The sequence below is a fragment of the Palaemon carinicauda genome, chromosome 6 (assembly GCF_036898095.1).
Source record: "Palaemon carinicauda isolate YSFRI2023 chromosome 6, ASM3689809v2, whole genome shotgun sequence".
Lineage (NCBI taxonomy): Eukaryota > Metazoa > Arthropoda > Malacostraca > Decapoda > Palaemonidae > Palaemon > Palaemon carinicauda.
Window position 1 is genome coordinate 34,069,841 of NC_090730.1, and position 72,089 is coordinate 34,141,929.

The window sequence follows — 72,089 nt, forward strand, 5'->3', positions numbered from 1 at the left end:
CTCTGGAAAAGTCTCGAAGAGTACATATACCTATGTATGAATAACAGACAAGCCAATATAGTGGTCTCACCCTATATCATGTAAAGCATAGTTTGTAAAGAACCACTGAGTCAATATGAAATATCAACCAGTTCTCCGTTCAATACTGGATTGGACAAAGGTTTATATCTGAGTAGGCGGAAAACTTGCATATCCGCCACCGTCCTCTTAGGGCATGGAGTCCTCCCGCCAAGGGAAAGCATAAACCAATGCAAAGAATGCTTGCATAAAGGAACAATCTATTAGAATTATCCCAGATAAATATACATAGAACGTAATGCAAAATTATATCAAATAAATTGACACAGGTGAAGGAGACGCAAGGTTCACAAGAACTAGTTTATTGACAAACAATAAATAAAACAGGTTAAACAACCATTATATATATATAAGAGGAGGATAACCAACAAATAAGCATAAGCATGATAGTAAACAGAAACTTGTTTATCTGAAAGAAAAACATTAGCGCCACTTTTAACATACCGAGGTATCAAAATCATAAAAGTCTGTATTACTAATCAGTTACATTAGCGTTGGAAACGCTCGGCACACATGTCTGCACTTATGCTAGGTTCACCTTTGAAAGTGGAACAGTCAATGTGGGCAACCCAGTGCCCTAACACTTAGTTTGTAGAACAGTTCGTAACTACACACTCACCCCGGAATTAATCGTCCCAATTAAATCCACTGTTCCTCGCAGGGTTAAACAGCAGGGTTAACGACACTACCCACTGCTACCACAGACCTCATTAGTTGCTCCACTTGCTTAGCATAGTGACGAAAGAACAATCCATACAATTAAAGAAATTTAAGGATGAGGCAACTTTCCTCGGATCGTGACCTGCGGGTGTACTGTCTGGATCCGCTCTGCGAATAAAATAGGTGATTTTCGCCATAAGTTGTTTCAGTGATAAATTTGAGCCTGATGTTTCTCCCCTGAATAGTTGACCACCCCTGAAGTCTGAAGTTCTATGAAGATAGACCTTTAGGCATTCCACTGGACATAGAGATGCATCTTCTTTCAGAGGGCAGATTCTCCAGGGACCCCACCTGTTGGTGGGTAACTCGTTCTTGGCGAGAAACGTAGGATCCGGAAACAGGTTCAGTTCTCCCCCATCCAAGAACTGAACACGACCCTCCTCTCTCGAGAGGGCTACAATTTCACTAACCCTGGCCCCCGACGCGAGTGCAAATAGGAAGATAACTTTTTAGGTCAAATCCTTTAAAGCACACTCCTCATTGTTCAACAGCGAAGCGAAGTGAAGAACTTTATCTAAAGACCATGAAATGGGCTTTGGAGGTGCTGATGGTCTGAGCCTAGCACAGGCTTTCGGAATTTTATTAAAAATATCGTTAGAGAGGTCGACCTGGAAGGCATATAAAATGGGTCTTGTCAAAGCAGATTTACACGTTGATATTGTGTTGGCTGCTAACCCTTGACCATGGAGGTGGATGAAGAAAGATAAGCAGAAGTCCGTCGAGATCTTTTGCGGATTCTTTGCCTTGACAAAGGCCACCCATTTCCTCCATGATGACTCATATTGCCTTCTAGTAGATTTGTACTTATATTCCTCTAGGAAGTCTATACTGTCTTTCGAAATCCCGAAATTTTTTCTCACCGCTAGGGAGAGAAAATCATGAGCTGCAGGGTCCGGGTTTTCTGTGATGAAGCGCAGACAGTCGACTTCTGAACTCGCTGGGTCAGAACTGGATCTGGTAACGGTAGACACTTCAGCCGTAGTTCCAATGCCAGAGGGAACCACACGCTGTTCGGCCACTTGTGAGCCACTAAAGCCGCTACTCCCTTGAAAGATCTCAGTTTGTTGAGGACCCTCAACAGAAGGTTGTGAGGAGGGAACAGGTAAATCCTGGACCATCTGTTCCAGTCGAGGGACATCGCGTCCACTGCTTCCGCCAAGGGATCCTCGTACGGGGACACGTAAAGGGGTAACTTCTTGTTGTCTTTCGTCGCAAAGAGGTCTATCTGCAGTTCTGGGACTTGACTCAAGATGAAGGAGAATGATCCTGCGTCTAGGGACCATTCCGACTCTATCTGGATAGAGCGTCCGCTGTCACATTGCGGACTCCTTGAAGGTGAACTGCTGACAGGTACCACTTCTTCTTTTCCGCCAGTCGAAAGATGGCCAACATCACCTGGTTGAGTGGTGGTGACCTCGGTCCTTGTCGATTCAAGCATCTCACAATCACCTCGCTGTCCAGCACCAACCTTATGTGGATCGAGCGACGAGGGGAGACTTTCTTCAAGGTAAGGAGCACTGCCATAGCTTCCAGAAAGTTTATGTGAAATGTCTTGAATAGATTGGACCAAGTCCCTTGGGCCTTCTTCTGATGAGAATGACCTCCCCACCCCTCCTTCGAGGCGTCTGTGTGAATAGTCAACGAGGGGGGAGGTGGATGAAGAAGTACCGACTTCTTTAGTTGCCTGACTTGGGACCAAGGCCTGAGAAGAGTACGTAGACAAAGCGGAACTGGTCTTATCAGATCTCTTCGCGCGTTTGATGCATAAGTTCTCCAAACTCCGGTTGCATCCTTTAGCTGTGCTCTTAGCACCGGGTCTGTTACTGAAGCAAACTGGAGAGAACCCAGCACTCTCTCCTGTTCGCGTCTTGATATCCTTTCGGAATCCAGAAGTCTCATGACAGAACCAGCTATCTCCTTCCTCTTCTTCACCGGGATGGAGAGTTGGTGTGACACTAGGTCCCAGTGGATTCCCAACCACTGGAACTTTTGAGATGGAGAAAGTTGAGACTTTTTTCTGTTGATCTTGAAGCCTAGATACTCTAGGAACTGGATCACCTGTAGGGAAGCTTGCAAACATTCTGTCTTGGATGCTGCCCACACTAGCCAATCGTCCAGGTAGGCTACCACCTGGATTCCCTTTAGGCGTAATTGTTTGAGAGCTACGCTTGCAAGCTTCGTGAAGATCCTTGGGGCTATGTTTAGCCCGAATGGCATGGCTCTGAAGGCGTAGAGTCTTCGATGTAGCTTGAACCCTAGGTAGGGGGAGAGTTGACGATTGATTGGAACGTGCCAATAGGCGTCTGACAAATCTATGGAGACGGTAAATGCCCTCTTGGGCAGTAAGACCCTTATGTGTTGCAGTGTTAGCATCTTGAACTTGCAGTTCACAATGAACTTGTTGAGTGGCGACAAGTCCAGAATGACTCTGAGTTTTTCTGAGTCCTTCTTGGGAACACAAAACAGCCTCCCTTGGAATTTGATGGACTTTACCCTTTGGATTACCCTTTTCTCCAACAGTTCTTGAATGTATTCCTCCAGAACGGGGGTGGAGTGTTGGAAAAATCGAGGGCACGGGGGTGGAGTGCTGTACCAGCTCCAACCCAGTCCATTCTTGAGTAGGCTGTGGGCCCAGGGATCGAAGGTCCACCGATCCCGAAAATTCTGAAGTCTCCCTCCTACCGGTATCATCTCACTTTGACTGCTGTTGCCCTGAGGCCTTGCCTCCTTGACCACGACCACCCCTGAATCCCCTCCCCCTTGAGGGGCGTCTAGACGAACCTCTGGCTGCTCCTCTAGGTATCGCTCGAAAAGTAGTTGACTGCCCTTCAAACGCTGGGTTAAATGCCGGAGACTGCGTCGACACGGCTTGGGGTACTCACTGGTACGTGGTCGGGGTTTGTGCCACCATCTGGGGCACTGTAGGCATAGGAAATTGCTGTTGCTGCTGCTGTCTGAATGGCTTGGCTGGCCGAGAGGGTAGCCTAGTCTTCTTAGTCTTCCTCTTTGGTTGGGGACCCTAATCCGGGGAAGACTTTCTCTTGAGGGATAGGCCCCACTTCTGGAGAAGGTTTCTATTCTCCGTGGCGGCCTTATCTACAACCTCCTTGACCGCTTCACTAGGGAAGAGGTCTTTGCCCCAAATGTTGGAGGAGATTAGCTTCCTTGGCTCGTGCCTCACCGCAGCCGAGGCGAACACGAACTCCCTACAAGCCCTCCTAGCTTTGACGAAGCTATAAAGGTCATTCGTCACTGTGACTAGGTATGTCTTAGCCACTACCATGAACATCTCATGGACCTTGGGGTCACTTGCCATTGTCTCCAGAGTCGTTTGATGAGACATTGAGGCAGCAAGTCTTTCTTTTGTCACAAGCTCCCTTCGCAAAAGAAAGTCAGACAGCTTGGGGAGGTTCTCACCGAACTGACGTCCGGCAATATCAGCCTCCAACTTCCCGACTGAGAAGGTAAGATGGATGTCCTTCCAGTCCTTGTGGTCCATGGGTAGGGCCAAAGACAGAGGTTTACACTCCTCCAAGGAGGGGCATGGCTTACCTGCCTCGACTGCTTTCAGCACAGCCGTAAACCCTTTCTGCATAAAGGGGAAGGCTCTAGAAGGAGAGGACACAAAGGAAGGGTGCTTCTTACTCAAAGCAGGTACCTTCGAGTTTGAGAAGCCCCTCTCTTTCATCGAGCTTGACAATAAAGCTTGAGCCTTAGCGTGGTCCAAAACTATGACCTCCTTCGGCTCTGTTTCTTCTTTTGAGGCTGGTTCCTTCCTTAGACGGACATAACAGTCCGGATACGACTCCTTGCTGGGCCAGAATTCCACCTCCTCAAGGGGGACTGAGCCCAACTTCTCCGAAATGACGATTTTTCCCGTCGTCATAGGCATGTGCTCAGCATACTTCCAAGGGTTAACATCTGAGCACAAGGGAAGGTCTTTCACGCTGAGCTTCTTCTGGGGCCCACATGATGCTGCAAGTCTCCGCATCTCCAGCTCCATTGCAGCCGCCTTCTCATTATTCTCCCTCTGCATCTGCTGGATCATTCCAACGATAGAGGAAAGGGTCTTTCCCAGCTCATCTGGGAGAGAGGACGATGTTGAGGGAATAGGTTCAGGGGCCTGAACCGGAGTAGCCGACACCTCGTCGACCTCTTCCTCTTCATTGTCTGGAGCCTGCTCTTCATCCTGGTCTTCTGCCAGAAGGTCATCTTCCAGACGCTCGGACACCTCCGACATCCTATCGTCCAATTGGATGTCCTGCAGGGCATCCATGACTTCAGAATCCACAGGGATCTGAACCACTAGTATCTCCACTTGAGGCTGGGGAATCACTGCATCAGCTGACGCCCTGGGGAAAAGGTAAGTCCTCATCTTCTCACTTGGAAGATAGGGCCCAGAAGTGTTCTTCTGAAAGCCCCTTACCCAGGTATGAAGCTTCTCCCTTGCTGCGTCCCTTGACTCCGCCGTCTTAGGGGAATCAAAAGCCTCAGTAATCAGGTTTGTGCACACGGTACATACCTGCGGGTCCCAATACCGGAGATCACCTTTGGAGACTGCGCATGCTGCGTGCCTCCTACACAAATCATGTCCGCAGAAGTTCTTGCTGCGGACGTTGCAGAAAACGCTTCCACACTTCGGATGGTCCTCCTGTAAAGAGAAGAAAATTCACATGAGTATCAAGTGAACTACGTATCACTGGATATACATAGCTTAGCACAACTAAAATAGAAAGGAAAGACACACACTTGTATTTCCCGCACAGTCAATTGCTGCAACCTTCCAGATAATAAAATCGTATGGTTAATCTATTCTAGAGCAACCAATGAATAATTTCCAGAGGAAACAGGTGTAGCTCACACCCAAAAAATGATTTTAAAATGCTGGATAGTAGACAAGAAAGAACTCACTTTCTTTATCTGTAAGGTTACACCAAAGGGTTGTGCGAGATAACACAAAAGTGTTAGAAAAACTTAGTGTTGTAACAAATACTATACTATAGTTTTCTCCCTACAGTATATACTATACTGAAAAATACTGGCTACAGTATAGAAGGTAATGTGCCGGCCGGCAGACACCTTAACTAGTTCCAAAGTATACTACTTATGAACTATAAGGTGGAAGAACACTGGTTCAAATGCATGTGCCGGCCGGCAACTACACAAGATAGCACCCGGCTGCCGGCCACCAATCGTAGCGGCCAGCAGACAATGGTGTGATATATAGCCGGCCGGCAAAGGTATATAACCAATACCGGCCGGCAGCAAAAGAACCAGAGAACTCCGACTGCCCGGCTGCCGGCCACTCAGGCCGGCAGCCGGGCTAGGGTACAACACTAGAAGAAAAACAGAATGGATGCCGGGATAAGAGACTGTACTACCTCATAACCCGGCAACCCGAAAGAGTGCACATAAGGAAGGGGAGAATATAACTTCAGACTTCCTGACCAATGCCATCTGGCTCTACAGACAAACATGGATGAGAGACCAAGGGAGGTCCGGGCAGCACTCAAAGCAGAAGACCCTTGCCGGCCGGCACGCACTGCCGGCCGGCAAGGGACTGAGTCAACCCCACATCCTAACCTATGCTAGGTACAGATGTAGAATGACGGACAGGAATGCAATGGCTAGGCCATCACAAAGGAAAGAGGGGGAAAGGGAGAAGAGGGTCCTGCCAACCTTGCTCTAATAATGAATCACCCGCAGCCAAGAAAACTCATCTTAGCCTAGGGGAGATCCGAGGAGGGAGGCCAGCAATACTTGCCAACTCCCTTGGAACCAAAGCAAGGAAGGCGTTGTTATTCACAGAAAAGAGGATCTTATCCTCCACACCGAGAACAACAACACTGGACTAGTCTGCTAGATCACAAGACGAAGGAATCATCTCGTACAAAAACCTTCGAAAGTGAACTAAGGAGGCTAAACCTCCTATGTCTGTTGTCAGTCTAGCAAGGGGATCTCAACCACAAGCTAGACATAAACAGACTCAGACTAAGAACTCTGATGTCCTGCCCCCTCCCTGAAGCCAGACTTACTGGAAACAGGAAAGAACAGAAACACCCTAATATAGTTGCATCTAAAGTCAATTCAGATAAACCATTAGGGTTAAGCCCAAGGCTTAAACAGAGGGAAAGGGATTGCACACCTTCTCCGAAGAGAAGAGAGCAACCGGGGAGTGAGAGAAAGTATACTAAGGCCCCATAGACAACTAGCCTAGGCGCAAAGAGAATCGATTACCTAAATCACCGAAACTCACTCGTATACTATCTTGGAAGAAAATCAACATAATCTTAAATGTATAAAACTGCCTAAAGCTTCAATAAAATTTTAAAACACTCGGAAATCTGAATATCATGCAGGAAAGTACTACGGCCAAACGACTAGGCTACAAAGTCTAGCGTAGGCCAGAATCGGCAAATCCTTCGCCAAAACAAAAATACTAAAAGCATCATATAAAGAAATCCTATGTAACGCTAAACAGCTAAAATTATTAAAGCGAAACAGGCGGGAACGTCGCTCTGGCTAACTAAATAACTCATACCTAGCGAGCGACAGCGTTCAGGACGCCTCCGGTAGGCAACAGCTCTTGTAACAACGATATCACTATCAAATCACTTTTAAAATTACCAAGAGCTTACATTTATACATAAAAGAAATAATACTCAACTTATCAGAAGCAGAAGAAGTTGGAGAAAGCATTATAAGTTGAAATAATCCAAGAATTGCGAGAAACACAGGGAAAAAACACCGAGTTGTTGAGCTACGCAAAAAGGAATACAGATGGCGCCGTGAGCGGCGCAATGCACGCTTACGAAACGGGAGAGGAGAGATACCTTGCGAGCGGCTCTCCTTTCTTTCTCGTTTTCGTTTTCTTGCCAATTGACCCCTTCGAAGTGTTAACTCTGTTCGGGGTGCAGATTGCTATGTGGCGTGTCAAGAATACGTCTCTGATATTTCGCGATATCCCTGGTTCTTTTATTAGGGATATTCGCTCCAGCAGTTAGAATTCTGGGTACCTTAAGGTAAATTCTCTGGGAATATCGCCGTAGTTATATATACCCAAGGAAGCTACTCTTTAGGAACTTCCATCAGGACAACAAGGCTTGATCCCAAAAAATCTATTTTTGGGTGAGATGGCCATGTCATCCTGATGGACCTACCCTTCTTTTCTAGAGAAAAGATCTTCACAGTATCCCTCCCGAACTACTGTATCTGTAGCACCATGCTCAATGCTACAAGGAATGTCCGCCATACTGAATATGGTGCTGTTGTTATACTCAATAGTAGTACGAGAACGGGGGTAACTTTGATATGGCTCCCCTTCTATTCTGCCACACCCCCTCGAAGCGTAAACGCTTTAGGGGTGTAGATTGCTATGTGGCGTATCAAGAATACGTCCTCTGATGTTATGCGATATCCTTGAGAGAAAATTTAAAGATATTCGCGCCAGGAGTTAGAATTCTGGATACCTAAAGGTAAAATTCTCTGGGAATATCACTGTAGTACATATATCCCTTAGGAAGCTACTTTAAGGAACTTCCATCAGGATGACATGGCCATCTCAGCCAAAAATAGATTTTTCGCTTCGCTCAAAATCCGTTTTGTACATATATATATATATATATATATATATATATATATATATATATATATATATATATATATATATATATATATATATATATATATTTATATATATATATATATATATATATATATATATATATATATATATAAGACTGAAATAAGAAGCTTCGTTGAAAAGGGGTATGATTGTGAGATCATTATTGAAATTCTGTAAAGCCTTGTTAAATATCATTTATGTATTTCAAAATTAATCTTAAATTTTCAGAGTATGCAAATATTTTTGCATCTTAAAATTTTCACCGCCAGAGCCTTTATATTAAAGTGTAATTTAATTTCTCAGCCAATGTAGTACTAATGAAGAATTGCATGTCGACACCGAATAACAAATGGAGAAACGTAAATGCAGTTTTCCTGTTATCCTGAAAACTTTCTGAGAGATCAGTTTGTCCGGAGACATCCTGCCTCCGCTTCTTTGGATGCCCTAGCGATTCCTGAAGACATAAGACTTCCTGGAGATTGCTGTAGACACATGACTTCCGGGAGATTCCAGAGAACACATGACTTCCTGGAGATTGTTGAAGACACGGAGCTTCCATGTGTTGCGAGAAATGATTCCGTTCTTCATGAACTGGAGTCATTGATCAACGTCGTCTTCAAATGTAGAAACTGTGAGGGAAGAGAAAGCCTCACAATTCCCTTTTTAGGTTGAGATAAGAAAATATCAATTTATCAAGGATCGAAGAGCAACCTTGTTTGGGAGACCTCGTCTGCTTTGTGGTGCCCATCGACTGAGCCTCTAACTTCAGCCTCGGTTGTCACGATGCTCTCATTCCATTCCACACACACACACACACACACACACACACACACACATATATATATATATATATATATATATATATATATATATATATATATATATATATATATATATATATATATATATGTATATATATATATATATATATATATATATATATATATATATATATATATATATATATATATACATATGTGTGTGTGTGTATATATATATATATATATATATATATATATATATATATATATATATATATATGTATGTATATATATATATATATATATATATATATAAAGAATATATGCACGATATTTAAAAGTAAATTACGTAAACTAAAATCTTTCGTCACATCAGAGTTGTCTTCGGGATTCAGAGTTGTCTCCAGGATTCAGGGTTTCGATGTGAAGAGACTCCGGAGACTCCAGGAATGACTGTCCGGATCGCAATTTTTTTTTCTTTTCAAAATAGAGTTGGTAATTGACTGATAAAAGTTATAGTTTGAACATGGAGAGATTTAACAATTATTGTTATTGTGGTGTAGCTTTGTATGCTGAAGTAATTTCTGGAATGGCACAGAATCTTAAGGATCTTTTTGGGCTTCAAAAGAGAAGCATTTATGTTGTTGCTGTTGTTCCGTCTTGGATTTTGGGACATTTATTTCGCATGTAATAGGAATATTACAAGAGTATTTTCGTTTGGAACATCTTCGGTAATAAGTAGAATTAATAAAAAGTTCTTACAACAATATCTAACAATTAAAATTATTGTTTTTATTCATTAAGAACTACATATTTATATTTCTTTAGTCATACATACACACACACTATATATATATATATATATATATATATATATATATATATATATATATATATATATATATATATATATATATATATGTATTATATGATAGTCCCGTGGTCTGGGAAGCAAAATATAATATCATATACTGTATATTACAGCTGGCATGCTACAAAACCTCTTGAGTTCCAAACTCACCTGTTTTTTTTTTTCTTTTACATTAAATCTGTTACATTTGAAAAATATTATTACCCCCGCTCTGAGGTGATTATATAACTCCCAGACTGCAATATAAAAAAACGCTGAACATCCAAATGTCTCTTAAGCACACTCAAAACAAAACTGGTAATTATTACTATGATCTAATCAAACAACTTCTTACTTCGATTATTTAACTGGGATACGAGTGAGCAATGGAATAAACACTTATGATTGACATAATACACTTTACAAAAATAAATATATTTTATATAAATTACAACACTTTGAAAGATTATACATAAACAAATAAATCCCTCGAAATATTAAGTATGAACAAAACTTAGATAAAGAAAAAAGAATTGTTATACTCTGAGAATTATATACTCAATTGACTTGAAATATTAAATCAGAATAAAACCCAAGACGAAGACAAAAAAAAATAATTACACTCTAATGCTTAAACTCTTACAGAACTTACATAAAGTAACTGATAAACTTACTAACTTCATGTATTTTCGTAAATCTCGCCGGGCCAGTTACAAGGATTCACACAGTGCCAACACTCACTGCAACACAATAAATCTAATTCACCTTTGACTTCTTTCCTAACGTTTCCCCATATTTCACACGATATGTCTTAATTAAACGTAATCACTTTGGAGAGGACACACTATAGGCACTTGGAGAGAGAGAGGATTAACTTTGGCTCTTTCACAAGACGGCTGTTTCTCTTCTGCTTGTTGTTGTTGTTGAAGATTGCCTGGCCCTTTTGGCCAGACACAGGCTCTTGCAATCTTGCAGCCCGTAGGTGTTTTGGTAGGATTTTTTGGGGATAGGTAATTGGGGTAAGGGGTGTTCTGCAACTTTTATTTTAGGATATTGGGTTAGGTTTTGGGTTGAGGATGGTAACAGGCAATGTTAAAGCCTGTTTAGAGAGTGAAGAAGGTGACAGTGGGAAGGGGATGTCCTTCCCAGGAGCCCACTGGCTCCAGTCTTTAGTTAGAGAAAAAGAGTTATAGTAGTAAGTCCCGATTAAGTAGGAGGGCTCGGGAAGGAGTTGAGGAGTTTTAGTTGGAGATATTGGTATAGGTGGAGTAAAAAACTTCGTAGTGGTTTAAGCTTAAGTTATTAGGCAGAGGTATAGTGTGAGATTTCAGCTGTGCAAGAGAGAGTTGAAAAGAAGGGAATAGTAACTGCTTGAGTGGTAGGAAAAGGGTGGAATAAAACATTCCTGTACCTGTAAAACTAGAACAAAAATAAAAATAAAATTTTACTTGTAATTGTGATTATTGAGACAATTTGGAAATTAGTGGTTAGGGGGGATACCTGAACTGAAAAGAGAGATTGCGAGTGGAAGAGGTGTTAAAAACCAGAAAAACCACCAACGGCTCTACTCCCCCCCCCCCCCCCATCGTTGAGAGGAAGGACAGGAGCGCAAAACTGTCTCTTTATAAGGAGTACAAGTTATTGCCCTCATCCGCCAATAGTCGTTCTGATTTCAGCAGAGAAGTTGAAAGGGTTATTTAGATTGCAAACTGGTGCTGTTGTTACGTTATCTCTTGGTGGAGGGTAGCTGCGGAGAAAGGCTGAGAGGGCATCAATATTAGCAATTATATGTCTGACAATTGCTGTTGCATTTGCAGGATTGTTGGGGTTGAGATCCTGCCGAAGTAGGCTTGTTTCTTGACAGTGCTGTAGGTAGTGCTGTAGCGATTCTTCTGTGTCTTGATTACAGTAATTGCACTGTCTTATTGGTCTGTGCTGTGTTGCTGGGTCTCCATTGCTGTCTAGGATGATTTGCCAGCTGCATAGATATCCCAGTTGCAGTCTACAGATGATGATAGCATCCTGGCGTGGTGTTTTCCTTGCAATTGGGTGTGGTAGTATGTTTGTAGCTTCAATATACCACTTTGCAGATCTTGATTCATCTAGGAAGGCTCGCCTTACTTCGCTAGTCTTTTGGATGTTGCAGTAGGCTGCCATTTGATTCTTGATGGTTTTAAGTGAGGGTTGTAGAGTAATGCTTATGGTTTGGCACATTAAGGCTGATTTGGCTAGGTGATCGGCCTCGTCATTGCCAGCGATGCCGGTGTGACTTGGAATCCAATTCAAAGTCACTTGCTTGTTGTTGCTTTGGTGATCTAAGGCTAGGAATTGGATTGCTGTTATGAGATAAACATTCTCTGTGGGTTCCTTGTTGCTGAGGGCCAGGATGGCTCCTCTGGAATCTGTATGGATTGTTGTGTTTCCATACTGTAGGTTAGCTGAGTGTTCTAGGGCTTTTGCAATAGCCACTAGTTCAGTTTGTAATGTGGAGGCATGGTTAGAAAGCCTCCAATTTTCACTATATCCTGATGGGGAGACAACTGCTGCAGGGACTGCGCGGTCCAATGATCCATCGGTATAGTAGATGTTGGGTGCAGGTGTGTGCCTGATTGCCTTCTTTGCAGCTTCAGTGAGTTGCTCTGGTGTGCAGAGGGCTTTGCTTGCTGCTGGTAGGATGGTAAAGTTGTATTTGATGGGGTCCTGAGCCCAAGGGGCAAGAGTGCTGTAGCCTTCGTGCTTTTGTTGTCCCTTGGTTTTGTGGGCCTCATTTTGCATTTCCATCTTTCTGAGTGCATCTAGTAGTTTCTTTGCATGAGAATTGGGTGGGTGTATCTCTTCTGCTAGAGGTAAAAGTCTTTTCAGTTTGTTATTGAGTGGGCTTGTCCTGTCTGCAATGATTGACTTGAATATGATACTGCTATTCCTAATGTCAATCCTGGATGACAGGGAAATTAGGTTGGTTTCTGCTCTAAGTAAGCAGAGCCTTGTCCACATTGGAGAGCCACACATGAGTCTCATGGCGTTATTTTGCACTACTTCCAATGATTCTTTTTGGGTGTCGGTCATTGTGGTGAGAGTAGGTGCTGCATAATCGATGTGGGATCGAATTGCTTGTAGATAAAACAATCTAAGGAGGTTGTTTGATACTCCTTGTTTGAGGGAGGTCATTCGTCTCATTGCTGATAGACGAATCTTTGTCTTCTCTCTGAGGTATGTTACTTCATTAGCAGGTGATAGGGTTTTACTAATGATTACTCCAAGGTACATAAATTGATTTACCCATTCAATGGCTTCACCCCTCAGAGTAAAGTTCTGAGGGTCATGCAGATGTTTTATAGCCATGGCTTTGGTTTTGTTGGTGTTGATCTTTAGGCCAAGATCATTGCATTTGGTCTGGATCATGTCCAATGCCTTTTGGGTGGCATTTCTTGCATGTGCTTTGTGTGGACATATGATACATATGTCGTCTGCATATATGAAGATTTCCACTCCATTTGGAAGGTTTAGAGTGGCTAGGTTCTCCATTAGTAGATTGAAGAGGTAGGGGCTTAGAATGCCTCCTTGTGGTGTTACGTTTTCTAGGGGGATGAAATCGGTCGTTTTTCCTTGGAAGGTGACTCTGTCTTCTCGATTTAATGTGTAATTTCGAGTCCAGGCCAGTAGATGTCCTTTTACTCTTTTTTTACAAGTCTAAAGAGAATGGCGGGTGAGCTGGCTAGCTCAAAGGCTTTCTCGAGGTTGAGGAATATGACAAAGGCTTTTTTGTCATTAATTGTTGTAAAGACATCTGTGATACATTCTTGAGTGCCTATGCCGCTCCTGTAGGCATATAGGTGGTGATGTAATTGGCCTATTTTCCACTGCAGTCTGTTGAGAACCATTCTCTCAGCTACTTTCTCGGTGCAGCTAATCAAAGCTATGGGTCGGTAGGTGTCTGGTTCCTTGAGTTTTGGGATGGGTTTGGTGTCCTGTTGGTTCCATGTAATTGGGCATAGTCTATCTGTGTGTGTTCTGTTAATTAAGTGCAAGTACACCAACTTTGCGTGGCTTCCCATATTCCTCAGCATGCTGTATGTGATGAGGTCGGCTCCAGGGGCAGTGTCTTTTCCGCCCCTTGCAAGGGCCGTGTTAAGTTCCTCCATGGTGTAGGGGCTGTCTGTATCATCTACCATGTTGCAGGCGGCTTCAATGATATTGTTCCTGATTGGGAGCAATGTTCTCTGCCTGTTTATTGTCTGCAGAGGTAGGTTGGTGCTTTTACCTCTGTCAGCAAAGTTGTTGGCAATTTTGTTGGCTTCAGCTAATGGGTCTGGGTGTGTGACTCTGGGTGTGTGACTCTGGGTGTGTTATACTTCCCAGAGACTTTGTTGAACCAGCCCCATATTTTAGCTAGGGATGTGCTGAAGTTTACTTCATGGCACCATGAGTACTATTTGTCCGTTTTGACTTCCAGTGATACTTGAACAAAGTGTTTGATGATCTCCACAAGTAAGTCATGGAGCTCATCAGTTCTGTGTCTTCTGAGAAGTTTTCTGGTCCTTTTTATTCTGGCATTCATTTCTTTGATGCGGCTGTTATAGTACCAGGCGTCGGCGTGTTTCCTGTCAGAATGCTTTTTCTGATGCATGGAAACACTTGCGGCTGCATCTAGTTGTTTGTTGAAATCGAGTGATAGGGTGGAGATATCATTGTGAGGGTTTTTGATGTATTCCAGAGCCCATTCTGTCATAGTTGTTTCGAATTTTTCCCAGTTAGCAAAGTCTGGGTTCCACCTTTTGGGGGTTGGAGGAGGAGGGGGGTATTGCTCCAGTTCGAGTTTGATTTCTATGGCAATGTGATCGCTCGTTAATACAGGATGCAGCTGCCATCTGGCGCCTCTTTGTATGGCCCTAGAGAGGAAGGTGAGGTCTAGGCGTCCTCCTTTTAGATGGGTGGCTTCTGTAACATTGTTGAGGAGTGTTACATCCGTATATTCTTGCAGTAAGGCATGCAAGTGTCTGCCTGTTTGATTTGCTGCAGATACTGAGTTCAGGAACAGGTGATGGGCGTTGAAATCGCCTGCAATTATTGTGTCATCCTCGGCGAAGGCAGCGAAAAGCGCCTCAGCATTGATGCTTTTTGCTGGGGATTTGTAGATGTTATGTACTGTGAGAGTTGTAGCAAGCAGGGATATCTGAATACTCAGAGTCTCTGTCTCTGTCCCACAGTCGATGCTCGGTGCTATTTTGGAGGGAATGCTGCTTTTAACAAGAGTTGTTAGTCCTCTTGTTGTTGGTGAAAGATACGTAGAGTATACTTTGTATCCTGAAAACGCAAATGGTGTGTTCTCATTGAGCAGTGTTTCTTGCAGTACAATTATGTCAGGGTTTTATACTGAAGTTTGGGATTGCAGGAATGCCAACTTGTTTCATAGTCTGCACACGTTCCATTGGAGCACTTTCACTTGGGTGTTTTGGTGGGTGTTTTGGTTGTTGTGAGTGGTTGTGTTAGGATTGTTTGTGGGAGGATCTATGAAGGAAATTCTGCTGCTATGCAGCCCTGGGGCGCCTATATATAAATTAGCTACTTCCAGAATATTCTAATAGATTATTCTCGTGGCTTCGGAGCCGACTTCAGCGACACCAGAGTTATCAACTATCACGTATCAGACAGGAGAATCAACTTCACGCACGGCAACTTCGCCCACCTTTATCCTCGGAAATAAAAATAAAAAAAGTTAAAAATCTAACACTGGGGCTTTTGAGAACCTTCCAAAACACGTAGCAAATATAAGAATTGCGTATTTTCTCACAAACATGATGCAATACCTCAGGCAAATATAAAAAGAAATTTACATAAGCCCTTGTTCATATCTCGTATGGATCATATAACATTCTTAAACAGGTTACGTAAGACTTTCTAACAAAATACGTGCCACAGTCACACTCTATGTGGTGCCTAGACTATTAATGCGACTACTGTTCGCAAGCATTCTAAGACGCTTAGGCCTTCAGCTTTGACTCATGACTGACGTCATGTAAACAAAATGGAAGTACTAAGATACAAAATACAAAAATCTCAGATGAGCTAAACTCTAAAAGATACTCATCTTCTGCCGCACATAAGTGTAGAAACATCCTATCTTTGAAGTAACTTATACAGAATTTAATACATTGTAGCATCCACTACAACACTTGCATACAATATTGCAACATGTTCTATCCGTGCAATATCTTACGCATTACTTTCAATACTTGTAGAGCTTGTGGTATTAGGTTACAGTACAAATTACACATAATACTCAACAAGTAGTTAGGCAACTACTCACGAATAACTTCAAATAATAGTAAAAAAAAAAACTAATGGTCAACGGTTCTTGAAATTCAGGAGGAGGATTTTGGACTACCGGAATAATAACCAGGTAAGAGGCTAAACAAGTAATCCCAACGATGACTGGAAGGTAACTTTTCTTTCAGAATCTAAGATGAGTGTTTTCATTATCAAACACAACATAACTGTCAACATCAATCTCATTGCCAGCATGATTATAATAACCACTGTCTTATTATTATGATATCAATCATAGTAGATGCTGCTCCTCCTTCAGAATAATATTGTTATGGACAGTCGGTCTCCAAGGTAGGCTATATAGCCTATACATCATTGCTGAAGAGAGGAAAATGGATCTCACCAGGCTTCATGTATCAAGATGACAATAACTTGCCTCCCCAAGAGACTTGCGAAATACTCTAACTTGGGAAAATTACAGGGAGTGGAAAGGTTTTTTCATCTCACAAGACAGCAGCAACCCTGGGAGGCTTTCCATTCATGACGCCGCATATATCAAAGAAGAAATCATCAACCAATCTGTAGTGTGGGTAGTGTGAAATGAAGAACGGTTAAAATACTTACTTTGAAAACACGCGTTTGAACTTGTAACAATATGTGAATGTTGTGGTCAGGATTTCGTATGTAATCAGTGTATGAATATTGTTTGGTACGCTGTCTGAGTTTGTAAATGATATCTGTTGTTTATGTTTGGGTAAGTCACGTGACCACAGAGTCTTCCGCATTCTCCCCCGCTCTACACATGTTGGCTCGGCAATACTGTATAACTTGCTGTATAACTTGTATAATAAACTAAGGTTAATTACCCTCAGCTTATCAATCAGAACCCATAACATGGTGTCAGGAGTGGTTCTTATCTACATATAAGCTGGATTAAAGAAGAAATGAGGGTAAGTGACAACTTACAAGTTACGGACCACTTTGTTGATGTCCTAGGCTACGCCTTTTGCCGACGTGCATGATTTTTCCCAGTGGGATAAGTTTTTTTTTCTCATCATAATTAAGGTAGTTTTGTACCATAAAGATGAATGTACAGCTAACTCCACCGAGTCCTATGGACTTTAGTGCAAGTACTAATGTAGCCCTCAAATGGAAGAAATGTAAAGAAGCTTTTATTAACTATGAAATTGCCATAGGCTTAGATAATGAAGCTGACAGACGAAGGGTAGCAACATTCTTGCATGTTATAGGAGAATTAGGGGTTGAGAAATATAATACACTGTCTTGGGATGCAGATGGAGATAAATATAAGATAGATAAAGTATTAAGGAAATTTGATGCAGAATGCAGTCCCAGATCAAATATAATCATGGAAAGATACAAATTTCTCAAGCGGAAACAAGAATCTAATGAAAGTTGTGACCAATTCATAACTCAGGTAAGAATTCTATGCAAAACTTGCAATTATGATAATGAAGAAGAAATGATCAAGGATCAATTCATCCTCAATTTACATGATGATAAGGCTAGGGAGAAATTACTGGATCATGTGCAGATGGATACGAAGCCAATGACCTTGGAAAGGGCTGTGAATTTTGTAAAAAATTATGAAATGCGAATTCAGCAAAAGCAGCAGATGACTAGTAGCAATACTGAAGAAGAGGAAGTTAATGTCGTGTGGGAGAAGAAAAATAAGTACACAAATCCTCAAATTATGCCTAAGTACAATTGTGCCAAGGAAATAAAAGATTGCAGGTATTGTGGCAGGACTCATAAAATTAGGATGTGCCCAGCATATGGTCAAGTGTGTGCCAAATGTAAGAGAAAGAATCATTATGCTAAACAGTGTAATACTAATTGGAACTCTGAAAAAGTGAAAACTTGTGAAGAGAATGAGGACAGCGATAGTGACCTTCAGCAAATTAGCACAGTAAATGAATCGATAGGAAACATTTCTATGTCTCATGAAAGAAAGCAGTATGTAACCATGACTGTAAATCAGCAAGAAATAAATTTTCAGATGGATTCCGGTGCTACGTGCAATGTTTTGAATATTAGAGAATTGAAGCATTTGATTGGCAATGATAAGTTAGATATTGGTGATAGCATCAAACTGAAAGTGTTTAATAATAAAACAATCAAGGCTATTAGAATTAAAACTCTAATGTGTGAAAGGAAAGGAAAGCAGCATAAACTTAATTTCTATGTAGTGAAGGAAAATGTTTCTTCTGTAATAGGTTATGAGGATGGACAGAGACTGAAATTGATCAAAATTCTTGTGAATGATAACCCAAGTGCTAAGCAAGAAATAAATGAGGTTTCTCCGAAAGCGTTAGATAAAAACAAGATTATTTCTGATTTTCCTGATTTATTCGAAGGATTGGGGGAATTAGGACCTCCATGTAAGATAAATATTGATGATACAGTGTCACCAGTGATCCATGCTCCAAGAAAAGTTCCTTTTGCCCTTAAGAGAAAATTGAAGCAGCAGTTAAGTAGTATGGAAGGTACTATTATTGAAAAGGTCTCGGAACCTACAAATTGGGTTTCTAGCATGGTTTTAGTAACAAAACCTAATTCAGATTTAAGGATTTGTTTAGATCCTACAGATCTGAACAAAGCTATCAGGAGACCCCATTATCCACTTCCAACAATTGAGGAAATTTTACCAAGATTGGGTAAAGCTAAAATATTTTCAGTACTTGATGCAAAGAACGGATTTTTGCAAGTGCAACTTGACAAAGAGTCAAGTTATTTGACTACATTTAATATGCCTTTTGGTAGGTATAGATGGAAGAGAATGCCTTTTGGTATATCATCGGCACCACAAGAGTACCAGAGACGAATGCATGATGCCTTACATAATTTAGATGGCATAGAAGTAATAGCAGACGATATCCTAGTTTATGGCAAAGGAAATACTGATCAGGAAGCTTTGGAAAACCATGATAAGAACCTATTAGCGTTACTACAAAGATGCCGAAAAGAAAACATCAAGTTAAATCAAGAGAAGATGAAATTACATGTGACTGAAGTTAAGTACATTGGACATTTGCTAACAAAGGATGGTGTTTGTCCAGATCCAAAGAAAATTGAAGCTATTAATAGTCTAAAAGTGCCAAGTGATGTTAAATCATTGAACAGATTTTTAGGGATGGTTAATTATCTTTCAAAGTTTTTACCAAGGTTGTCAGAAGTAACTCAACCATTAAGAAATCTGGAAAAGAAAAATGTTGAATGGCAGTGGAACTCTTCTCATGATGAAGCATTCTCCAAGATTAAGAAACTAATTGTTAAAGCTCCTTGCTTGAAATATTTTGACAGTAATTGTAATGTGTCTTTACAGTGTGATGCTTCAATGTCAGGATTAGGTGCTGTCCTAATACAAAACGGTCACCCAGTGGCTTATGCTTCTATATCGTTAACTGAAACAGAACAGCGATATGCTCAAATAGAAAAAAGAGATGTTAGCCATTGTTTTTGCAGTATTACGTTTTGATCAATACCTTTATGGCAAAGATGTTATTGTAGAAACTGATCACAAACCTTTGGAAAGTATTTTTAAGAAACCATTAATGAAATGTCCCAAGAGGTTACAAAGTATGTTATTGCAATTGCAGAAGTTTAATTTGAGTGTTAAGTATAAACCAGGTAGTAAAATGTATATAGCAGATACATTGAGTAGAGATTTCTTGTCGAATATATTTTCAGGTGCTGATAAATCTGATGTAATTGCATTATTTGAAGAAGTTGGTAATGTAAATATGACAGAACATGTTGCTGTGACAAATGAAAGACTTGAGGATATTAGACAAAAGACCATAAGTGATATTGCATTGCAAACATTAAAAGAAACAATTCTAAAAGGTTGGCCCACTCATGGTATAGAGGTTACTGAAACCATAAGATCTTTTTTTTTTAAATTTAGGGATGAACTTACTATTGATAATGATATAATATTTAGAGGTAATTGCATTGTAGTCCCATCATGTTTAAGGTCTTACATGCTGAAACAAATTCATTATGCTCACAATGGGATTGAAGCTACTGTTAGATATGGTAGAGATATATTGTTCTGGCCTGGCATGAGTGCAGATATAAAGAATTATGTTTCTTCTTGTGTGGTGTGTAATAAGTATGGTAGTAAACAAACCAAGGAATCCTTAAATTCACATGATTTTCCTTCTAGGCCTTGGTCTAAAATTGGAATGGATATTTTTAGTGTTGGCAATTGTAACTATTTGATTTTGGTAGATTATTATTCATCATATTTTGAGATAAATTCATTGGAAAATATGTTAGCGTCAAATGTTGTAAGCAAGTTAAGGAGTCATTTTTCACGCTATGGTATACCAGACATTGTAGTAAGTGACTGTAGCTCACAATTTACATCAAGTGAATTTCAAACTTTTGTAAAGAAATGGTCATTTAAACATGTAAAATCATCCCCTTACCACCACCAGTCAAATGGCAAAGCTGAAAATGCAGTAAAAATAATGAAACAGTTGTTCACAAAATCAAAGGAGGATGGCCATGATCCTTTATTAGCACTTCTTGAATGGAGAAACACTCCAACTGAGGGATTTAACTCTTCACCTGCTCAAAGATTTTTTGGTAGAAAAACTAAAAGTCAATTACCTATAACAGAAAATTTACTTAAACCCAAGATTGTTAATGGGGTACCAGAAGTTCAAACTAAAAAATTGATTAGGCAAGCTAGATATTATAACAGATCATGTAAGAATTTAGTCTCATTAAAACCAGGTGATGTCATCCGTGTACAACCAGTTCCAGGAAAAAAGGAATGGGAGAAAGGTAAGGTAATAAAAGAGGTTGCAAAAAGGAAATACAAAATAGAAGTAGAAGGCAAAGTATATTTTAGAAATCGTAAATTTTTGAGAAAGACATCGGAGACAGTAACTGATAATTATATCGATTCTGATATTGAAATTGAAACTGATGTAAATACGAATGATGTTGCAAATAAATCTTTTATACTTCCTGAAGCTGATAACTTAGAATCACAAAGAACCAGAAGTGGTCGTGTTGTAAGGAAACCTCAATATCTTGAGGATTATTTGTGATAAATTTAAAGAGCCAATTAGGTATGTAGGATTAAATGTATGTTGCAGGGACCATTTATGTAGAAGAAATGTTCTTCCAAGATTTTGTTGAGAAAATGTAAAAGAAGGGAGATGTAACAATATGTGAATGTTGTGGTCAGGATTTCGTATGTAATCAGTGTATGAATATTGTTTGGTACGCTGTCTAAGTTTGTAAATGATATCTGTTGTTTATGTTTGGGTAAGTCACGTGACCACAGAGTCTTCCGCATTCTCCCCCGCTCTACACATGTTGGCTCGGCAATGCTGTATAACTTGTATAATAAACTAAGGTTAATTACCCTCAGCTTATCAATCAGAACCCATAACAAAACTGTAGATCCTTTCAAAAGACTGCAGTCTACCTGCTTTCTGTTGATATGAGAGAGAGAGAGAGAGAGAGAGAGAGAGAGAGAGAGAGAGAGAGAGAGATGAGCATGACCATGAATTCTCCTACTGGTTTGTCACCGTATGTATATATATATATATATATATATATATATATATATATATATATATATATATATATATATATATATATATATATATATATATATATATATATATATATATATATATATATATTCTTAGCGTGTATGTACTGTACTTCTTTAGACCTCAATTGATTATGTAATGTTTGAGTGAAAGTTACCGTAATGAAAGCATTATAACTTATATTATGTTGATCATATAGTTATGTAAAATTTTCTTTTTTATAAAATAAGACTCAAATATTACAGTGATTGTTCTTATACATAATTATGAACTTGGGTGTTTTTATACAGAGTGAGTTACAGGCTACAAAGCAATGGTGACAATTGTTTATATAAAGATGTTGTCTTTTCGTTAGTTTCCTGTGGAGTAACACTTTTAATTCAAACGTTTCTAGAATAAAGGTGGAATTCATCCATTCTTTTGAAAACTGTCATTTGTGAAGAAGAGAATGTGAGACGAAAATAGAACATGTTGTTTCAACTTCGGTGACTTTGAACAACAATCTCAATTATCGTACATCACTAACATAATCAGTTCCCTGACAGTCGGGGTCTACCCAGTTACTCAGAGCATTGTGGTGAGTGACAAGCAAGAATCCACAGCTTTATGTGTTTACTGTGAGTAAAAGCATTAGGAATAACAACACTCGGAACAAAGTTTCATTCATGTCACCAGGACTCAAGGTTAGTTTGGGCCACGGTCTAGGTAGAGTATCTCAACCGCGGTTTGGGCAATATAGATTGGGTCTGTTCAACTTGACGGTGGAGGCGTATTATCTTTGACTTCACGAAGCACCCGTGCCTTCCACTTTACCCACTCCCTGGCTTACCCGCTGAATCAACGAAGAAACCTTTAATTTGCATGCATTTAATCCATTGCATGGCGTGTTATGTCATTATTCGCAGATGATACATGCATGGTGTGTTTTCTAATATCCAGTGTCTCATTTAGTATTCCAAACCTTGTTTTACTTTTACATACAATATAATTTCGATACACCCTCTGGTAACCAATTATAAGCCTTATGCTGTTGGAAATACTGTTTATTTCCGCTTGTTTGTTCAGTATTTTTTGTATCATTACAACGCCTGAAAATCTAGTGATATCTGGCATCTATCACCCTTCATTCTCAAGGCTGTGAGACACAACAACAGTAGATTAGGCAAAGCAACTATTGCTGGTAAAATAAAACCCTTCTTTTAGTTATTTGACATTGTGATAACACCCCAGCAGTGAGGCTGTATAAGCCGATAAAGGCAAGGAAAAGAGAGAGAGAGAGAGAGAGAGAGAGAGAGAGAGAGAGAGAGAGAGAGAGACTCGCTGACGATATAAACACTTGAACGTAAATTCTGTTCATTACAATAAACAAGCACAACTTAAATCTATTATCGATATATAACTGTTTAGAATGTCACGTGCAAAAATGATAACAATCATAACGTCAATAAACCAAATATTGTGTAATAAGTTCTGGCATTTTACTGAAAACACTGAAGCGCTTTTATTCAAAACTAGCTTTTTTCCGCCTCAAATATTTGCTTAAATTCGAAAAAATATTTTCACCATTTTGAAATTACAGATCTTAACGTATATAAGTTTTGCATTTCTTGTGTAATTAAGCTTGTTTGTATAAAGTGATAAATGATATTGCTATAGAGAATTCAACTTAATAAAACACGAAATTCCGCATGACGTCACGGCTATTCATCTATTTATCGATTTATATCTTTATCTGATTGAGATTTTTGAAAAAAAAACTAAATGAATAAAAAAAATTAAGACCGCAATTTACATATGACGACGGACATACTGTACGTACATTGATGGACGGACAAGAAGCATACATAGTGACTTATGCTCGTATAGTGATGGCAATGGTAATATATTTGTACCCTGAAAATATCTAGTTACTGAGTAAAATAATCTTTTTAATTAATATTTTTGTGTTTAGAAGTGATTTGGGCCTTAAGCTTTCGATGTGTGTTAATTCTTTTACTCATTCATTTGCTTACCTACAGTACATACTGTTTTTGGTGTTTTCTCTTCAAGTCCATTTTTATAACCAAGCAACTTGGTTTCGTAACTCTCTCTCTCTCTCTCTCTCTCTCTCTCTCTCTCTCTCTCTCTCTCTCTCTCTCTCTCTCTCTCTCTCTCTCTCTCAAGATTATAGAGATTTATAAAGAAAATGTATTTGATTTTGGCACTGTTTGTAATAAAGATATTAGATTAGATTATATCCACTCGTATATTTGTGCCTTTTTTTGAATGGTTATGTATTAGTTTAGGTAGCAGGTTAACCGGGGCACCAACCACCCGTTGAGATACTACTGCTAGAGAATTATTGGGTACTTTGATTGTCCAAACAGTACTACAGCTCATATTCCCTATGCCTACACATTCACCGAATAGTCTGGCCTATTCTTTACATAGCCTCCTCTGTCCTCATACACCTGTCAACACAGAAATTATTAAGGGAAATCATGCAGAAAAACTCTTGTTTGTGAATTACAATGATCAGGAGTAAGGGTCCCTGACAAGGTTATTGAATTCTTTGTGAAGATCTCTGTATATATTTTGACTAAGGCGCTTAAAATAATGCTATTAAAACGAAGAAGAGACAAACAAAAATTGAAAATGATAGGGGAGATGCAAGAAAAACAATAAAGTTAAGTATTTAGATTTAAGTAAATACTTTATACATTCTAAGACTCTTCAATCAAGGAATAGTAAAAAAAAAAAATGAAGGTTATTTCTGTTTGCATTAAGGTGTATAGAAATTCTGATCATTAATAAAAGTTACAACCACAACCGTATCTCCTTCAATACTCGCTAATCAATTCACACTGCTGCACGAAGTCCATAGTAATATCATTTTATCAGCAAAATTATTTGGGCATTCTCGAAATTTCCTGATAACGGAAGTATCAGATTGAATAGTATAGAGCAAGAATTGCACAAAGGAAAATAGAATTAATGGCTTAATATACAAGGCCACAACTCACCAGAGAATCAACAGTTGAGGCCGGCGTGATGTCACAGTCAGAGAGAGAGGAGGGAAGATGTCAGTTCTGTCCGTCCCACCTCTTTGTATTGGCCTTGCATACTATATACATAAACGTCATCTTCCTTATCATATCTTATCGCACCATTGTTCTTCCATTGTCGTTTGCTGTCCTTAGATCCCTGTTCGAACAAGTGCACCATAGAGGGCAGCTACACAAGACGTTTTTACCTTGGCCAACTTCGTTGCGAAGTCTATGTTATGATAGGCGTAAGTTTGTCTGTCTGTGTGTTTATGATTAGCATAACTCAAAAAGTATTTAACCAAATGTCATGAAATTGGGTGGGATGTTTGGCCATGATCCAAGGACAATTTGATTAGATCTTGTGATTGGGTCAAAAGTCAAGGCCAAAGTCCCGAAATGGTAAAAAGCGAATCACAAAACTCAAAAACTATTTAACTGAATCTCATGAAATTTGGGGGGATGATTGGCCATGATCCAAGGACAATTTTATTATATTTTAGGAGGGATTATGTCAAAATTCAAAGCTAAGATCACAAAAAGGTCAAAAACGTCTTTTGCAATATCATGGCCAATTTTTATCTGATTTCCATGAAACTAGTTCCAAAATATGCACAATTCAATTGCCAATCTTATGATATACAGCATAATATAGTGGTGTCTTTACCCCTGTTTATTTATGTTTGTTTGTATGTGACTCGCATACCTCAAAAACAAAGGAGGTTTACATCTAGAGGGGAGCCATCAGTGGCAGGATGCAGGAAAGCGATATTGAACATTTCTTTGAGGGAGAGCGAAGCCTTTTGGTCCCGCAACGATTGTTGAGAGAGCTGAAAAGGCTTGGCAATGCGGTTGGCTGGAGATGGTGAGTAATGCTCCAGGAGGTGTGTTTTGAGGTCATCGTACACTATTGGGGCGTCTGCTTGGTCACAAAGCCAATCAAAGATTTCTGGGCAAGTGTCCTTGGCGATCGCAGCGACAACATACTCGTAATCTGCTTTGATGCTTTAGAATGTCACACCCTTCATTCGAAACTGAACCTCGGCGCACTGAAACTAGGCAAATGTCTCTCTACTAGTGAAGGGTGGTAGTTTCATGGATGTGGTGTGGATAGAAGTGTCAGGGTCAGTGGCCAGCATCATCAAAAGTAGGCCACAGTAGTGATGGGGAGACGAGAGGGAGCTAGTCCTCCGGCGGTCACCTATGTGCGATGTGGTTGTTAGGTGCTAACGGAGAGCCAAGGTGAATGCAAGCGAGTTTAATTCAACAAGACAACAAGGTTGTATACAGATAGTTGAGAGCAAGAATGACACAAATTTCAAACAGTATAAAACGTGTGTTAACAAGCTTAAACAAGATTTTATTATCAGTGAGGGAGGAGAGAATGAGGTAATAAAAAAGCAGTAATGTTAGAGTGTATGAGAGTGTATGAAACATGTGCAGTACAGTCCACTACACACTGCATTTGCTGATTTTCTTTTAAATACTCAACTATTGCATATGTCAGAAAGCTAGGTTTTTTCTTATGTATGTTCCCCTGGAGCTGCAAGATTACTATCTGCATTCTAAATGCAGTGGACACCTTGCATAAAACTCACTTTCTATAAACAGATTAAATCCCTTGTTATAATCTTAACATGGCATCTCGAGACACGTATGCCTAAGAACTACAGTTACCGATTTTCTGCTGCCCTGGGTAAGATCAGATAATTCGCCACAGAAGAAGCACCATTTGTTTTCAAGAGGTCTTGGTCGGCAGGTGTGAGGTTTTTGCCTGTTGGCCCCGAATCCTTGCTCGCCCCACGTGACCATCTTCCAAAAAGTGGTACATAATTGTCCAGAAGAAGACAGAGAAGTTTCATCCCCATTATCCTGGTGTTGCAGAGACGGTTTCCAGCTATTAAGGAGAGGATGGAGCAGTTATCCCGGATCCTCCTACTCTGGTTTTTCAGTGAATTGGGGTTTATAAAGGGTCAAGCCCAGGAAGTGTATCTTTGACCTCAAGATAGAGTCATTACAAAATACGCGGGCATTACAGAGACTAATTGCGTCACTTATTGGGTCCTTAGACTGGCCAGACGGTACTACATTCGATCCCTCTCTCTGGTTACGGTTCATTTTTCCTTTGCCTACACATACACTGAATAGTCTGGCCTATTCTTTACATATTCTCCTCTGTCCTCATACTCCTGACAACAATGAGATTACCAAACAATTCTTTTCTCAAGAGGTTAAATACTGTATTGTAATTGTTAAGTGGCTAATTTCCTCTTGGTAAGGGTAGAAGAGACTCTTTAGCTATGGTAAGTAGCTCTTCTAGGAGAAGGACACTCCAAAATCAAACCATTGTTCTCTAGTCTTAGGTAGTGCCATAGCCTCTGTACAATGGTCTTCCACTGTCTTAGATTAGAATTCTCTTGTTTGAGGGTACACTCGAGCACACTATTCTATCTTATTTTGCTTTCTCTAATTTTGTTAAAGTTTTTATACTTTATATATAAAATATGTATTTTAATGTTGATACTGTTTCTTAAATATTCTATTTTAATTGGTAATTACTTCTGTTATTTCCTTTCCTCACTGGGCTATTTTCCGTGTTGGAGCCCTTGGGCATATAGCATCCTGCTTTTCCAACTAGGGTTGGAGCTTGGCAAGTAATAATAATAATAACGACAGTTAAATGTGGCCCCTTATCCCCGTTAGGTTAGATATATTTTATTTTAAATTGGTGTCTGGCTTTAAACATTCAGACGTCTATGCGTGTGAAACTGGTTGTAAATTCGTGAGTTCATTGATTTGTAAATTTAGTTATGTTGGGTTTCATTCAATAGGCTGCTGACCACGTGCCTGACCTATAATATTATTCAAGATAAGTCAGAGACAATCAAATAGACATTTGGTGTAAAATTTCTGTATGTAATTATTTAACCCACTTATTGCTCAGTATTATCATTAATTGTCCATTAACCGTCTACTATTCCAACTTTGAATTTCTGAGATATATTTTTTTTTATCGTGTCCTTTTATTCTTTTATTGATACATTATCAACCCCCCCCCCCAAGCTTATTTACACAAAGGGCCTCGGTTAGATTTCGCCAGTCGTCTCTATCTTGAGCTTTTAAATCAATACTTCTCCATTCATCATCTCCTACTTCACGTTTCATAATCCTTAGCTATGTAGGCTTAGAGTTTCCAACTCTTCTAGTGGCTTGTGGAGCCCAGTTAAAAGAATGGTGAAATAATCTCTCGTGTAGAGTGCAAAGAGCATGCCCAAATCATCTCCATCTACCCCTCAACATGATCTCATCCACATATAGCACTCGAGTTATCTCTTATAGTTTCATTTCTAATTGTGTCCTGTGTCATTTAACTCCCAATATTCTACTGAGAGCTTTGTTCTTAAATCTATACTAAATCTGTTGGATATTGTTGAGGTATTTTAATTAACATTTTTAAGGTGATAAATATCAACAATTCTTCTTTAATAAAAGACGTTTATAAGTTTGACATTTTCAGTTCAAAACTTGGAATCACCCTACTAGTTACAAGTTGTATGTAATCGTTTAGGAAATTCTTTACTGATTGCTTTTATAGATCATGTGATTATCTCTTGCAGGTAATTATTTGACAATGTGGCTCTGGATCACTGGAATCATTTGCTTTATTGTGGCTGTTCGGGTCATATACAGAAGACAGTCTGGGGTCTGCACATCGAAGAAGTCGTTGGATGGCAAAACAGCCATAGTAACTGGCTCCTCTGCAGGTGTGAGACCTTCGACTGTATTGATTTCATGTTGATTAATTCCTCACTTCTTTCATCTCAAAGCTCATTAGAATTGCTCGATTTTTATCCCCAAACTGAAAATCTGAGGACATTTTTGTCTTTTTGATTCCAGCTGGTAATTGTGTTCTTAGGTAACCGTAGTTCCATTTAGCTCCCAATTTTTTCTTTAGAATGATATTAATGGACACCTCTATATCGCGTCGTAATCTGTCTCAATTTGTTAATAATCAGTACACCTGTAAAATCGTTTAAGTTATTACTGTGTCCAAGATACCTAGCTAATCTATGATTTTCAGACATTATTATGACTTTTTCATGATATTAAGGCTTGATTCTTTATTAGATTTTACCCCTTTGTCATAGATATCTACTTATGATGGCTTAGTATAATGAAAAGTGATATAAGACTCCATTATCTTTCAGGTATTGGCAAAGAAACTGCCAGAGACCTTGCTCGCCGAGGGGCGCGTGTCATTGTTGCATGCAGAAATGTGCAAAGGGCACAGAAAGTAGCAGGTTTGTTGAAAACTCTTCGTTTTTTAAAGACATTTCAAATTTAAAACTAAAATAGATTACAGTGGTTCTATGTCCCTAAAACAAGCTTAGATAGGTGTTTCAGTAAAAAGAGGTATATTTTAGTCATGTATTTTGAGAAACACTACTCTTTTAAATGAAAAAGCGAGTGATTGACTGAGGAAGTCATACCCAGAGCGGCCGTGAGACTTCAACTAAAGTTTATTTCTGATTAAAATGGGAGTTCAAAACGATACCAAAGTTTAATGACCTGAATGTAAAAAGGTCATAGTAGCAAAGCTCTTTAGCCCCAGGATACCCTTACTATTTTCAGTCGGCATGGATTATTTGAAAGTGTTATTGTTTCGTTACCAATTCCTCTCTTAAAGTTTAAAATTTATATGTTGCCAGTTTCATCAGTTTTCCCCATATTTTTTTCTACTTGCCAATGAATTGTTTATAAGTCTTTTGTGATAATAAAGACAAGAGTAGTCAAAGATTTTTGACCTCCGCTAAAGGTTAATGGAGTTGTCCGCGCTAAAGGTTAATGGAGTTGTCCATGGCCTAAGATATATCTTGAGTGGAAATTTCGTCAAAATCCGTCAGTTTGTTTTGATGTTATCTTTAAAATGGTGAAAAATTCAAATTTGGATCTAGATCCAGATCCGGATCATCTTCTAAATTTAATGGGGTCGTCCATGACCTAAGATCTATCTGTAGTGAAAATTATGTCAAAATCCAATGAGTAGTTTTGAAGTAATCCTGTCCATAGACAGACATAAACACAGACAAACATATGAATAAATAAACAAGAGCAATCAGAGATTTCCAACCTCTGACGTATACACAAAACGAAAGCTGTTCAATTTGCCTCTGATCCAGACTTCTGATCCTGATTCAGAATCCGGATCTGGATCATCACCAAAATTTATTGGAGTCGTCAGTGGCCTATGATCTATATGTGGTGACGATTTAGTCAATACCCATCAATTTGTTTTGATGTAATCTTTAAAATTATGAAAAAAAGCAAATCCAGATCTTGAATCCGGATCCAGAACCGGATCATCTCCTAAAGTTAACGGAATCGTCCATGACCTAAGTTCTATCTGTGGTGGAAATTTCGTCAAAACCTATTAATTTCTTTTCACATCTTTAAAATGGCGAAAAAGGCAAATCCGGATCTGGATCTAGAATCCTGATCTGGATCTAAAATCAAGATCTGGATCTAGAGTCCAGATCGAGATCCGGAAAATCCAGGTCCGGATCTTGAGTCCAGATCGAGATCGGGATCATCTCTAAAACGTAACGGGGTCGACCGTGACCTAAGATCTATCTGTGGGGAAAATTTCGTACAAATTTGTCAAGCATCTTTGACATAATCCTGTCCACAGACAGAAACACAAATAAATAAATAAACAGAGTTGATTTTATAACCTCGTTGGTGGAGGTAATAACTAAACAAACCGACTCGATTTTATAACCTCTTTGGTGGAGGTAATAAAACTGGAGATTATTTGAATTTAATCAAATAGAATAATTCAATAGTCAAGAAATTGTTATTCTTAAGTATCTTTATATGTTTTTCATAATTACCTCCGCTAAGAGGTTATGAAATCGAGTCGGTTTATGTATTTATCTGCCTGTGTGCCTATCTGTAGACAGGATTATGTCAAAGTTACTCGTAGATCTTTGGTCATGGACAATCCCATTAAATTTTGGAGATGATTCGGATTTGCATTTTCGCCATCTTTAGTCACCAAATGAAAAGGGGAATACTCTGTCCGTAAACTTTAATTGAATATTACCGTAGATTCCTCTATGATCAGCATATGAAAATAGTGAAGTGTTTCGTATGTAGATTTAGGTAAAATGTTGGCAATATTCGTTAGTGGAGGTCTGAAATCTATGATTGCTCTTGTTTTCATTATTCTCATGTAGCTATTGAAATTTAATTAAATTTTCAAATTAATGTCTTTCGAAAGATGACATCTTTGGAACGACTGGAAATGGCCAAGTCTTCGTCAAGCAACTTGACACCTCGGACCTCACCTCTGTCAGGACGTTTGCCAAGCAAATTATCGACACTGAAAAGGAACTTCACATTCTGGTATGTTGCATCTGATTCTCTGAGTTAGTTGTCCATATAACTAAATAGCCAAGAAGTGCTGCAGAACAAAGGCCTCAAACATATCCTTTCAAATGCAAACGTTTGTTAGTCTTCCATGCCAGTCCACTCCCGCAAACTTTCTTAGTTCGGCAATCCATTGTCTTCTCTTCCTTCCCCTGCTTCTTTTTCAATCTCTAGGAACTCATTCTGTTATTCTTAATTTCCTTTTATTACCTTATCATTCTCATTATACGTCCGGCCCATGTCCATTTTTTCTTCATGCATGTTGTTAGTATATACAGTAATCTACTTTACCTTGCTCTTGTACCCTTGTTGCTCCCTTTCTGTATTTTTATATTATTCCCAATATAATTCTTTCCATAGCTCTCGTAGTTATAACTAGGCTTTAGCAAGGCTGTAAGTTAATAATGCATAAGTTAAAACTAGGGTCATCTGATTAAATACTTTTCTTTTTAGAGAAACTGGAATTTACATTTCATAATATAATTTCGTTTACCAAAAGCTTTCCATATCATGATTACCCTTCTTTTAATTTTGTTCTCATGTCCTGGGGAAACACTGTCTGTTCCACGTACATAATTTATATTCATTAACAACCTCTAGAAGTTCGTCCATAACCGTTATTTGTTGTCTCTGTATTTTCATTGAATATTCTCCTAGCTTTACCCATAGTAATTTTAGTCCTACATTTCTGCTATCTCCATTCAAATCTTCTATCATCTTTTACAATTCCATCCATGATTCATTAAACACAGCTATGTCATCTGCAAATCTCAAGATGTTAGGGTATTCCCCAATAATGATAATTCCTAAAATTTCCCAACCTAAATTTCTAAAGACTTCTAGGCATGCAGTGAATAATTTAGAAAAGATGGGGTCTCCCTGTTTAACTCCTTTCTCAATCTGAATTTTCTCACTGTCATGTATATGAACATCAGGCAAGTATAGAAATAAGTTTTACTCTAAAAATTCCATTTATTTCTATGACCTTCCTGTAAAGATATCTTTAAGTGTTCTAACATAAGATTCATGTATTCCTTTTCATTGAGGGGCTTTCAGTTCTGCTAAAGTTTTGATAGAATCAAAAGCTTTCTCATAATGTATGAATACCATAAATAGTGGTTTGTCATAATCTGTAGACTTTTCCATTAGTTGGTTAGATACATGGATATAGTCAGTGGTTAGTTACATGGATATAGTCAGTGGTTAGTTACATGGATATAGTCAGTGGTTAGTTACATGGATATAGTCAGTGGTTAGTTACATGGATATAGTCAGTGGTTAGTTACATGGATATAGTCAGTTGTTGAATATTCACTTCTAAAGCCAACCTGCTCTCTTGGTTGATTCAATTCAAGCTGTTTTTCTATTCGATGTACTCCGATCTTTGTAAATATCCTTACGTATTATATATATATATATATATATATATATATATATATATATATATATATATTCTTTGTCTGCATCTTTTCCCACTTTTATGTGGGGTCGATGTTTCTGGCCAGTGTTCTCCATCTACCTCTGTCCCACACTTCATCATCGGTTAATCCTTTTGATCGTAGGTTTTGGCTAATTTTTCATGGCCGGATGCCTTTCCTGCCGCTAACCCTCCTCATTTACCCGGCCTTGGGACCGGCACCAAGTTGAGGCTGGCTTGCCCCTCTCAGTGCCTGGGTATATATATATATATATATATATATATATATATATATATATATATATATATATATATTTATATATATAAATATATATACATATATATATATATATATATATATATATATATATATATGTGTGTGTGTGTGTGTGTGTGTAAATAGTGGTACTTCGACTCACAATTGTTTGTGGATGTGTGTGTAGATATATTGTATATCATATCTATCTTTTATCATCGCCCACCTTCACCAGTTCGCAGTGGCCAGCATGGGGATGAAAACTGGCCAAACTCCAGACATGAATAAAACCACCTCATCTCGTGTCCTAGTCCCCAGCGGCAGTGGAACAACTGCCCAAGGTGGCGGCCAGTCACGCCCCATTGCAGGATGTGCTAAAAATCTCTGGACTAGACCAGGCCACCATTGGAAACTGAACCTTGTAACATACAGTGTCAGGACCCTGTTTAGAGAAGATCTTGCTCTGTTACTAGAAGAACTGAAAGACATAATTTAAGATATAATAGGATTGAGTGAAATAAAAGAATTGGGGAATCTTATATAGAGTTAAAAGAGAGCTCCATATTTCGCTTCAGAGTACATGAAAGGTACAAAGAAAATTGAGTGGATTTTCTTATTAATAAAAATCTTGCAGGTAACGCAGAAGAATTTTATAGTACTTGTGATATGATTACATGCTTAATGATCAGATTAAATAATAAGTATAAGCTAAAAAACATTCAAACATATGCACCAACAATATCCCATATAATGCAATAAAGAAATACATTTTATGAAGATCTGGAGATATCCATGGAAAAACATAAGGGTCAATTTACGTTTCCTTTTGGCATTTTCATCGCTAAAGTATGCCAAAAGAAGAGAGGAAAATCAGCAAAAGGGAAATTTGGAATAGGCACAAGAAATGACAGACATGCTTGTAGAATTTGTCAAAAGATACAAGCTTAAAATCATGAACACTTTTTGTGATAAATGGACATGGAGAAGCCAAAATGATAAAATTGATTTTATTCTAAGTTAAAAATTTTTATTTGTTAGAGATGTAATTTTGGTAAATAAGTTGAAGTTAAGCGACCATAGAGTGGTGAGAAGCAACATTTGTCTCTTTTGATAGGAGAAAAATCAGATGCGTTTTGTTTTATCAATACAAAATAAGTACTCCCAGATTCATGATGAAATGGAAACAAATAAATACGAAATAAACAGCAGTTTAACAAGGTTTGTTTTGGAATCGGTACTAGAGATCGGTAGAAAAGTTCCTAAACTATATCAAGGAAAACTATCAGACCAAAAATGTAATAAAGAAAAGATTTGAAATGAAGGCAAAATCCAATAGAATTAACAGAATTGTCTTAAACAATAAACAAACTAAAAACCCAAGACGTTTGTAAATACGATCGGATAAAAATTGCGGAAACACTAAAGAAAGGAAGACTTATCAAATTGATGAATACTTGGAATATGGCACCAACAGATGTTTGCTTTAAAAGATGAAAATGGAAATATTATCAACAATGGAGGTGGAGTGATAGAAATTAACCCTGGATAGGTACGGTGGGTCGTTTGCGACCCCGAGCGTCAAAAAAAAACAGGTTTTTCTCACGTGACTCACCCCTGTGACTGAATTTGTGGGTGATCGACCTGCAGGAGGTGTCTCCCCTACACGCTCTAGTAGTGTCCAGATGTGCATTGCTGTAGCTGTACTCCTTCCCCGATTTCTGAGACGCGTCGGGGTCGTTTGCGTCCGAGTTTACCCTTCTGAGGTAGTTTGCATAATTATCAAAGTTATTACGTATTATGAAATTGTCGTAGAATGGTGCAACTTGTATAGGTTATCAGTTGTGGAAAGTCTTGGTGGATTGTTTGGCTACCATGTGCATGTTTTTTTTTTTAGTTAAAATGTCGTTCATCACCACGAGGACCATTTTACCGCGAGTGCCCCTTTTTCATTTTTTTTCATTTTTTTGCCAAGTCATTTTTCCGTAAGATATTGCCAAATAGTGTCGTAAAACTTTTGCTTGTTTAGTGTTGGAAAGTGTGTCTAGATGATCTGGCTACCCATGCATGACTTTGTTTTTGTCAGATACGACGTAGTTATTGGTATATTGGGTATTTAACTGCGGTTACCAATTTCTGTTTTTTTTTCAATATTTGTAAAAATTACTACGTAGTAAGGAATTGCCGTATATTATTCATTTTTTTTTTTTCATGTTTATGTGTTAGAAAGTGTGCCTTGATGGTTGTGCTAACACGTGCATGTCTTTTTTTTTATCTGAGATGTCGTATATTAGAATGTCGGGCATTTTACCGCGAGTGTCCCTTTTTAATTTTTTTTAATTTTTTTGCCAAGTCATTTTTCCGTAAGATATTGCGAAATAGTGTCGTAAAACTTTTGCTTTTTTAATGTTGGAAAGTGTGTCTAGATGATCTGGCTACCCATGCGTGATTTTGTTTTTGTCAGATACGACGTAGTTATTGGTATATTGGGTATTTAACTGCGGTTGCCAATTTCTGTTTTTTTTCAATATTTTTAAAAATTTACTACGTAGTAAGGAATTGCTGTATATTATTGATTTTTTTTTCATGTTTATGTGTTAGAAAGTGTGCCTTGATGGTTGGGCTAACACGTGCATGTCTTTTTTTTTTATCTGAGATGCCGTATATTAGAATGTTGGGCATTTTTCCGCGAGTGCCCCTTTTTATTTGTTTTGCATTTCTTTGCTTAGTCATGTTACCGTAAGGAATTGGCAAGTAGTGTCGCAAAACTTATATTTTTATAGTGTTGGAAAGTGTTTCTAGATGATCTGGCTACCCATGCCTATTTTTTTTTTAGCCAGATATGGCGTATATATAAGTATGTGTTCGATTTTCCTGTGATTGCCATTTTTTCGTTTTTTCCCATTTCTTTCAAAATTACTACGTACTAAGGAACTATCACAGAGTAATATTTCATTTATATGTTTATTTGTCGGAAAATATGCCTTGATGGTTTGCCTAGCACGTGGCTGAAATTTTTTTTTTCTGAAATGCCGTATATTAGAATGGCCATTTTTCCACGAGTGCCCCTTTTTATTTGTTTTGCATTTTTTTGCTTAGTCATGTTACCTTAAGGAATTGGCAAGTAGTGTCGCAAAACTTATATTTTTATAGTGTTGGAAAGTGTTTCTAGATGATCTGGCTACCCATGCCTATCTTTTTCTTAGCCAGATATGGCGTATATATAGGTATGTGTTCGATTTTCCGGTGATTGCCATTTTTTCGTTTTTTCCCAATTCTTTCAAAATTACTACGTACTAAGGAACTATCACAGAGTAATGATTCCTCTAGATGTTTATTTGTCGGAAAATTTTGTTTACTTTTTTTTTTTATTGAATATCATCAAATTTTTTTAGCTAAAATATTGTTTTACATTTTTTTTTTTCGATTTTATTTCCCTTCAAAAAATATTTTTTGGGTCAGAATTTTAATTTTATAGTCGTACAATAATCGACAATTATCCAGCAACCCACCATACAATTTTTATGCATATCAAATAATAATTAGATTAGTAAATAACACCTTGAAATTGACATACCCTTCCTACATTTCAAGTGGCAGATTAGGGAGTCTGAGTCAGTGTGGTTGGCGGCCATTTTGTGGACATATCCGAAGCGTAAGCTGCCCTATATATATATATTCTTGTTCCCTATAGAATTTGTGATATTTTGGTATATTTTTACCTGCATAAATATCATATTATATATTAAATATATGTATTTTTTTACGAAATTTCCAAGTACTCAAAAAATTACCTTTAGATATGGCCCCTGATATAAATGTAATTTACAAAATAATGAAGATTTTTTTACATATTTCTATTTTAGGATAACATATGTTTATTCCCTAAAAAAATTAGCCACTTCCTATTTCATTTGGGTACCCAAAAAAATTCATGAAATTTGGACAATTTTTTTTGGCCAAAAAAAGTTACCCTTTTTTTCTCATTTCAGATCTTCACCTCCATGGGTCTGACTTCATCCAAAATACATCAAGATGTGTCCTAAACATTCAAGAATCAATTCCTAAAAGGATTTGTGTATATATGTATAAACCTTTTTTTTATGAATTTTTATGTCAGGTCTTTTTTTTTTCTACTTAATTTTTTAAAATATTTATAATAAATAGTTTTTCTGCAGATGAGTAGTATTTATCTTTACAGTTGTTTTAAGCATTCATTGAAGTTTTTTTTGGCAAAAGAAAAAAGGAGGTTACTGCAAAAACTGATTTTTCAAGAATTTTTTTTGGCGTCGGGGTCGTTCGCGTCCGAGTATACCCTTAAAGGGGTGTCCGAGGACCGTACCTATCCAGGGTTAAAGAGGATTTCTATATAATGCTATAAAATTGTGATATAAGAAATAACTTTGCTAATAGAAATAATGAAACACCTGAGCCGGTACCAAAAGTAACATTAGAAGTAAAGAAAGCATTAAAAGTTGAAAAAAGAGAAAACTTCAAAGTAATAAAACTGACTGAACTTTACACAAAATATCTGCAAGTGTTCTATACCTACAGCTTGGAAAATATTATCATTATACTAATTCACAAAAAAGAGAAACATAAAAGACCTGAAGAATTATCACCCAATACGTTTACTCAGTAATATACAAAATATTTACAGAAACTATATTGGACTGAATAGAAAGACAGCTAGACTTTAATAAAACAAGAGAGAAGGCAGGACTTCTAATGCATAATTTAACACGGGAGGGAAGATTTGATCAAATGCTTTTCTTTTTAGAGAAGGGGGCATTTTTCTTTTCATATTCTCATTTTGTTTACGAAAGCTCATGATCCCATGATTATCCTTCTTATACTTTCAATCTCATAACATTATCTTAGTTTTACTCATATTAATTTTCAGTCCTACATGTCTGCTTTCTCTTTTTCAACCCTCTGTTATCTTTTGCAATTCCTCCCTCGAATCACTAAATAGAACTATGTCATCTAGATATCTAAATTTGGTAAGGTATTCCCCAATCATTTTAATGTCCAAATTTCCCAAACTAAATTCCTAAAAACTTTTACTAGGCACAATATAGATAATTGAGGAAGGATGGGATCTCCCTATTTAACTCCCTTCTCAATCGTAATTTTCTCACATCTTTATGTAGTTTTAGGATTTCTGTAATACCCGCATAAATATCTTCAAGTGTTTTAATATAAGATTAATTTACTCTTTGCTTTTGAAGGGCTTTCATTACTGCTGAAGTTTTGGCAGAATCAAAAGTTTTCTCATACTCTACAAATGCCACGCATAGTGGTTTGTCATATTTAGTTTATTTTTCATTTAGCTGGTTAATTATATGGATATGGTCAGTTATTGAATACCAGCTTGTAAAACCTCCCTACTCTCTTTGTTGAGGAAAGTCTAGATGTGTTTCTGTTCTGCCAAAAATGATCTTAGTAAATATCTTTATTACGAAGAGTAAACTCATTGGGCTGTAATTTTTTCAGGTCTTTTGTCTCCCTGTTTGTAAATTAATATAATAAAGGTTTTCCAAGATGTAGGTATATTTTTCAGACACACACACATATACAATATATATATATATATATATATATATATATATATATATATATACATATATATACACACACACACACACACACACACATATATATATATATATATATATATATATATATATATATATATATCATTGTACCTTCATAAGGTTTTTTGTGTGCCCTTTATATGTTATATAATTTCATGTTTTGAATTTTCCCATAAGCAAATATAAAATTTATGAATAATAATAATGGTTATAATAATGATAATGGTTAGTGAATAGGACTTTATTATTATCCTAATAGTTTACTTTTCATATACAAACAGGTGAATAATGCAGGAATAGCAGCTCCCTCGGTGAAAACTCTAACTTCTGATGGTCTGGAAATGACAATGGCAACCAATCACTTCGGGCACTTCCTTCTGACCAACATGCTTTTAGGTCACTGGCTATGGCTATTCCAAAAGGGAAATTTGTCTAAAGAGAAGATTGGATTCTGACCGTTTTGAATTTGAACCAAATAGTTGAAGAGATGCTCTCTTGACAGAAGAATTGTGAAATCTTTATTTTCGGTCGTAGATTTTTTGGATAAACTGGTGGTATTGTTTTTTTTTTACTTGTCATTACATTAATTATGAAAAACGAATTAAATTTATCAACTCTAAACCTACAGTTTAAGATTCAGAACACATAACTGAAGCTTTAAATTCTAATTTTCAAGAATTGATAACCAACGCATATTTTCATGACTAAAGGTCTTTTTTTTCGGTTTAAAAGCACAAGATAAAATTTCCATTGATGTTTATTAAGGATGGATTTAGGATGTATGCAACTGATATGAATTTTCTTCATGAAAAGAATGGAAGGTCTATAAAAGTAATTGATTTTTAATATTCATCATAAAGAAGACAGAAGAGAAGAAGATGGATGTGGCGGAGATGAGAATGTTGAGATGGATGTGTGGGGGTGACAAGAAGAGATAAGATACGGAATGAGGTAATTAGGGGTACCACAGGATTAAGAAAACTCTCAGATAAGATCCAAGAAAGTAGACGAGGTGGTATGGTCATGTCGTGAGAAGAGATGAACAGTATATTGGGAGGAGAGTGATGGAAATGGAGGTACGGGGAGCGAGAAGGAGAGGGAGACCAAGGCGAAGGTGGGTGGACTGTATCAAGGATGACCTTCGGGGTTAACCGGTGATGAGGTGTGGGACAGAGGTAGATGGAGAAAGCTGACCAGAAACATCGACCGCACATAGAAGTGGGAAAAGATGTAGACAAAGAAGAAGAAGAAGAAGATTTTTAATATTCATCATAGACAAACTACCGTGTTTAAATCTTATTGCATGTGCAAGTATATTCAAGACAACTCTATTGTTTCAGGGTATACACTTTTTATGTAATTTAGTTCCAAATATTCTTTTTAATTTCATTTCAATAATGCCGCATAACCATTGCAGATCTTCTCAGGAAAAGTGCCCCAAGCAGGGTCATCAATGTCTCCTCACAAGGTCATAAATGTTGTAAGAATTTGGTGGTTGATGACCTGAATTACGAAAAGAGACCCTATCCCAACATTTTAGCTAGTTACGGACAAACCAAATTAGCCAATATTCTCTTCACTGTAGAACTGGCAGAGAGGATGAAAGGAACAGGTAAGGACGTTGGAACTAATTGGCAATATTATTTCATTATATATCTGCTAGATGGCTGGTGTTAGTGCAGTCAGTGCACCTCCCTTGGTGCACTGTAGGAATAGATAAAGAGTAGTTCAAGTGTCCCTGTTGCCTCTATGCACCTCCCTGATGGCCTTCTATTTCACCCTCCTTCCCGCTTTCTTCATTTCTTCTTTCAGTCGAACCTCTTTCAACTTTTGGTGCACGTAGTTACTTCGGGACTTTCCCTCGGTTGTTCTTCGGCGTTGATTGGCCTCCCCGCCCCTATTACCAGGTCTCTTGGCGCTAAATTTACAGTCATATATTCTATCATTAGCCTATGTTTGATTTTATATGAAATAAAGAAAGGCAACTCAGCTAATCAACTTGATTTTGTATTTATATTTAGGTTCTTTAATGGAAAATGCCAATTAATAAGGGAACCTAATCTAACCTGAAATTGTAAATAGGTTTATTTACTTTTTCTGGTCAGTCTGCAGATTTAGTGACAGGTATTCTTAAAAGAAAACTTTAACCTTGAAGCCATGTAATAACTCTTAACATCAGTAATCCTTCTTTTCTTTTTGTGTTCGAATATAATCATAGGAAATATTTCAGGTAATACTGAATTTTCCGAAGTATTTAATCACTATTTCTATTTCATGTCTGTAGGGGTGACAACAAACAGCCTTCATCCTGGAGTCGTGAACACTGAAATCGTTCTTAAAACTGATAAGAAGATAATCGGTCATGTGGTTGGATTTCTCTTCAAACTGATGGCAAAGGTGAAGCTAACGTTTTTCTATTTTCTTAAGTAGATCTTCCCTATGTAAGGAATGATTAAATAGTTTTCCAAGCATTAGATTTGATTTAAAAGCTCAAAATAAGTTTATGACTTTGCAACATAATCAGGAGGATTGTTCGTATACTATTTTACTGATATTTGGGATCATTTTAATGGTAGAAAAAATCAAAAGTAGATACCAAATTCAACTTTAAATTTTACCATATATTTTAAGCCCGCATGAATTAATGTAGACATCACATGTAATGTAAAGTGTTTCAATTCATACTGATAAAGTAGTGATACTTGTGTACTACAAGCCGATTGCGTAGGTGCCAAGATCACTTAGTTTTATTTGAATTGTGTGAATAGTCTGGCCTATTCTTTACATATTCCCCTCTGTTCTCATACACCTGACAACACTGAGATTACCAAACAATTCTTCTTACTGCACTGTAATTGTTCAATGGCCACTTTCCTTTTTGTAAGGGTGGAAGAGACTCTTTAGCTATGGTAAGCAGCTCTTCTAGGAGATAGGACACTCTAAAATCAAACCGTTCTCCTCTAATCTTGGGTAGTGTCATAGCCTCTGTCTTCCACTGTCTTGGGTTAGAGTTCTCTTGCTTGAGTGTACACTTGGGCACACTGTTCTATCTTATATCTTATTTCTCTTCCTCTTGTTTTGTTAAAGTTTTTATAATTTATAAAGTGTTCTCTAGTCTTGGGTAGTGCCATAGTGCCATGGCCTTCCACTGTCTTGGGTTAGAATTCGCAAGCTTGAGGGTACACTCGGGCACACTGTTCTATTTTATGTCTCTTTTTGTTGTCTTATTTCAAGTTTTTATAGTTTATATATGAAAGAGCGATTTTAATGTTGTTGCTGTTCTTAAAGTAATTAATTTTAATTATTACTTCTGAGTGTAGCATGGAGTAGTAGAAAGATAGACACCATCATCGATGGCTAAGCAATTGTTATACTTGTGTTTAGTTACCTTCGTAAACACCATTTGGACTCAGGACATCAGCCATTTACATGCATTATGGAGGCGAAGAAGAGATGGCCACCTCAGAACATAAATGTTGTCATGGTTGCAGAAAAATAAGTTTGCTACGCAACTTTTCCACATTTTTAACAAGGAGAAAGCTACCAATTGCTTATGATTGGTTTAAATAAGTAACTGGTAATAGTTACTCAATGTGTCACAAATAGAAATTGGGCCATTCACAGTATCGCAACCCCTATTACAGAGAGAGAGAGAGAGAGAGAGAGAGAGAGAGAGAGAGAGAGAGAGAGAGAGAGAGAGAGAGAGAGAGAGAGATGGGCGGATCAATTCATAAATAAACCAGTCAACTGGCTGGTAGCAACCGAGTGGATCATTAAATGTATACAACGATAAGAATTATTAGATAGATAGATAAAAAAAATGATACAAAATAAGTATTAAACGGAAGCAACTTTCAGACATGGAGGGAAGGGACGCAGAGGGCAGGTGAGGGAAGGGACGCAGAGGGCAGGTGAGGGAAGGGACGCAGAGGGCAGGTGAGGGAAGGAGGGAAAGGGAAAGGGAAAGGAGAGGGATCGAGGTTGAGGAAGACGGTAATAGTCTAGCAGAATGGGGACCAAACGTGGTTTTAGGGTACCCACAAAGTTTTTTTGCGGATTATATATCTTTGAGACATGCTGATTCAGAATCCACTTGATGCCACCTTGGCACCCTTGAGCATTTTGCATAATATGCTAATTAAGTCTGCCATTATGAAAATTTTGTTTTTAGGGTATAACTTTTTTATTTGACCAGATACAAGGGAGATCATGATGTCTACCCCCAGGTTTAGAGGGTCTCTGATTCTGATGATACCATTTTTAACATGATTACTAATTTGCATATGCATGTTATGCTAATTAGGTGACGAGAATCACCCAAATTTGGTATTTTGGCTAAAGCTTGCATATGTTGCCATTAAGAGGGTAATTTCTATGCCTTTCCCAATGTTAATGGGTCTCAGATTCTACTTTTGCCATTATTAGTGCCTTTTTTTGCATATATTTGCATTCCATATGGATTTGCATATGCATAAATTTAGTGTAAATGGTTGAAATTTCCGACTTATGGCAAAATATAACAATGATACATGTAACATTTCCCTGATTGCACTAATTAATCCCAGACTGCTACACAGACCTCCAGGATGAGGAACTATAGTCATTTGCATAAACTGCATATATTATGCTAATTAGCAGTCATAATGTCTTTAGTTACTCAGTTTAGCAAGTCATTGTCCTCTCCACCACTTTGATAGTCCTCCCCTTCATCAGCCTCATCGTTTTGCTTGTTGTATGTATTTCGACAGTTTGATTCTCCACGACATGCACAGAAATATGTGCAAGGCAAGTGTCCACTGTTAGAGCCACACCTCTGAGAACTATATGGTTCATTGGTTGAACACCCACAACGAAGCATCTCTAATACCTCAGGAGGTGCTAGGGCAACGTCTGGTGGGAGTGTCTTTGGGATCAGTGTTTTGGTGCTTTCTTCACGAGACCACCCATAGTCAGTAGGCTCAAACGATGGAGGGTCTGGCAGGGGTGCCGATTTCCATACTGCCGTTTGAACATGGGCACGCAAGACATTTTCTCTAAATGCCTCAGTTGTGGGTGGGATGGTTTTTAAGGCTGGGGCGGCTGTAATGTTTTTCTTGCCCATCTTTTTTTACCATAGTTCAACGCGAGCCTTTGACAAGTCATTCCTCTCCTTGCTGCCATAGCATGCAGAAATGAACTTTGTAGCTTCTGCCATTACTTTATCCAATGATGAGTCAAGATCCCCCAGATATTGGAAATTTGGAGTTGTGGACCAGGGTTGGAGACATCATTCATGCTACTATAGTTTGTCTGGTTAAATTGAAAAAGACTATAGCAAACAAAACCTGCTGTTTCTTGGATCAAATGAAAGCAGCAGTAATCCCCTAGAACTTCCTTTTAAAAACTTATCCTTACTGCTCTTCAGCATGACATCCAGCTACCATCTTACCAAGTTACCAATGTATTGAGCTGTGGATGATGATTCCTTGCAAAAAGTATCATGACCTTGGGAGGGAGGAATCTGTCTTACCTTTGTGGTTTCTGTATATCAAGAAATAAAGGCCTCTCTTGGGCCTTTGCTACAGTCATGCATTATCTGTTTCATAAAGTAAATCATGAATGGGACATCTTCGAAGTATGAAAAAGGAAACAACCTCATCAACACATTCACTTTCACTTTCATTTTCCCCTATTCAGGATTAGACTGCCATCTGGTGTGACCTACTTAATCTATTCTCTGTTTCAAACTAATTAGACCTTATTAGCTTTTAACAGCTCCACAAAGTGATGTTAAGACACTGGAATAATAGTTATCTTTGCTTTAGAAATAACAGACCGATCACTGCAATAACATCATACTTCATGTAAACTTATTGTAATACTGACTTTAATTAGCAAAATTATTAATATGCAAAGACAATAGAATAGAAAGGACTGATAATCAGAGTCCCTGAAATATGTGGTAGGCACCAAAATACAATTTTATTCGGTGAAGTAAGCATACTCTAGTTATAATACTAATTTGCGTTATTACCGTCACCTAATTAGCATAACATGCATATGCAAATTAGTAATCATGTTAAAAATGGTATCATCAGAATCAGAGACCCTCTAAACCTGGGGGTAGACATCATGATCTCCCTTGTATCTGGTCAAATAAAAAAGTTATACCCTAAAAACAAAATTTTCATAATGGCCGACTTAATTAGCATATTATGCAAAATGCTCAAGGGTGCCAAGGTGGCATCAAGTGGATTCTGAATCAGCATGTCTCAAAGTTATATAATCTGCAAAAAAACTTTGTGGGTACCCTAAAACCACGTTCACCCAAAAAAGGGCTCCATTCTGCTAGACTATAAGGGTTATTTCTTTTTATAGTGTTTTGTTCGTATCCATTTCTTGGTAATCGAGTTTTTGCCTCTTGCTACAGGGAAAAGTGTCTCATTTCTTTACCATTAATGATTCATGACAATCTTATAAATTACCACACTGGGTGTAATATACTATAGCAAAATCTCCTACTGATACGAGTATTCGTTACACTTGTTTTACTGTCTGTGAATTCTACGGCAATGCTCTTGGTTTAAAAATGCCTCGTAGCTGTTGAAGTCATCTTCTTTTAAAAGGTATTTTGCTTTTTCATTTGCAGGACGAGGCGCTTGGTGCTCAAACTACCATCCACTTGGCGGTGTCAGAAGATGTGGAAAATATCTCTGGAGAATACTTTGCTGATTGCAAGGTAATATCTTTTTTGTCTAGTGACACATTTTTGTTTATTTCATCCAATTGTAAACTTTAATTCATCATGCTTTTTACATTAAAGATTTGAACATACAAACACTGCAAATAACTGCCATGAAGGTAAACTATATTTTTCTTATTACAGAACTTTTGAAATCTTTTTATTCAATAATTCGTTTATTTATCAATTTCTAGATCGCAAAAAGATCAGAACAGGCCAAAGATCGTGGATTGGCCAAGAAACTTTGGGAGATGAGTGAAATGGCAGTAAGTCTTACTCAGGAGGACCTCCATTACGCCGGAAAGTAGAAATTCCAGGGCAAGAATTAAAATATTTTAAACAACTTCATGAATTTTTAGTTATCACTGACGTGTCTTACTAAAGATATGCTAAAATAATCTCAAATTGTGTTTCCTGATATGTCTTCGACTATTTTTAATGAATCTTTCACAATAAGCTTTTTTTACAACATCATTTATTTTGTTTCGAATTACACTAACATCCGTTTGAAAGATGGACTGCACTGTACCCTGTCATATCCAGTCGACGGCATTTTGACTTTATATATTTTTATAATCAAAATTTTAAAACCGTTTGTAAGTGATAGGTTCCTTCTTTGTGCCTCCACGGATCAGTCAAACTAATTATTACAAAAAACATCTTGGTCTTCATCAGCTTCAGGTATATTATTTTATTGTTATTATTATTATTATTTGCTAAGCTACAGCCCTAGTAGGAAAAGCAGGATGCTATAAGCCCAGGTACTCCAAGAGGAAAATAGCTCAGTGAGGAAAGGAAACGAAGAAAAATAAAATATCTTAAGAAGAGCAACATTAAAATAAATATCTCCTATATAAACTATAAAAACTTAAACAAAACAAGAGGAAGATAATTAAGGTAGAATAGTGTGCGCGCGTGCACCCTCAATCAAGAGAACTCTAACCCAAGACATTGAAAGACCATGCACCTGCCTGCATTTCATAGTATTCTAAATAAATTTTGGACATTGAAATAAAAACATAAATTCCACCTTTTTTTTACAGATGAAATTAAGCACTGGCGTGCATTTATAGTAAATAGAATGTGACTATTTGTATTGTAATGAAACTAAATTCACTCTAGTACAACATGTATATACATAAAATTAGTAGTACTTTGGTAGTGTATGTTACCCGGGCACCAGCCACCCATTGAGATACTGCCGCTAGAGAGTTACGGGGTCCTTTGACTGGCCAGACTGTACTAAATTGGATCCTTCTCTCTGGTAACGGTTCATTTTCCCTTTGCCTGCATATACACCGAATAGTCTAGCCTATTCTTTCTATATTCTCCTCTGTCCTCATTCGCCTGACAACACTAAAATTGCCAAACAATTCTTCTTCTCTCAAGGGGATTAACGACTGCACTGTAATTGTTCAGTTGCTACTTTCCTCTTAGTAAGGGTAGAAGAGACTGGATAGCTTTGATAGGCAGCTCTTCTAGGAGTCTCCAAAATCAAACCATTGTTCTCTAGTGTTGGGTAGTGCCATACCCTCTGTACCATGGTCTTCCACTGTCTTGGAATAGAGTTCTCTTGCTTGAGGTACACCCGGGCACACTATTCTATTTTATTTCTCTTCCTCATGTTTTGTTAAAGTTTTCATAGTTTATACAGGAAATATTTATTTTAATGTTGTTACTGTTCCTATAATTTTCTATTTTTTCTTTTGTCGTTTCCTCACTGGGCAGTTTTTCCTGTTGGAACCCCTGTGCTCATAGCATCCTGCTTTTCCAACTAGGGTTGAAGCTTAATAATAATAATAATAATAATATGAAATACTAAGATTTTTTTTTTCTATTTGTAATAAGGCAGAAACCCTGGATTCACACAGGTAAGTAGAGGCAAAAGGAAGAATGGCTTTTAGCCCAAGCTTCTCAATACTAGGAAACAGGTATAGTTCATGGACTCGTTAAAGAGTATGAGGCTAATTTGAAAAGAGACAAAGGTTTATGGGCAAAGAAAAGAAGTCCAGTAAAAGTTCAAAAAAGAAAAGTGAAAGATCTTATCGGATATTTTGAGGAAACTGGTAATATCACTGGACATGTGAATATAAAGCTACTGGGTGTGGAAGAATATGGTGTACTAAGAGAAATTTGAAGGAGAGATGCGAAGGACACAGCCTTGGCTAGAATACAAGAAATACTGGCATATGAAGTGTCAGAGGAAACAGGGTTAGTTTATGGACTTGTCAAAGAGTATGAGGCTAATTTGAAAAGAGGCAAAGGATTATGGGCAAAGAAAAGAAGTCCAGTAAAAGTTCAAAAAGGAAAAGTGAAAGAACTTATAGGACATTTCAATGGAACTGGTTAAATCATTGGACATCTGAATAATATCTGGCTATTGGGTGTCGAAGAATATGCGGTACTGAGAGAAGCTAAAGACGCAGCCTTGGATAGAATACAAAAAAGGTTGCAATATGAAAATTCAGAAGAAAAATGCTCAGTATATAGACTCGTTGAAGAGTGAGATTCTCATTTGATAAAAGACAAATGCCCCTGATAATCCAAGAATAAATATAACAAGAAATCGTGAAAATAAGAAAACAAAAAATATAAAACTAAAAAAAATTCAAATATATAAGTAAATTAAAAACCAAAAAAAAAAAAGAAGAAAAATCTGAAAACCCCCAGAAATATGATAATTGAAAAGAAAAAGAAGAAATGTGGAAGAGGTAGGAAAAAGATACGAAATAAAGGACACAACAAGATGGAGACTATTCCCAATTTATTCTGGATAACTTAGGGATATTCTACAGCATACTCAGCAGAGGGAAGAAGTCTTACTTGCTTTATTATACTTTGTACCTTGATAAAGATTCACCTGTACAGTTTCTTTATCAAGTGGACAAATGCAGAAAAAAACAAGTCTTACTTCTTCCAGTAAGTTGTGTTCTCTGAAGAAAATTCCCCATATGTTGATACAAGAAAAAAAAATATATAAAATTAAAAAATCTAAAAAGAGGAGGAGGATGAGGGAGGGGAGCAGCGATCTATTTTGGATACTTTGGGGGTATTCTACAAATGGACTCATCACAAGGAAGAAGTTTGACTTGCTCTATTATGCTTTGTACCTTGATAAAGATTCACCTGTACTGTTTCTTTATCAGGTGGACAAATGCAGAAAAGACAAGTCTTACTTCTTCCAGTAAGTTGTGTTCTCCGAGGAAAATTCCCCAGGTGTTGATACAAGAAAACAAAAATATAAAATTGAAAAATCTAAAAAGAGGAGAAGGATGAGGGAGGGGAGCAGCGATCTATTTTGGATACTAGGGGGGTATTCTACAAATGGACTCATCACCAGGAAGAAGTTTGACTTACTCTATTATGCTTTGTACCTTGATAGAGATTCACCTGTACTGTTTCTTTATCAGGTGGACAAATCCAGAAAAAACAAGTCTTACTTCTTCCAGTAAGTTGTGTTCTCTGAAGAAGATTCCCCGGATGTTGATACAAGAAAAAAAATATGTAATACTAAAAAATCTAAAAAGACGAGGACAATGAGGAAGGGGAGCAGCATTCTATTTTGGATACTTGGCGTTTATATTCTACAAATGGACTCATCACAAGGAAGACGTTTGTGTTGCTCTATTATGCTTTGTACCTTGATAAAGATTCACCTGTACTGTTTTTTTATCAGGTGGACAAATGCAGAAAAAACAAGTCTTACTTCTTCCAGTAAGTTGTGTTCTCTGAAGATTATTTCCAAGGATGTTGATACAAGAAAAAATATATAAAACTAAAAAATCTAAAAAGGCGAGGACGATGAGGGAGGGGAGCAGCAATCTATTTTGGATACTTGGGGGGTATTCTACAAATGATCTCAGCACAGGGAAGATGTTTGACTTGCTCTATTATGCTTTGTACCTTGATAAAGATTCACTTTTACTGTTTCTTTATCAGGTGGACAAATGCAGAAAAAACAAGTCTTACTTCTTGCAGTAAGTTGTGTTCTCTGAAGAAAATTCCCCATATGTTGATACAAGAAAAAAAATATGTAATACTAAAAAATCTAAAAAGAGGAGGAGGATGAGGGAGGGGAGCAGCGATCTATTTTGGATACTTGGGGGGTAGCTATTCTACAAATGGACTCATCACCAGGAAGAAGTTTGACTTGCTCTATTATGCTTTGTACCTTGATGAAGATTCCCCTGTACTGTTTCTTTATCAGGTGGACAAATGCAGAAAAAACAAGTCTTACTTCTTCCAGTAAGTTGTGTTCTCTGAAGATTATTTCCAAGGATGTTGATACAAGAAAAAATATATAAGACTAAAAAATCTAAAAAGGCGAGGACGATGAGGGAGGGGAGCAGCAATCTATTTTGGATACTTGGGGGGTATTCTACAAATGATCTCAGCACAGGGAAGATGTTTGACTTGCTCTATTATGCTTTGTACCTTGATAAAGATTCACTTTTACTGTTTCTTTATCAGGTGGACAAATGCAGAAAAAACAAGTCTTACTTCTTGCAGTAAGTTGTGTTCTCTGAAGAAAATTCCAAGGATGTTGATACAAGAAAAAATATATAAAACTAAAAAATCTAAAACGGCGAGGATCATAAGGGAGGGGAGCAGCAATCTATTTTGGATACTTGGGGGGTATTCTACAAATGGACTCATCACAAGGAAGAAGTTTGACTTGCTCTATTATGCTTTGTACCTTGATAAAGATTCACTTGTACTGTTTCTTTATCAGGTGGACAAATGCAGAAAAAACAAGTCTTACTTCTTGCAGTAAGTTGTGTTCTCTGAAGAAAATTCCAAGGATGTTGATACAAGAAAAAATATATAAAACTAAAAAATCTAAAACGGCGAGGATGATAAGGGAGGGGAGCAGCAATCTATTTTGGATACTTGGGGGGTATTCTGCAAATAAACTCAGCACAAGGAAGAAGTTTGACTTGCTCTATTATGCTTTGTACCTTGATAAAGATTCACTTGTACTGTTTCTTTATCAGGTGGACAAATGCAGAAAAAAACAAGTCTTGCTTCTTCCAGCAAGTTGTGTTCTCTGAAGAAGATTCCCCAGATGTTAATACAAGAAAAAAATATATATAAAACTAGAAAATACGAAAAGAGTAGGAGGATTACGAAGGGGAGCAGCGATCTATTTTAGATACTTTGTGGTATTATTATTATTATTATTATTATTACTATCCAAGCTACAACCCTAGTTGGAAAAGCAAGATGCTATAAGCCCAGGGGCTCCAACAGGGAAAAATAACCCAGTGAGGAAAGGAAAAAAGGAAATAAATAAATGAAGAGAACAATTTAACAATAAATCATTCTAAAAAAGTAACAACGCCAAAACAGATATGTCATAATATATATAAACTTTTAACAACGTCAAAAACAAATACGTCATATATAAACTATAAAAAGCCTCATGTCCGCCTGGTCAACAAAAAAGCATTTGCTCCAACTTTGAACTTTTGAAGTTCCACTGATTCAACTACCCGATTAGGAAGATCATTCCACAACTTGATAACAGCAGGAATAAAACTTCTAGAGTACTGCGTAGTATTGAGCCTCATGATGGAGAAGGCCTGGCTATTAGAATTAACTGCCTGCCTAGTAATACGAAAAGGATAGAATTGTCCAGGGAGATCTGAATGTAAAGGATGGTCAGAGTTATGAAAAATCTTATGCAACATGCATAATGAACTAATTGAACGACGGTGCCAGAGATTAATATCTAGATCAGGAATAAGAAATTTAATAGACCGTAAGTTTCTGTCCAACAAATTAAGATGGGAATCAACAGCTGAAGACCAGACAGGAGAACAATACTCAATATTCTACAAATGGACTCATTACTGGGAAGAAGTTTGACTTGCTCTATTATGCTTTGCACCTTGATAAAGATTCACCTGTACTGTTTCTTTATCAGGTGGACAAATGCAGAAAAAACAAGTCTTACTTCTTCCAGTAAGTTGTGTTCTCTGAAGAAGATTCCAAGGATGTTGATACAAGAAAAAATATATAAAACTAAAAAATCTAAAAAGGCGAGGACGATGAGGGAGGGGAGCAGCAATCTATTTTGGATACTTGGGGGGTATTCTACAAATGATCTCAGCACAGGGAAGATGTTTGACTTGCTCTATTATGCTTTGTACCTTGATAAAGATTCACTTTTACTGTTTCTTTATCAGGTGGACAAATGCAGAAAAAAACATGTCTTGCTTCTTCCAGCAAGTTGTGTTCTCTGAAGAAGATTCCCCAGATGTTAATACAAGAAAAAAAATATATAAAACTAGAAAATACGAAAAGAGGAGGAGGATTACGAAGGGGAGCAGCGATCTATTTTGGATACTTTGTGGTATTATTATTATTATTATTATTACTATCCAAGCTACAACCCTGGTTGGAAAAGCAAGATGCTATAAGCCCAGGGGCTCCAACAGGGAAACATAGCCCAGTGAGGAAAGGAAAGAAGGAAATAAATAAATGAAGAGAACAAATTAACAATAAATCATTCTAAAAAAGTAACAACGTCAAAAGAGATATGTCATAATATATATAAACTTTTAACAACGTCAAAAACAAATACGTCATATATAAACTATAAAAAGCCTTATGTCCGCCTGGTCAACAAAAAAGCATTTGCTCCAACTTTGAACTTTTGAAGTTCCACTGATTCAACTACCCGATTAGGAAGATCATTCCACAACTTGGTAACAGCAGGAATAAAACTTCTAGAGTACTGCGTAGTATTGAGCCTCATGATGGAGAAGGCCTGGCTATTAGAATTAACTGCCTGCCTAGTAATACGAACAGGATAGAATTGTCCAGGGAGATCTGAATGTAAAGGATGGTCAGAGTTATGAAAAATCTTATGCAACATGCATAATGAACTAATTGAACGACGGTGTCAGAGATTAATATCTAGATCAGGAATAAGAAATTTAATAGACCGTAAGTTTCTGTCCAACAAATTAAGATGGGAATCAACAGCTGAAGACCAGACAGGAGAACAATACTCAATATTCTACAAATGGACTCATTACTGGGAAGAAGTTTGACTTGCTCTATTATGCTTTGCACCTTGATAAAGATTCACCTGTACTGTTTCTTTATCAGGTGGACAAATGCAGAAAAAACAAGTCTTACTTCTTCCAGTAAGTTGTGTTCTCTGAAGAAGATTCCAAGGATGTTGATACAAGAAAAAAAATATATAAAACTAAAATATCTAAAAAGACGAGGACGATGAGGGAGGGGAGCAGCGATCTATTTTGGATACTTTGGGGTATTCTACAAATGGACTCATTACTGGGAAGAAGTTTGACTTGCTCTATTATGCTTTGCACCTTGATAAAGATTCACTTGTACTGTTTCTTTATCAGGTGGACAAATGCAGAAAAAACAAGTCTCACTTCTTCCAGTATGTTGTTTTCCCTGAAGAAGATTCCCCAGAGATTGATAGAAGAAAAAAATATATATTTAAAACTAGAAAATACAAAAAGAGGAAGAGGATAAGGAAGGGGAGCAGCGATCTATTTTGGATACTTTGGGGTATTCTACTAATGGATTCATCACAAGGAAGAAGTTTGACTTGCTCTATTATGCTTTGTACCTTGATAAAGATTCACTTGTACTGTTTCTTTATCAGGTGGACAAATGCAGAAAAAACAAGTATTACTTCTTCCAGTACGTTGTGTTCTCTGAAGAAGATTCCCCAGAGATTGATAGAAGAAAAAATATATATATAAAACTAGAAAATCTAAAAAGAGGAGGAGGATGGCGAAGGGAAGCAGCAATCTATTTTGGATACTTGGGGGGGGGGGTATTCTACAAATGGACTCATCACAAGGAAGAAGTTTGACTTGCTCTATTATGCTTTGTATCTTGATAAAGATTCACTTGTACTGTTTCTTTATCAGGTGGACAAATGCAAAAAAACAAGTCTTACTTCTTTTAGTATATTGTGTTCACTGAAGAAGATTCCCATCATTTGCGTACTGTCCCGGACACTTGTGTCCCCAGTCAATTGCGTCCCCGGACATATACGTCCTGGATATTTGCGTACATGTATGTGTGTTTTACTTTTTCTATAAAGCTTTTTATTCTTACCTTTACTCTATACTTTTACACAGTAATTTCATTTATACCTTTATCCACCCTGAATATGCATATGATTTAATTGCATCAAATAATTTAGATTCTTACTTCATACTTTGACAATAATTATACCTTTAGCCATACCTGTCACTAATGGACCTTTATATAGACATCAATATTTCATTTGCATGTTTTATTATCTTTAAAAACTTTATAAAATAGAAAATTTTTATACATATGTATACAATATAAATTTTCTATAAGTCTAAAAAGATTAGGTCATATTTTTCTATATTGACTTAGGATAGCTATTTCTAAGCTCATACTTAAAAGTTATGCATGTTATAAGCAACTCCTCGTAAGTAAGACAATTAGTTTTCTGAATTGTACTGATCAATCAATGACTGGAGACAAATATTGACCATTTTATTTCTCGGAAAAACGGTAATTCCTCTTTGATAGCGTTGTCTTAAACTAAGGTCGCATATACTCTCAAATACTAATTTTGACAAATGGAAAAGACAGGAGGTGATTGTTGCATTAGGAAATATTTCCATAATACTTCTTCTAGACCCTAGCACAAAATCCGTTGTAATGTTGTGGGATTGAGTTGAGAACGGAACTGCAATAAACTACGGAAGTGGGTCATAAGTTTGTTTTTAGTCTTAATGAGAAGAAGAGCAAAACTGCGGCGAATGCAGTAAGGTTGATAATATATTTGTGGACATACTTTTAACGTTCCATCTGCTGCCCAATTTGGAAACCATGTCAAGTCATTCAAGCGTTCTTCACTTGCAAAGATAAGAGTTCTCTTCTCGTCATGTATTCCAGTATTGACAGCAAGAAACTTTTGTCCACTCGGGAGAATACGGTATTCTTCTGGGATTTCGAAATTATATCTTCCCTTTGGTATAGGTGGAGCGTTTTCAGCTTTCTGTCTCCAGCGACGAACATTCCTCCCAATTGTCGAAACAGAAGACCTTTCTGCCATGGAAAATTCGTTGTGGCTTAACAGAGTAGTACCAATAAGAGTTCTTGTTGGCTCTTGTGTAAATATCACACCTTTCAGATCTAAAATCGAAATATTTGCTTTAATTGCAGCAGCAGACGAATCGTGATTATGATCATTAACTCGCTTCGTCACTTCATGATTCACAGTATGCACTCTTGCTTGGCAGGATCACGTCACACATCTCCAAGAAGTTTTTGTTCCATCGGCATTTTTCTTATAGTATTGATAACGATGATTTTTCATCAACAAGTATATCTCCATGTGTATTTGATTTCGTAAATTGTGTCTGTGCCATGGGATTCAGTTTCTATAAAAAAAATAAGTAGTTCGTTAGAACAAAACCTATCGAACCTATTTCAACTTTTGGTACACTTGGTTACTTCAGAACTTTCTCTTAGTTGCACCTCAGCGTTGATTGGCCTCCTTGCCCCTATTGCCAGATCTCATATTTATATTTTGGCTGCCTGATGGATAGTGCCAATTAAACGGAAACCTAATCTAACTTGAAATTGTAAATAAGATAATTTAATTTCTAAAGTGGTTCTGATATTCGTAAAATAAAACTTTGGCCTTAGTATATGATCACATGAAAAGTTTCAAGTAATGCGAAAAGCTAAATTTATCTAATGTATTTAATCACTATTTCTATTTCACGTTTTAGGAGTAACGGTAAACAGCCTTAATCCTGGATGTGTGAACACTGATATCTTTTACCAAGCAAAAAACAAGATAATCCGTCAAATGTTTGGACATCTCTTCCAACTGATAGGAAAGGTGAGGTATACGTTTTACTATTCTCTCAAATAGATCTTCCACTGTAAGAAAAGTTAGTTAGTTATACAAGTATTAGATATAATTCCAAAGCTCAAAAGAGGTTTGCGGATTTGCAACATACCCAAGATGGTTGTTCTTATACTGTTTTACTGATGTTTGAAACCAATTTAAGGTTAAATAATCAATGCTAAACGTGATTTGATATTATCCTAAATGTTTTAAATCTGCATGAATTAATGTTGACATCACTTGTACAGTAAAGGTGCTCTAATTCATGCTGTCAAAGAAGTGATAATTTTGTACTACAAGCCAATTGCTAGAATAATTTCATTTATCTACATACCAAGATCATTTAGTTTTATCTGCATTGTGTGATGTATGAGTCAGGATACAGTACTATAGTTGCCAAGGATGCCATATTAGTTATTTAGAATATTAGTTTCATCCTTCTCCAATCTACCAGCCATCAATACTTATTGTGCTCTCGGCATTAAGTTAGTTGAAGAACAATGGAACACGTGTTGAAATCTAAAATTATTTTGTATTCTCTCTAGCCTTCTCAAAGTTCCCATTCTTGGCTTCTGGTACGACCCAGAACACTGGGGGTGGGCTACCCTTAAATCTACACTGTTTGCTGTAGACGTAACAGTTCCTCCTTTACTTAAACCAGATGGCTCTGTCACCCACTATCCAAAGACAAAGGCCAGCCTTTTGGCTGCTTGATGTGTTTGACATACATTTCAAAGACAACAGGGGAAAGACTGATACTTTACTTACTTTACTTTGATGGCTGCTTTTCTGGTCCCATACAGCAGGGGAACCCCACTCTCTACAGGACCTCCACTGTCGATTTATCTTGTTCGTTCAGAGTATTTATCTTTTCAAATCCCGAATTGTTCATTTACTGTTAAATCGTCATTGTCAAAAGACTCATGAAATAAGAGTCTTCAGTTTCCTCTTGAAAGCCTTAATTTCTTCAATCATTCGAATGTTTCGTGGGAGCTTATTATATAGTCTCGGGGCCGCATATTTAAAGGCTCTGGAGCCCAAAGTGGACATAAATCTAGGTTCCAACAGTTTGAAGCCATCTGTAAATATTCATGTGTTGACACGATTTGTTGGCTGCGCAATATGTAGTAATACTCTTTAAGTATTTTGGACGCCCGGTTCTGATAACTTGGTGGGTTATTGTACATATTTTAAATTCAATCCTCACTTAATCGGAAGCCAGTGTAAATTGATTAGTATAGGGGTGATCCTTTCTCTAGGTGGGACGCCTTTTATCAGTCTTGCTCCTCTGTTTATTATGTTTTGTAATTTCTTAAGTTGCACTTTTGGTAAATTGTAGTAGATTGAGTTGCAGTAGTTAATCCTGATAATAACACAGTTTATCACAAGTTTCTTTATAGAATTTACGTCCAGGTACTTTTTTTATAAACTCAATATTTCTTAGATGATAACCAGCACTTTTTATTACATTATTTATTTGGGAATTTAGAGACAGGTTACAATCAAGAAATACACCTAGATCTCGAACCGTGTTACCCATACGAATGGGAAAAAGTCACTTTAATAGATGATGATGATCTCGAACTTTACTAGATAACGGCACCGAGTCATTATTTATGTTCATTTGAATATCGCCTAAGTTTCTCACGCTGTTTTTCTTACCCACCACCATGAATTCAGTTTTGTTCTCATTTAATTTTAGTTGTTTAAATGTCATCCATTCTCTACACTATCAAGGATTCGGTTTAGAGTTTCAGTAGTGTCATGTATGTCATTTATGGAGAAGTAAAATTGTGTGTCATCTGCAAATAGTTTAAAATTCACGCCATGCCTTTGTAGCATTTTCGATACACCAAAAGTATAGACGCAGAATAAGATTGGGCTGAGTACACCCCCTTCATTAAATGCTTTATGTATTTACTTTTTTATATTAATCTGTAAACTAAAAGCGCAATTTCACAAAATGCAAACATTGGACAATAACAGTATCAGAAACCAGTGGTCTTGGTTTGCAAAAAGTCTCGTAGCTGTTGAAGTCTTCTTTTTAAATGTATTTTGCTTTTTCATTTGCAGGACGAGGCGCTTGGTGCTCAAACTACAATCCACTTGGCGGTGTCAGAAGAGGTGGAAAATATCTCTGGAGAATACTTTAATATACGGAAATATCAAGGCTGTTTTTTCTATTGGCACTTTTTTGTTTATTTTACCCAGTAATAAACTTTAGTAAACCATGCTTTTTTACATTAACGTTTTCAACATACAAGTACTCCAAATAATGATGTGTCACTGAAAGCAAACTACAGCATTTTTTCTTATATAAATTTTGGAAGCCTTGTTTATTCATTAATTCGCTTATCTATTAATTTTCAGATTTCAAAAAGATCAGATCAGACCAGAGATCGTGGGTTGGCCAAGAAACTTTGGGAGATGAGTGAAATGGCTGTAAATCTTACTCAGGAAGACCTCCATTATGCCGCAAAGTAGAAACTGCAGGACAAGAATTAAAATATATTCAACAACTTCATGAATTAGAATGTCAAAACTATTTGCAAGGGATAGGTTCCTTCTTTGCGTCTTCAGGGATCAGTCAAACGGATTAAGCGTTTACTCTGCAGGCTTATTAAATCAAAGTCAAAAGAGATCTGTAAGATTTATAAAACGTTTCGATGAATTACTTTTCTCACTATTGTTCTAATAATCATTATATTTCAAAATCTGCCACAAGATTGCCTGCTTATTCGTCCTTCTACTTTGATATGGTTAAAGTTAAACATTGTTTTCCAAGAGATTATTCTAATCATAATTTGTAAACAAAATGTGGCCTATTATAGCTTTAGGTGATGATTTGTAAGGCTGCTGTCAGTAGCTGAGAATGAAGTCATTGTATGATTTCCTTGAACAGTAAAGATAATGTAAGTTGCTTTTGATTGATATTTTTACCCACTATAGCAGTAATTATATCTATTAGAATACAATACTTTATATGTAAACCCTATTACATATTTTTTTAAATAATGGTATTCTTGTTCCTGTTAATATGTGCAAAACAATAGAATGATTGATATTGGCTGTATATTTGTGAAACTATTTATCTGAAGACAGTTATGTGTTATGAAACACGTTGAGGATTGAAGAAAATAAGAAAAGGTATTAGACGTTCAAGGGTGGTCCTAAGTTGCTTCTTTGGGGGATTCTGAAAATTGAATAACGTCCGTTATCTGAAATTGGCTTCATTCATGCCTTAAACCGGGAAATATTTTCATTCAGTACCATATAAAAATGAATTTTAAATCATACAAGTTGGAATTAAGGAAATTTCTAAAATTTCCAAAACCTTTCACACACGCGCACACACACACACACACACACACACACACACATATATATATATATATATATATATATATATATATATATATATATATATATATATAAATATATATATACATATATATATGTATATATATATATATATATATATATATGTATGATAAATTTTGCACATTTTTTACGTGTTTTTCATATTCAAATAAGCCATATATATTTTTGATATATTAATGTCTGGATTCTCTTAACGACCTCGGGATCAGAGCCCCAGGCGAAATCACACAAAGACAAGAGCTTGGCTCCGGCCGGGAATCGAACCCTGGTCGGCAAGCTTATATAGACAGTGACTCACCCACTTGGCCAAGTGGGTTAGTCACTGTCTATATAAGCTTGCCGACCAGGGTTCGATTCCCGGCCGGAGCCAAGCTCTTGTCTTTGTGTGATTTCGCCTGGGGCTCTGATCCCGAGGTCGTTAAGAGAATCCAGACATTAATATATCAAAAATATATATGGCTTATTTGAATATATATGTATATATATACATATATATATATATATATATATATATATATATATATATATATATATATATATGTATATATATATTTATATAAACTCTGTATATATTAATATATATATGTATATATATAATATATATATATATATATATATATATATATATTATATATATATATATATATATATATATATATATATATATATATATATATAGTGGTGAAAACTAGTCAAACCCCTGACTTGAAATTACATGTCTGAGGCCTTTGTCTCACAGTAGAATAGAAACAGATGCATTTTTTTGGTGTTTGTTGACTCAGTGACCCAAGTATTTTTTTACTCATCTCACCAGCAAAAGACCTGAAATCTATCCCTTGAAGTCTAATGATTCGAATATTGGATTGTGTACCTGGGGGTTAGTCAACTGTGGTAGGCTACAAATAGCCAGCAGAAGCACAGTACATGAATGTAATCTTGATTCTTTAAGGCTTAAGGTGAACTATAGTACACCCATTCTTTCGAAAAATGTCTTTACGATGACTAATTTCATTTTCAATACACTTAATGTCACAAATGTTATAACCACTTCAAAATAATTTTGAAATACCCTAGAAATATGAAAAAAAAAAAAAAATCTGTTTCGTAAGGGTGACGTCAATGGCCGTTGCTGTTATGAATCCAGGTAATATCTAGTAGTTATCGTGATGCTGATGAAATTCTTCTTGTCACTCTCCAAACAAGCAAAGTCTTTAAGGCCAACCCGTTTCCAAGAATAGTTTTTGTGATTCTGGCTTGCGTGGTGATGAAAACTGGCCAAACTCCAGACAGAAATATAGACATGTCTGAGGCTCTTGTCCTGCAGTGACCAATATATATATATATATATATATATATATATATATATATATACATATATATATATATATATATATATATATATATATATGTATATATATATATATATATATATATATATATATATATATATATATATATATATATATGAAGGTATATTTTTTCCATTCTTTTAAAAATTCTGTCATTTATGACAATAATCATAACCCAGAAATAGAACTTATATCGGTTCAAATTTTATGACCTTGAACAGCACCATCACTTATCGTACATCACCAACCGCTGTTACCAAGACCTCCCGGTTGGCAACACAACTACAAGGAGTACAAGCTACAAGTTCTACAACTTCATTCACTTAAACAGTGTTATAGTAGCGTGCAATAAGGAATGTAGCTGTTCTTCCCAAGGTATTCTTTAGCCCTTGGTTCAAAGTAACGGCTTTGTACGTTTTCTGTCAGTGTAAACATAAAGTCACAACACTCGGAACAAACTCTATTTGTGTCATCAGGAATCAAGGTTAGTTTATAGATTATTTCGTGATCGATTCGTATTCATTGATACCTGAATGTTATAAAATACTTGGAGTTTGATTATGCTCTTCGTCAAAGGCCATAAATATATCATCGAGAAGGAATTGTAGCCTATTCGTGGTCGTTTTTTGTTTGATTAACAAACTGCTATATACCAATGTATCTTGTATTTGTTTTTTGGATCAAGGGTTGGCAAGGTGTTTAACAAAAAGTGATTCATTTTCAAGACAGGTAGAATGTAACTTTTAATCTTTTAAGGGATTGGAGTTGAGTCGAAGATCTAAGGAGACCTTGGCCCTAATATTTAAACTATAGTACATGGGTGTTAAAATTTGCTTTAGTTAAGTGTGATTTTTTCATTAATAATTTCTCTCTCATATCATCTTTCTACCTTCGAGTCGGCTACTCTAGTGATAGTACCAAGATCTACAGAAAGACTATTATGTAGGTCTTGGATGGTGTGCGGAAGAGCCGTTGGGTGATAACTGAGAGGCGAGGTGAATGCAACTAAACTTTATTAAACAATCATCGAGTTTATATACAAGGACTTGCGAACAAGAATGTGACATTATGAAAATAAAGCTTAATAAAGGATGAAAGGTAATTAAGATAATATTATTTGTAAAAACAGCCATAAGACCATATGAACAAGCACGTATCAGAAGGGATAAGCAGAGAGAATTGGTGTTAAATTGGTGAAGGAGTATTAGAGAGACAGATAGTAAGGGGGAGGGGTTGAAGAGCTGGTTAGTGATCTGTGGAGACATGGCACTAGTTGGGGAGTCCGTTCAAAACTAGGTCCCCATCTCTATTGGCTGTTTTATGCTTCACTGAGTATAGTGTTTGTGTGAAAATGTCATGACCTCAATTATGCGTAGTTGTCAACACTTCAGGACCAAAACGAGATTCTATGAAAACTCATTCTTGTGGAAACGACAACTTGTGATCTACAATACCATGCTTTCGTTATATGGTGCAATTGGGTCCAGATTGCATCAGAAGATTTGTTCTAGAAGCTTCTATGGTGCTACCAAAATGGGCATTTTTAAAGAAACCAATCAGTTTTCCTAAAATAATTAAACTCCTTATATGGTAATGATGATTGTCGATATTAGCTCCACCAGTACAGGGACATACATGCTTCCAGAAGAGACTGTCCAAGAAAGGTAGAAAACAAAGGCCATAAACCAGAGGTATGACAAAGCCAGGTTATGACAGGAATCTTCCTTTTGGATTACAAACATGTATCTCCAAAAATCTTGTCATGCCCAAGACTAAGAGGTAAGTGTACGCTCATTGATGAAGAGAAGCTGCTAACCCTTCCTGCTAGTGAGGAGAAGTAGTCAGTCCTTCCTGCCCTCCCATTTGCAAAATCTCTAAAATTTGGGAGAAACAACATTTGCTGTCCCATCTTTGACATCTTCAAGTCCAAAACCACAATAAAATTATTATCTTTTAAGCCGAAAGTCCTAGCCATGGAGAAGAACTCATCAACTCGCTGTTCCAAGTATCTTCATTTGTTCTTCTTTCCCAGTCTGTTCCCTCTACTCATAAATTTGCATTTATGTCAATTTGTGTCAATAAAAGCAAAATGGAAACAGCAATCCATTTTCATATTAAATATGGATGGGAATAAACATACTGTATTTTTGTGAGTTTCTGTTTATATTGAGTTCCCATATTTTCTTGTGTTGATTCCATATTGTTTAAAATTTGAAAGAACTTGTACCATTCTTTGATAGTAACAAACATTCTGATAACGCTCAATCAGTAGAAGATAATGGTCATCAGAATATGACAATTAACTGCAGATAGTACAGGCAAAAGGCCAAGAGTACATGATAAAGATTAAATATTGTGGGCTTATCGAAGATTATGAAAATAGTTCGGGTTGCAACTGTGACGGGCCGAGAGAGGAGTTGTGAACTCAAAGGCAGGATGCAATCAACTGAGTTTTATTAAGGAACACTCTTCTTTATATACAAAACCTCAAGGCAACAGGACGTAACATGTTCGAGAGACAGACAATGTTCAGAGCAAAACCGGAGACATGATCATTCAGGTTCTTTTTAGTGCGAGGGAAGAGCACAGATACAAGCATAATATATACAAAATAATTATGTACAATTGTGTGACACACGGTTGGTACATGGCTCCCCCCTAAAAATGACATACTGTACATGTTAAATAGGGCGCCCTGATCTAGAGAGGCGAACTGTAGGCGGGTCATCTGGCAGAAGATAAGCAGGTTTTAGACGATCAATGGAGACCCAGTCTTCTTTGCCCCGAATGTTTAGTAGGAATGCTTTCGGACTGCGTTGGATCACAAGGAAAGGGCCCGTGTAAGGGGGCGTTAGTGGTGGCTTGGTAGTGTCGTTGCGCAGGAAGACGTGCGTTGCAGAGTGCAAGTCCGTTGGTATGTGATGCTTCACTGGGGGCTTGTAAGTCTGGCGGCACGGAGTAAATTTTCCCACGACGTGACGTATGCGCTGGAGATCGTCGGAGGAGGTTGTAGAGGGAAAAAATTCGGCAGGGACGACCAACGGGTCGCCATACACCATTTCAGCTGCCGAGACGTCGAGGGCGTCTTTAGGAGTGGTCCTTAGTCCCAGGAGGACCCAGGGAAGTTGAGTAAACCAGTTGCAATCCTTGCAGCGGGACATCAAAGCTGCTTTGAGGGTGCGATGAAAACGTTCAACCATTCCATTGGCAGCGGGGTTGTAGGCCGTTGTCTGATGTAGGGTGATGCCCAGGAGATTCGCTAATGACGTCCACAATTGAGAGGTGAAAGTGGTTCCCCTGTCAGAAGTAATATGCTCAGGGATACTGAATCTTGAAATCCATCCAGAGGGTAAGGCAGATGTACATGAGGCGGACGTTGCTGTTTCCATGGGAATGGCTTCAGGCCAACGAGTGGAGCGGTCGATGACTGTAAACAGGTAACGATGTCCTTGTGATGTGGGTAGGGGGCCTACAACGTCGACGTGAATGTGTGCGAAATGACGCTGAGGTTGAGGAAAGGTGCCCACTCCGGAATCCGTGTGTCGATGTACTTTGGAAGTTTGGCAAGAAGTACAGGCGCGGACCCAATCCTTAGCATCCTTAGAAATGCCGTGCCAAATGAACTTTGCCTTCAGCAGCTGTGCAGTAGAACGGCACGAGGGATGTGAAAGGCCGTGAATGAAATCAAACACCTGTCGGCGCATGGGAGCAGGAATCCAAGGTTGCGGTCTACCAGTACTGACGTCACAGAGGAGGGTGGTGTTGAAGTCTTCGAGGGGAAAATCTTCCCAACGGAGGGACGTGCAGGATGTCCTACAAGCTTGATACTCTGGATCCTGTCGTTGGGCTTCAGCCAGGGCGTTGTAATCCAATCCCAGTTGAACGGCAGCCAACGTGTTTCTTGACAGGGCATCGGCAACGGGATTCATTTTCCCAGGGACGTATTGGAGGGTGCAATTGTATTCAGCCACGGCGGAGAGATGTCGGCGTTGACGGGCGGACCAGGCGTCAGACTGTCGAGTGAAGGCGTGCACCAGAGGCATGTGGTCTGTGCGAATGACGAAGGGCGTACCTTCTAAGAAATGGCGAAAGTGACGGACAGCCAAGTGCCTTGGACAGTTTTCTGCTGAAGAAGGCCAATGGGCGGGGCGAGTCTTTGACCACCTGCTCGAGTACTGCACCAATAGCGACGTCGCTGGCATCGGTGGAGAGGAGAGGGGCGTGTGGGATAGGAAAAGTGAGAGCCGCAGCAGTTGATAGGGCCTTCTTTGCATTGCAGAAGGCTGCTTCTTGAAGGGGACCCCACTTCAGGTCCTTTGGCTTGCCCTTGTGGGAAGCGTAGAGGGGAGCAAGAGTGGCGGCAATGGCTGGCAGAAAACGGTGATAATAGTTGATCATGCCCAAGAATTCCTGCAGAGCTTTGACGGTCAAGGGCGCGGGGAAGTTCTGAACGGCTGCTACCTTCTCAGGGAGGGGATGGACTCCTTCAGGAGTGATACGGTGCCCTAAGAACGACACTTCGTTGGCGCCAAAGGTTCACTTGTCGTACCGGACTACAAGGCCGTTTTGTTGCAGGCGGTCGAGCACGATGCGCAGGTGACGGAGGTGTTCCTCTTTTGAGAAAGAGAACACAAGTATGTCGTCCACATAACATACGCAGAAAGGGAGGTCCCCTAAGATGCCATCCATGAGACGTTGAAATGTTGCCCCAGCATTACGAAGGCCAAAACAGGAGTAATTGAAGGTGTATGTACCAAACGGAGTGGTGATGGCGGTCTTGGGGATGTCTTCTGGGTTCATAGGCACCTGATAATACCCCTTCAGGAGGTCGAGCGTAGAGAAAACTTTCGCTTTGTGCAGGTAGAAGGTCACATCGGCAATGTTTGGGAGGGAGTAGTGATACGGTTCTGTTTGCATGTCCAGGCGCCTGTAATCCCCGCATGGACAGAGGGAGTCGTCTTTCTTCAGAACGATGTGTAAGGGTGACGACCATGGGCTGGAGGCCTTTTGGCAAAGGCCCATTTTCTCCATTTCGGCGAACGTCTGTTTGGCGGCTGCCAATCGTTCCGGTGACAGATATCTGAATTTTGCGAAGACTGGTGGTTCCGTCGTATTGATATGGTGATAAATACCGTGCTTGGTAGGAACCGTGGGCGTTTGGCGAAGTTCTGGACGGAAAACTTCCGGGTACGACGTGAGGAGGTGGGCGTAGGCATCCGTGGGTGCGCTGATGTGGAGAGCGAGGTTAGAGGGGGCGGGTTGAAGAGGTGTCGACAAGTCTGAGTCTGCGTTGACCAATCGTCGGTGGGTGACATCGACCAGAAGGTGGAAATGAGAGAGGAAATCCGCACCGAGGATTGGCATGGTGACGTCAGCAACGAGAAACTTCCAATTGAATTTACCGTTTCCGAACGATAATGTGAGGTTCTCGTAACCGTAGGTGGGTATCGCAGATCCGTTGGCAGCTACCAAGCGGACGTCGGCAGATGTAGACAGACTACGTCGTGCCTTGAAGAGTTTCCTTGGCAAAAGAGAACGACAAGCACCCGTGTCTACCAAAAATCGCACGCCCGTTCCTGCATCCTGTAAAAAGAAAAGATTAGAAACATGGGAGGCCACCGCCACAAGCGATGGCCTACTTACACGTTTTTTGGCCACTGACAATCCTTGGCACATTTCTTCGCGGTTGCCCCGAATCTGAAGTGGTAGTAGCAAAACTGCGGCGGATGGGAGGTAGTAAGGGGCTGTAGAAGTCGTTCGTTGGGGCGCGAGCGATTGGTGGGTGGTGGGCGGCTTTGTCGCCGCTTCGGCACGTCACAGGGTAGGCGTGTATGTCCTACGGCATTCATGTCAGCTTCGGTTGACGTTGAATAGGCATCCTCGTCGTCAGGGGTGGAGGCGTTGATGGAGGTCTTGAAGTGGCTGTCCATAAGGGCGTCGGCTTTGGTCATCAAGTCCTTTATGGGTAAACTATCGACATCGGGTATGGCAGCGCGTACAGGTTCGGGTAAACGGCGTATCCAAAGGGCACGAAGTAGGTTCACCTCACGAGGAGAGCCGTCTGCGGCAGGTTGAAGGCGAGCGATACTGGTCATTTCCCTGAGGGCAAGCGAAGCCCTTTGGTCCCCCAACGGTTGTTGCGAGAGCTGAAAAAGCTTTGCTATACGGGCGGCTGGCGACGGCGAGTACTGCTGCAGAAGGTATGTTTTGAGGGCGTCATACGCTATTGGGGTGTCTCCTTGTTCACAAAGCCAGTCGGATATTTCTGGGAAGGTGTCCTCAGGTATCGCCGCGAGAACATAATCCGCTTTGGTGGTTGAGCGAGTCACGCCCCTGATACGAAAGTGGACTTCTGAGCGCTGAAACCAAGCAAACGCTTCTCCGCTGGCGAACGGTGAAAGTTTCAATGGGGCGGCCGCAGCGCCAACTGCTGTATTAGAGTCCGTCTCCGTCATAGTACCAACGATGGAGGGGCGAGGGAGGTGGGGGTGGAAGGCAGTGGGAGCGAGTCGACTTCCGGGGTCACCAATGTGACGGGCCGAGAGAGGAGTTGTGAACTCAAAGGCAGGATGCAATCAACTGAGTTTTATTAAGGAACACTCTTCTTTATATACAAAACCTCAAGGCAACAGGACATAACATGTTCGAGAGACAGACAATGTTCAGAGCAAAACCGGAGACATGATCATTCAGGTTCTTTTTAGTGCGAGGGAAGAGCACAGATACAAGCATAATATATACAAAATGATTATGTACAATTGTGTGACACACGGTTGGTACACAACTGTCATATATTGTAGAGGTATAGAAATAGAGAAACGCACATTTGTTAATCTTTTAAAAAGCAATGAAGAGTAACAAGTAACCCTATCATGTTGCATATCTGGCAAATGATGAATTATTTTATAACCCTTTATTCAGCATTTATCTTTTATCCTTTATTATTGCTGTGAATTTTAATAAGCTACTCCAGTTTTACTTTTGCTTATAATTTTTCAATTTATTCTTTTATCATAACCATTTTTGTCAGATGTGGACATGTTACAGATATATGATAGGGCAGTTTAAAAATGCCAAATTTGACTGTATATTTGTATTGTAGTTTTCATTATAGTAAATTTTAACAGAAATTTTCCAATAATCAAGTTTACAGAATTTGACCTTTAAAGATAAAAGACCAAGGATGCAAACTGTTGGACTGTGAGATCACTTAAAGCTTTCTAATTATTTGACAGTGAGATGTAATAGAAAATTACTAATAGTGATGCTTAACTTCTACAGCCCATAAGGGTTACTTATGAAGATCACATAATTTTGACAAAAATCTGTATTTGATTTAACATTTTCAGGGTGATGAATATCAGCAATTGTTCTTTGATAATAAACTTTTCTGAATTTGACCTTTAAAGGTAAAAACTCTCAAATCACCTTACTGGTTACAGTTTGTAGGTAATGGTTGAGAAAATTTTTTTACTGATTGCTTTTATAGATCACGTGATCATGTCTTGCAGGTAATCATTTGACAATGTGGCTCTGGATCACTGGAATCATTTGCTTTATTGTGGCCGTTCGGGTCATATACAACAGACGGTCAGGGGTCTGCACATCGAAGAAGTTGTTGGATGGCAAAACTGCCATAGTGACTGGCTCCTCTGCAGGTGTGTGACCTTCGACTCTCTTAATTTTACATTGATTTATTCATCATTTCTTTCATGTAAAGGGCTACTGGAATTGTTTGTACGTTGTTTTGATTTAATATAGGTTTGTATTATATTCCCAAACTGAGAATCTCGGGATAGTTTGCTGCTGTTGGCATTAATTCAGACTGTTTAATTTTCTCCCTTTTTCCTTCGACTTTTTTTTTCGGTTCCAGCCGGTAATCATGATCTTGATTAACCGTAGTTCCAGCTATTTACAATTTTTAAATAGAATGATATCAATGGGTAAGGCCCTATTTAAAGATCATGTTGTAATCTACCCCAATTTGCTAATAATCATGACATTTGTAGAATCTTTGAAATTATTTTAATGACCAAGATACTTAGAGAATCCATGATTTCCAATCATTATTATGACTTTGCTTATGATATTAAGGCTTGATTCTTAATTATAATTTCACTGTCATAGATATCTACTTATGATGACTTGATATAATGAAAATTTTAGAAAATACTTAATTGTTTTCCAGGTATTGGCAAAGAAACTGCCTCAGACCTTGCTCGTCGAGGGGCACGTGTCATTCTTGCATGCAGAAATGTGCAAAAGGCACAAAAAGTAGCAGGTCTGTTGCAAATTGATTTTTTTCATGACATCAAATTTAAAACAAAAATTGATTGCAGTGGATCCAAGTCACCAAAACATGCTTAGATGGAAGTTTCACTAAAATGGGGCATACTTTAGCCATATATTCTTTATAAACACTAATTCCTTAATTGATTATTTGAAGGTGCTATTGTTTCGATATTGGTTCCATTCTTAGAGTTCAAACTTTTATCAATTTTCCATTCTTTTAAATTTGCATATGAATTTTTGACAAGTTATTGAAGACAATAAAGATAAAACGGTTAGTATTAATCTAGAAATATTTAGATTCAATCAAATAGAGTAATATAATAGTAAAAGAAAAAATATTTTTCTTAAGTTTATTTCAAAGTTTTTCATAACTTTCAATATTCTCATGTAGCTATAGAAGTTTATTTTAACTTTAAAATTAATGTCTTTTGAAAGATGACATCACTGGAACGACTGGAAATGGCCAAATCTTCGTCAAGCAACTTGACACCTCGGACCTCGCCTCCGTCAGGAAGTTCGCCAAGGAAATTATCGACACTGAAAAGGAACTTCACATTCTGGTATGTTACATCTGAACTTCGGAACTTGTTACTTTAATGTCGTAATAGACTGCATTTTACAAAAGGAAAGAATCATGAAATGCTGTCTCTATGTAGCTAAGTAGCCCAGGGATGCTAGTTCAAATTGCCTGTATGTTGAAACTGTCCTAATTACCAGATACAAACATTTATATCTATTTCATATAACAGACATTTACAATCATATATATATATATATATATATATATATATATATATATATATATATATATACATATATATATATATATATATATATATATACATATATATATATATATATATATATATATATATATATATATATATATATGTATATACACGGTGTTACAACCTCTGTTTACAAGTGAGTGTATGTGTAAACGTGGATATATTTCATATAAATCTATTATATAATTATATATGTATATATATATATATATATATATATATATATATATATATACACACACACACACACATATATATATATATATATATATATATATATATATATATATATATATAAACTCAATGACACCTTGCTATACGAGGTTAATACATTCTGGAAGCTTGTTTACAAACTAAAAACAATATTCCCATAAGAAATAAATGAAATTCACTCAATGCATTAACCCTTTACATCAGAAATGATACAAATTAATAATTCTTAAGGAAAAGTAGAAATGATATAGTAAAACAATTCAATTGACATGACTGACAATTATTTGAAAAATTTAGTACATGGCAACGCTCTGCTGGTCTCATGCAAAGTCATGAAGGGTATCCTCTTCATCTCTGAAGTGCACAATATGTACTACCCATGTGCTGTTATCCTTGTGTTTACGGATGGGCGGTTTAAGGTCACTCTTTTTCTGGAGCTCTCCATTTTGGCGTAATGGAGACAGATTTTAGCTACTTGGGTTAATCCCAATTTCACAGAACTTGTCAAAGAATAATCTCTCACATGGAGGGAAATATTTGCCTACACACCGATGCGATATTTGCAGACTAATTTGAACTTTCATGCTTGCATACCGATTTGCTCGCATTCATAGTCATTCGCAAATAAAAGTAATACTGTATATATACTGTGTATGTATATATATATATATATATATATATATATATATATATATATATATATATATATATACATATATATATATATATACATATATATATATATATATATATATATATATATATATATATATATGTATATATATATATGTGTATATATATATATATATATATATATATATATATATATATATATATATATATATATATATATATATATACTACTTACTACTTAGCGTTGGTGAGATTGTTTAATATATGTTTTATGTTTTTAATGGTGCCAGTGTACTAGGTGTGTGCGTGTATTGTTCCGCTAGACAAAGGTAAGGGAGGTGTGCATGAGTATTGTAATTCTTTGGGTACTAGTTTGATGAGCATAGTTGGAAAAGTGTATGGTTGAATGTTTATTAATAGGATTAAGGATAAAACAGAGGATGCAATCTTTGAAGTACAGGGTGGCTTCAGAAGAGGTAAGAGATCTATGGATCAGAGTTGATAGGGGTACGATGTGGATGTGATGAGATTATTTGGAATTAGTGGAAGGTTGTTGCAAGTAGTGAAGAGTTTATACATAGACATTAAAGCGTGTGTTAGGATAGGGACTTAAGTGAGCAATTGGTTTTCAGGAAGAGTGTGGTTGAGACAGGGATGTGCTTTGATTCCACGGTTGTCCAATTTGTTTGTTGATGAAGCTATAAAAGAGTACTTGGTTGAGGATTGAAACTGAGAGATGAGAGTGATCATGAGTGGGTGGTGAATCAGGTGTTGTTTGTGTATTGTACTGTTGATTGTAGACTCGGAGGAGAAGCCGTGTCGATTAGTAACAGAGTTTGGAAGGGTGTGTGAGAGATGAAATTTGCGAGTTAATGTAGGTAAAAGAAAAGTTATGAGATGCACAAAAAGGGAGATTGGTGCTACCATGGTGAATGGAGAGTTACTTGAGGAAGTAGGTCAGTTTATGTACTTAGGTTTTTCCGTTGCTACAAATATTGGAATGGGAAGAGGTGTATGTCAGAGAATGGATGAAGGATGTAAAGTGTTGGGGGCAGTGAAGGGAATGGTTAAAAATAGAGGGTTAAGGATGAAATTAAAGAGAGTTCTGTATGGATCGGAGTTGTGGGGATTAAAAATGACGGAGAGACAGAAATTGCATGTGTTCGTGATGAAGTGACTGAGGAGTATGGCTAGTGTATCTCGATTGGATGTGGTTAGGATCAAAACAGTGAGGGTGAGAACGGGTGTTAGAATTGAATTAGCCGCTAAAGTGGATATGAATGTGTTGAGGTGGTTTGGCCATGTAGAGAGGGTGGAAATGGTTGTCTGCTGAAAAGGGTGATGAATACAAGAGTCGATGGGAGAAGTGCAAGAGGAATGCCAAGGTTTGGATGGATGGATGGAGATAAGAATGCCCTAGGTGATATGAGGATTGATGTCAAAAAGGCCAAAGAGCATGCTACGAATAGAAATGAATGGTGAGCAACAGTGACAGTTTGTATAGGCCCTGCTGCTACCTCGGGTCACCTAGGTTGACGCCAAGGTAGCGGCAGTGGGGTAAGTCAGCATATGAAGTTTCATTGGGGTAGAAAACAGGGAGATTGGGCTGTGGTAACCCAGCAATACCAATCAAACTCAGCTGAGTCCATCCTCAAGCAAAGAAGAATGATGTAAAAAAAATCCCTTTATGTTTCTTTTTCTTTGGGAAAGTGCCGTGGTAGAATAATAATAATAATAATAATAATAATAATAATAATAATGATGATGAGGATGATGATTATTATTCCTGAACTTGGTTTTAGTCGTGGGCTATACTAATAATTTACATTTTATTTCATACCAACAGGTAAATAATGCAGGAATAGTAGCTCCCTCAGTGAAAACTCTAACTTCAGATGGTCTGGAACTGACAATGGCAACCAATCACTTCGGGCACTTCCTTCTGACCAACATGCTTTTAGGTCAGTGGATATGGCTATTCAAAAAAAAAAGAGAAATTTGTCTAAAGTGAAGAACAGATTCCCCTTGACCGTATTGCATTTGAACCAATTAGTTGAAGAGACTTTGTTGACAGGAGAATTTTGAGATCTTTATTTACGGTCGTAGATTTTACATGCTGCCATTTTTATATATTTGGATGAACTGGTAGTATTGTGTTTTTTTTTTAATTTGTCATCACATCAATTATTAAAGATTAATTACATTTA

The 72,089-nt window shown here is 37.7% G+C and overlaps 2 protein-coding genes across 4 annotated transcripts in view; both read left to right on the forward strand.

The window, feature by feature from the left end:
* Positions 1-22,445: 22,445 nt before the first annotated feature.
* On the forward strand, positions 22,446-45,681 carry LOC137642546 (retinol dehydrogenase 11-like). 3 transcript variants are annotated; one of them, XM_068375201.1, is made up of 9 exons: positions 22,446-22,474; positions 28,538-28,684; positions 29,129-29,221; positions 31,201-31,325; positions 38,898-39,012; positions 40,034-40,228; positions 40,901-41,013; positions 45,245-45,334; positions 45,532-45,681. In XM_068375201.1, the coding sequence occupies exons 2-9, from the start codon at positions 28,552-28,554 to the stop codon at positions 45,643-45,645; spliced, it is 978 nt and encodes a 325-aa protein (XP_068231302.1). In that variant the 5' UTR covers positions 22,446-22,474; positions 28,538-28,551; the 3' UTR covers positions 45,646-45,681. The 3 variants fall into 3 exon arrangements, with proteins under 3 accessions (XP_068231302.1, XP_068231300.1, XP_068231299.1); XM_068375198.1 differs by lacking the exon at positions 22,446-22,474 and adding an exon at positions 24,913-25,168; XM_068375199.1 differs by lacking the exons at positions 22,446-22,474; positions 40,901-41,013 and adding an exon at positions 24,719-25,168.
* A 14,520-nt stretch (positions 45,682-60,201) lies between these two features.
* LOC137642547 (retinol dehydrogenase 11-like) overlaps positions 60,202-72,089 on the forward strand; it is a 16,913-nt gene continuing 5,025 nt past the window's right edge. Inside the window, exons 1-5 of the mRNA XM_068375202.1 lie at positions 60,202-60,440; positions 67,468-67,614; positions 68,145-68,237; positions 68,684-68,808; positions 71,729-71,843. Coding sequence (XP_068231303.1) covers positions 67,482-67,614; positions 68,145-68,237; positions 68,684-68,808; positions 71,729-71,843 — 466 coding nt within the window. The 5' untranslated portion in view covers positions 60,202-60,440; positions 67,468-67,481. The remainder of the gene's footprint in view (positions 60,441-67,467; positions 67,615-68,144; positions 68,238-68,683; positions 68,809-71,728; positions 71,844-72,089) is intronic.

Bases quoted from the DNA above. Each gene is read 5' to 3' on its own strand.
- LOC137642546 (XM_068375198.1), top strand. From the start codon at position 24,928: ATGTCACAGTCAGAGAGAGAGGAGGGAAGATGTCAGTTCTGTCCGTCC. The intron at 31,326-38,897 runs GTATGTTGCATC...ATATACAAACAG, and splicing joins AAAAGGAACTTCACATTCTG to GTGAATAATGCAGGAATAGC. The intron at 39,013-40,033 runs GTCACTGGCTAT...TAACCATTGCAG, and splicing joins TCTGACCAACATGCTTTTAG to ATCTTCTCAGGAAAAGTGCC.